Source organism: Macaca nemestrina, chromosome 2 (genome assembly GCF_043159975.1).
Source record: "Macaca nemestrina isolate mMacNem1 chromosome 2, mMacNem.hap1, whole genome shotgun sequence".
NCBI lineage: Eukaryota > Metazoa > Chordata > Mammalia > Primates > Cercopithecidae > Macaca > Macaca nemestrina.
In genome coordinates, this window is record NC_092126.1 from 149946915 (window position 1) to 150019003 (window position 72089).

The 72089-nt window shown below is 45.4% G+C and overlaps 1 protein-coding gene and 2 long non-coding RNA genes across 8 annotated transcripts in view; 1 reads left to right on the forward strand and 2 right to left on the reverse strand.

Moving 5' to 3' along the window:
• Positions 1 to 395: 395 nt before the first annotated feature.
• On the reverse strand, positions 396 to 37762 carry LOC112425910 (uncharacterized). Of its 2 annotated transcripts, XR_003017104.2 has the most exons (4): positions 37667 to 37758; positions 35392 to 35491; positions 1932 to 2177; positions 396 to 1584 (listed from the first exon to the last, which is right to left on the reverse strand). It is a non-coding gene; the product is annotated as an uncharacterized lncRNA (long non-coding RNA). The 2 variants fall into 2 exon arrangements; XR_011620240.1 differs by lacking the exon at positions 35392 to 35491 and having other exon boundaries at positions 37667 to 37762.
• Positions 37763 to 54484: 16722 nt separating this feature from the next.
• Positions 54485 to 72089, forward strand: part of LOC105477705 (histamine receptor H1) — a 130625-nt gene continuing 113020 nt past the window's right edge. For 3 of the 5 annotated variants that reach the window (XM_071092223.1, XM_071092222.1, XM_071092224.1), the window contains exon 1: positions 72069 to 72089. This exon is cut by the window's right edge and continues 58 nt beyond it. The gene's annotated coding sequence lies outside the window, so the exon portion shown is untranslated. Of the gene's footprint in view, positions 54682 to 72010 lie in introns of those variants that run through there. The other 2 variants (XM_011734361.2, XM_011734358.2) reach the window with 2 other exon arrangements.
• Positions 67671 to 71064, reverse strand: LOC105477707 (uncharacterized). The gene is made up of 3 exons (XR_984899.2): positions 70242 to 71064; positions 68951 to 69052; positions 67671 to 68420 (listed from the first exon to the last, which is right to left on the reverse strand). It is a non-coding gene; the product is annotated as an uncharacterized lncRNA (long non-coding RNA).

Consider the following 72089-nt stretch of genomic DNA (forward strand, 5'->3'; position numbering starts at 1 on the left):
TGTCAGGGATGGAAGAGGAATCACAACTCTGCCCTTAGGCGGTGAGTGACTCCTTTGGTCACAGATAGAATCCCACTCTTGAGAAACTGCAGAGTAGCTCAGAGACACACCCTACCACTGGCTCATCTTGGACAAACAACACAATTGCTTTTGCAGGCTGTGGTTCTCTGCCCTACCCAGACACCTCCCATCCATAAGGCCAGCCTTCCCTCTCCCTCTGTCCTGGCTTTTGGAAATCTTCAGCAGCCCTGTCTGCCTCCAGAATGATCTCTTCAGCCACTCCATACTCAGGGTATACACTGAGGATGAAAAACTCTTCTCAGGGGAATATTTGTGAAAGCAATGCTTATCCCTAAGGAATAAGCCACTGATGGCGGAGTTTTGTCATGGTGAAGTGGAAATGGAAATACTTGCGGGAACTGCAGCCTTCCCACCTCACATATTTATGGGGGCTCCTTCTCTCTCTCTCATTTTCTGTGTGCATTTTGGCTTCACTCTTCTTTCTGCTTCTGGCTGTTTGTATCTGCTTGGCCTCTACAACGGGGTCAGCACACTTTTTCTATAAAGGGCCAGATTGTAAGTATTTTAGGTTTCATAGGCGACACAGTCCCTGCTGCAACTACTCAACTCTGCCACAGAGTGAAATCAACCCTAGACAACACTCAAACAAATGAGCGCAGCCGTGTTCCAAGCAGGCCAGAATCAGTCCACAGGCTGGACTTTGCCAACCCTTATTCTAGACTTTAAGCTCCCTGAGGGCAGGACCTGAGTCTCTCTGTTACACCACTGAATTCCTACAGCCTAACAGCATGCCTGGCATGGATTGAGTGCTCAGTACATATCAGCTGGCTGTGGCTCTCTGTGTCTGTCAGTCTGTCTTGTTTCCTTCTCCTTTGTCCCCTCCATCCATGAAAACTCACTAAGCCTCAGCTTTTCAGAAATGAACCACCTGCTCCCAAGCGAGTCAGACAATGAAAACAGCCTCGTGCTCTAGCAATCCGCTGCTTGGCACAGCTCTCACAGGGCATTTAGGCAGTGAAGGAAGCCCAGCACTTAATTCAGCCTCTCTCAAAAGGCTTAACACCAACCTGGGAGGAGAATGAAGACGGAGAGGCTGAGGGAACCTTTGGAGGGCAGGGCTGGTATCTCTGTGAGATGGACAGCCGCCTTGCAGGCACACATGCTGCTGCTTCCCTTGCACACAGCCCCCAGTCCCTTTCTCCCCTCCTGTCATCCTTCATGCACTCATTTAATATTTACTGAGCTCCAACACTGTGCTAGAAAATCAGCCCTAGCACACACATGGAAATCCCTCCCCAAAATAACTTGTTAATAAATAAGTGAATGATCAGTTGGACAAAATAGTGTTTAGAGGTAAGGACTGGTTCTGCTGGCAGCAAGCAGGCACATTTTTCTTTTCTTTTATTTTTCCAAGATAGAGTCTTGCTCCGTCACCCAGACTGCAGTGCAGTGGTGCGATCTCAGCTCACTACAACCTCTGCCTCCCAGGTTCAAGCAATTCTTCTGCCTCAGCCTCCTGAGTAGCTGGGATTACAGGCATACACCACCATGCACGGCCAATTCCTATATTTTTAATAGAGACAGGGTTTCACATGTTGGCCAGGCTGGCCTCAAGCTCCTGACCTCATGATCCTCTTGCCTCAGCCTCCCAAAGTGCTGGGATTATAGGCATGAGCCACTGCACCCATACAGGCACATTTTTCTGAGGATAATCACCCTGAGATCTCTCAACGAAGGGAGGCATTAGAAAATGACCAGTGTCATCCCCAGTGTTGTCCATAGGGAGCCCAGAACAACCTCACCCCAGATTCTGCCCCAGAGCAGGAGGCTGTGCCAAGGGCATGGGGTACTAGGCACATTAGAGATGGAGACATGAGGGCCAGTGGCAGAGTTGACTGTCAGAATCTCACCACCACGATGTCCAAAGTGAAGCTGAGAATGCTTCAGAGAAGATGATGTGATATAAACTTGTGTTCTTGATTTTTAGCTACGACTCCAGCGTAGTCTGTTGCCTCTTCTAAAATTCACAGTCGAGTGGCGGCCAGCTGCCATTTTCACTGCAGTGTCATCTTCACTAGCTCCAGAAGCCACAAGGACAAGGGTTTCGTTTGTCTGTAGTGCTGATCAACACCAGCGGCTGCTGATTAGCATAATGACTGTTAAAAATAAATGAGTTTTCAGAGGTGAAATCAGTGGCTTGTTAGCCAGCTTAACGGATGCTGGAAACAGGCACTTGTTGATAAAATTAGTGGGATTCAGAATATACAGCTCGGTTAAAATACTTTACAGGCACTTCCTCCCCTGGCACAAACCAGGTATAAGAATCCAGCAAGCCCCAGGGATGGCACTTCAGGCTGCTCCCTGGTAGTCCTGGGTCCAGGCACCGGTTAAGAGTGATTCTGGGCCGGGCACAGTGGCTCACGCCTATAATCCCAACACTTTGGAAGGCCGAGACGGTCAGATCACTTGAGGTCAGGAGTTTGAGACCAGCCTAGCCAACATGGTGAAACTCTGTCTCTACTAAAAATACAAAACTTAGCAGGGCATGGTAGCATGCACCTGTAATCCCAGATACTCTGGAGGCTGAAGCAGGAGAATCTCTTGAACCGGAGAGGTGGAGGTTGCAGTGAACCAAGATCATGCCACTGCACTCCAATCTGGGCAACAGAGCAAGACTCCATCTCAAAAAAGTGATTCTGGTTGCCTGATGTGGCCTGTAACAGTCACAGACTGTGACTCTGGAATAATCTTACGTCTGCCTCAAATCTGCTGAGGCATGTTTAATAAATACATGTTGCATGAACTGTCTGGGACCTACTTCCTCATAACAGTTGCCTACTAAATGTCTTTGTGGGAGCAGAATTCTGTGCACAACTTGCTTTCATGTGAACCTGGTAGCAAGACTGGGGGAAGCGGCAGGTCCTCATTCACTCCTAACAGTTGACTAACACCGCTAGCCACCAAGAAGAGCCTAGAGTTGTGCATTTCAGATTGGCTTAGGTCTTTTTGCAATAATGGCTCAAGGAATCACTGGGCCTGGAACCAGATCTCCTCACTCCCAGCCACTGCTCTGTGTCATTTGGAATGGACCAAACTGCAGCTTACCACCTCCCTGCAGGCATTTTCCCTCCAGCCCCTGGACAGTTTAGGGAGAGTAGACAAGGGTGGGGAATGCCTCGGGCTTCCTAAATTTCATTAGAGTTATGCCATACATTCTTTTTCTTTGGGTTTCTGTGGGCACCAAAAGGCTTTCTAGAGCTGGCTCACATGACCCAAACCCCAGGCCCCGGCAGGCTTCTGTCTTCCATAGGTGGTCTGGAGATTTCCTGCCTTCCGAAGCTTGTCTGGGAGGCAGGAAGACCACGATGGAGGAGAAAGAAGAACATCTACAAACCTGCTTCTCATTGACACCCCTGCCTGCCTTTGAGAGACCTTCAGAGGAGGCACTTGGTGGAGAAAGTGCTCCAGCTGACACTCTTGAGTCGTGCAGCTTGGGGTGGGGTCTGGATGATGTATGCTTCCACTCCAAGACGGGGGGCCAGCAGAATCACCCAGGCCAGGCTGTGGCAGATGAGCTGTCCCTCTTACAGGCAGGTGAATCGGGAGCTGTCCCTCTGCCTGGAATACTCCCCTAAGGCCCTCCAAGCTGCATGGAGAATGTCACCTGCTGCAGCCAATTCATCTGGGCCTGAACTCTGGATGTGCTGGATGGCTGACCTGAGGTTCCTCTGACTGGAAGGACACTGGGAGAGCTGCCTGGGCCTCCCTTGGTGATGTCCCTTGTCCCTTTGCATGGACACTGCCAGGAGGCCCTCTGTCCCCTCCTCAGGTGGTCCCAGACATAGCCGGTCCTGCTGCCCACAGGAACGACCCTGATCGCAATCTTTATGCTGGCTTTCCTCCTGCCCGGTCTCACCTCCCCACTCCTTCCCTGCTGCTCCCCGGGTCCGCTCCCAAATAAACCCCCGCACCTAAGTCTCTGCTCCAGGCTCTGCTCTCAGGGGAGCTCAAGATGAGCCTCCACGGGGAGGTCTTCCCTGACCACTTAGAGGAGGCTGAGTCACCCTGTTGGACACTCTGGCCACTCCCTGCACTTCCCATTCTCAGCACTTAAAGGCCTTGTGATTAAGAAAGTTTTGGTGTAGTTATTTATTCCTATCTCTCTCCCGACTAGGCTATAAACTCCCAAGGCAGAGAAGAGTCTGTCCTGTTAACCATTTTTGCTCAGGGGGCATAGTAGGTGCTGAGAACTAAAAATCAAATCCTAAGCCCTCCAACAGACTGAACAGACCCACTCTTGGCCAAGGGGACCTAGGAGAAACCTTAAAAACCGAGTTCCTGGCCATGATGGGACAGGAGGCCAAACACATCTCACTATGCCCCTTCCTTATTAACTTTTAACCAGAATGGCTTCCCAAGGAGTAAACAGATTTGGAAAACAAGAAACAGACGACTCATTCCTTTATCACCTTTAGCCAGTCGTCTGAGGCCATGACCAGACTCCCTCTTCCTCTTTGCAGTTTTGACATGACAGCTCACCAGTTTCATAATGGTATCCCTTCTTAAAAACTGACCACCCTCCAGCTTAAAAAAAAAGAAGAAAGAAAGAAACGTCCAGTGACCATCTCTGGACCAGTTTTGGCCAACCTGTGGACGATGTGCAGTGAGGGTTTTCACATCCTTTGCTTCACCTTTTGATGTCTGAGGACAAAAAATTCCACCCTCATGGATCATACTAACACTGTCATTTTTTGAACATGCAACCCACGGAAAGGCGTGAAGCTGGACCATGCATGTACATGTTTCTCCTTTCATCAGTATTCATGGCTCCTCTGGTCGCTGGTTACGTGTGTATATTCAGCCTTCTCACTCAGCATAAGTTCCTGTTCCCTTTACCCCTCCCTCAAACTGCTTGCTCTCTGCAGAGCCAGAGGCCATGCTGCCCAGCCTATGGGATGGCTGGCCTGCAGGCTGCCTCCGTTTATGATAAATAAAGATCTCCTTTCCGATTGTGTGAACCTCGTCATTCTTCAGTTGACAGTGCTTAAGAATATTCCTTGAATGAATGAATGATGGATGGGAAATAGAGTGGACACAGTTGCTGTCGTATACCAGCTCTTCACTTTCAGTGAAGCCACTGAAAGTCTCCCTGGTAAGTCTCCTTCCCTGCATGTTTGGAACAAGGTGACCTAGGCCACAATGAAGGTTGAAGGAGACCACGAGCCCTTACATTTCCTACAGGACTGAGCAGAAGAAAATGATGACTGCCATGCCCAAAGAAGTTCTGAGGTCTACTCAGGCCTGCCTGTGCGAGGTTGTGGGAGCAGGAATTATCATTTATCGAGCATCTACTACTTGCCAAGCACTTGATTGACATCATGAGATGTCAATGTGTTAACTCACGTCCTACTCCACTCCCCAGAGCCTGGTGAAGAACTATGAGAGGGAAGTCTTGGCTCTGCTCACTCTGCTGAGGCATTCATTATTCGGCCAATAAACCATGTCAGGCCCATCTTTAGCAGTAATAATAGAAGACAACACTTACTGGGCACAAACACAGTGCCCTAGTAACCCTTAGAGGTAAACGCTGTTGTTATCTTGTTATTGAGGATCAAAGGGATTGCCCAATGGCATGCGTATTTAAAAGAACAAGACTGAGATCAAGCCCAGGTCTGTCTGACACCAAAGCCCAGACGCCTTGCCTTTCCCTGGAGCAGGCCTCATTTGCCAAGTTTCCTGATGGCTGGAGGAGCCAGGAATCCTGATGGTTTCCTGCAACCCAGCCCCGCTCCCAGTCCTCGTCCTTAGGTCCAGGTGCAGACAGCCAGAAGAATAAGCACACACCAACTTCGCATTAATGGCAATGAGTTGTCATAATGCCCTGGAGCCAGAATTTTCCTACCATGGCAACTGTAGAGCACAGTGGCAAGCCAGGAAATCACAGTTTGTGGGAAGCGGATCCTGGGCCGGAGGGTGGGCTGGGAGTTGGGCCCCCAGTGTCCTATCTCACCCTCAGAGGAAACCCACAAGGTTGGCATAATTATCCCAATTTTATAGAGGAGGGAAGTGAGGTCCACAGAGAGGAAGTGACTTGCTTAGGTTCACATGGCCATTCTACGACTGCATTGGGACGCAACAGTTTAAATCTTTTCAGTGGCCGGGCGCAGTGGCTCATGCCTGTAATCCCAGCACTTTGGGAGACCAAGGGGGGGCGAATCACGAGGTCAGGAGATCAAGACCATCTGGGCCATCATGGCGAAACCTTGTCTCTACAAAAATACAAAAATTAGCCGGGCGTGGTGGCGCGTGCCTGTAGTCCCAGCTACTTGGGAGGGTGAGGCAGGAGAATTGCTTGAACCCGGGAGGCAGAGGCTGCAGTGAGCCGAGATCACTCCACTGCACTCCAGCCTGGGCAAAAGAGCAAGACTCTGTCTCAAAAAAAAAAAAAAAAAAAAAAAAAAAAAAAAAAAAAATTTCGGCTACCATATTCCAGAAAGAATAATTTTAAAAAGAAAAAAGAGGCTGCTATGGTATTACTGAAATTCAATTCTATTGCTATAACTGGTTAAAACTCAATGATATTGCTCTGACTGATAGACAGCAAAATTGAAGAATACGGAATTCTTAACCATTGTCACCCACACAGATGATGTCTGCATCCTACCACTTAACGAACTTTTGGTTAGCCTCCAGTCATTTTATTTTTTCACATCTGTTATTTCAGTGCTATCCAACCACTCTATAAAATGGATTCCAGTCATATCCGTAGTTTGCAGATAAGGAAATGGAGGCCCAAAACTAAAGCAGTTTCCCAAGTTAACACAGCCAGGAAATGGTAGAGGCGGGATTTGAACCCAGCCTGAATCCTGGGCCCATTCTCTTAACTACTGCACTTAACCAGGCTCTGTTGAGTGCTTTGCAATCATTACTCCATTTAATCCTCACAAAAAATTTAATACTTGTGCTTTTATCATCCCATTTAAAGTTAAAGCAACAGAAACTCAGAGAGGGGAAGGCATGGTTCAGGGCTCTCAGCAAACAGTATCTGGCCACGAGGAAAGTCCCAGAGACAAAGGCCACCAGGAAATTCCCAAAGTAATTTTGCATGAGAGAACAACAGCCATGTTCTTCCATCACCTGTGCTGAGCTTGTCGCCTTGTGCTGGGGCTGGACAGGAGGTGAATTATGGGGTTACCTATGGAAACTGCCTGGCTTGCCCAGGATCTGGGATTGGGGGGTCTTCAGTAACTTAACAGGTCAATGAGTTGTGGCTGGTGACTTCTCAGCCATCAGCTAGACCAGGGGAAAGGACTCTTCACCATGCTCCTATTGTTGTCCTATTGGATCCTTGAAATCTCCCAATAGAAATGACTCTGCATTTTGCAGAGGAAGAAACTGAGGCTCAGGGGGTGAAAACGACTCACTCAAGGCCACACAGCTGGTTGATGAGGAAGCGGGGATCTCAACCCAGGCTTGCCCAGTGAGCCCACTCCATCCCCTGCTCCAGACACCCCGAATCTTGAGGCCCCATTCTATCGGGTCTCCTGAGGCCTTGAAAAGTCCATGAAAACATGGCAGTTACCTACTTAGGGCCTTTCTCTTTTTCTTGTGGCTCAGCCCTCCGCAGGCTCAGCACCAGGCTGGGGCTCCACTCCAAGGCCGTGTGACCACCAGGGCCCAGCTTCGTGACCTCCAGACCACATAAGCCTTGCCCTTTTCCTGGCCTTCGTTTCTGAGATAGGACCCCAGGGAAATCTAAGCAGACAGACAAGGCCAGGCACCAGAGACCCAAAAGGCATGAGGCTCTTGCCAAGGAAAATTTCAGACTTCATAGGAAGAAAATGGTCTCCCACACACCCCAACCCGGACTCTCACTTCCCTACCTTTGCTTCTGCCAGAGCCGCCCCGTCTTCAAGCCACTCTAGGCTGTAAATCCACATGTATAACCAAGAAGGATGTGTTAAGTATCCACCGCATGCCAGGAAATGTATTCCCCAACACCATTATAAGACAGATGCTATTATCATCTTCAATTTACAGAGGGGGAAACTGAGGCTCAGAGAAGCAGTCACTTGTCCAAGGCGACACAGCTACAAAAGGTCTGAGGCAAGATTTGAACCCAGATCCATCTGAATTTATGTGGCTTTTCTATTGCAGTAAAAAACAGAAATAAAGGAAATCACTCCTGGAATGATATCTGGGGGCTGGTAGACTTCTAGCATCTCTGCAAGGCTACCTGAAAAATACTTAACCCTATATTGTGTTTTCTGGCATGTCAGACCTTGCTGCAAACCGACTGTTTCTTGTGAATCATATTTTTCTCTTTTATGAACATTTATAAATCCATCTCACTTCATAACAGACAAGTCTTTGACACCTTGGAAGTAAATTGTATTATATACTCTTGGGGGATTGTATACATAGAAAAACTGTAAGTTTGGGCAACATGGCGAAACCCTGTCTCTACTAAAAATACAGAAAATTAGCCAGGCGTGGTGGTGCACACCTGTGGTCCCGGCTACTCGGTAGGCTAAGGATGGGAGGATCACCTAAGCCCAGGACTGCAGTAAGCTGTGATTGCACCACTGCACTCCTGCCTAGGCGACAGGAGTGAGACCCCATCTCAAACAAAGAAAAGAAAAACTGTAGAAATCCTTTTAGGAAGTAAAGGATTAACTTTTTCACATCTGATTAAGAGATACAGTGAGATATGGAGAGGGGGAGATAAACAGCCCCAACTGGGCAGAGAAGTAGAAGACTTGATTTGGCCTTAGTTCTGACCTGACAAACCTGTGTGACTTTGGACTAGTCACTTTCCTTCTCTGAGTCTCATGTGCAAAATAAGAAAGTTTAGACAGATGATCTCTAAGTTTCCCTCCATTCATCCCTGACATTATGTTTACTGAAATTCAATATTCCCTACGTCTATTATGCTTAAACTAAATTGGCTCTTGTCCATCAATGGGAAACTGTATAAACGAATTGTGGTATAGTCATATAATCCAATACTATTCCAGCAATAAAAAAAGAGTGACTACTGAAAAATGCAACATCATGGATGAATTTCAAGTAACGTTATTGATGAGTGAAAGAAACTAGACACAGGCTGTCCATGGTGGCTCACGCCTATAGTCCCAGCACTTTGGGGGGCTGAGACAGGCAAATCACTTGAGCCCAGGAGTTTGAAACCAGCCTGGACAATGTGGTGAAACTTTGCCTCTACAAAAAAACAAAAAGCAAAAATTAGACAGGTGTGGTGGCACATGCCTATGGTCCTAGTTACTCGGGAGGCTGAGGTAGGAGGATCGTCTGGGCCTAGGAGGTCAAGTCTGCAGTGAACCATGATCAGGACACTGCACTCCAGCCTGGGCAACAGAGTGAGAGCCTGTCTCTAAATAAATAAACAAACAAACAAACAAACTAGACACAAAAGACTTTAGACTATGATCCCATCACGCAAAGTTCAAAAACAGGCAAAACTGAATTGCAGTGATAAAAGCCAGATGGCAGTTGCTTTGTAGTAGGTGGTGGGTAATGGCTATTTACTACAAAGTTGCACAGAGAACTTTCTGGGGAGATGGAAATGTTCTACTCCTCGATCTTGGCAGGAGTTACAGCAGTATAAACAGAGGTAAAAATTCGTCAAGCCATACACCTAAGATTTACTCATTTCATTGTACTGTAATCATAATTCAATAAGATACTATGAATATACAATTATATATAAATCCTTATAGATATGTAAATGTTTATATGTTTGTACGTGTATGTGTGTGTTGCTTCCCCAACTACGCACAATAAAAACCATTAGGAAGTATCCAAACGCCAAGTTTTCACAAAACAATTAACGAAGTCTATCCCCTGGGTGTGATCGTGCTCTAAAAGGAAGAAAAATGATCTGATCCCTCCTGATAAGAACTGGTTTTGATGTGACCAAGCTTTGGAAAATGCCACCTTGTCCAAGAGACAGCAGAAAAGCAAGCTTCCGGTGGGAGGATGTCTGTTTACAGCTCGGGGAAGCTATGACAGCACAATGTGGTGTGGACACATGCCGGAATGTGGCTGGCTGCCCCCACGGGCTGCCAGAACTGTTTTCCAGATGTGGCAGCATCCCTACCAAGCCCTGCCCATCCCAGCACAGCCAAAAGCCTAGACGGGGAGCCTGCATGTCTGGCCTCAAGTCCTGACCAGCCTCAGGCCTCCAAGCGCCTCCTGAGGCATCTGCCCTTCACCCTCAGGCCACGCCCCACCCTGTGTCCACTACATTCTTGACCCACCAGCCCCTATGAAGTCTGCATCTCTGACAGCAGGTTCCAAGTAAGGCTCCTCACCAACCCTTCAGGATTCCAAAGAAAGGATAGAGCTTACTGGCAAAGGCCCTCCCATGGGCCAGGTCATCTTTCCAAGAAAGGGGCAGCCGAATGGAGCACAAAGAGGGCGCTCATCTAATAGTGACAGCAGTGGCGGGCCGTCTGGAGCAGCCGCTGCTATCATGCTGGCTGCAGCAGGAAGGCATGGGTGGTGGCAGCAGGAGCAGCTGCTAGAGCAGCAGTGGTGCGCCCTGTGTCCCCAAGGCAGCCAACTGTGCCACCCGCACCCTCACACAGCTGGACAGGACCTGCTCCCAGAGGGAGCTTCCACCACGGCCTCAACCTCACTCCCTGCTGTGTCTTGGGAGCCTGCGAGCACCAGTGGAAGGCACAGCCGGGACTCGTGGAGCCGGCCCCAAGAGCATTGGGTTCATTTGTGCAGGGTTGACCAGGGCCACCATGCCACCTGCACCAAGCCCACCACCCATGGGAAAATGCGGAGAGGAGGCAGGCAGTCGCCAGAGCCTGCCCCCAGGAGCCTCCCGGAGCCCGCCACCCTGGGAGCTGCCACAATGGAGCTAGTCTGAGTGACCTGCTGGCAGGGGAGCAGTGTGGTTGGGCACTGAGGGGTGGACAGAGAGGGGCCCCGAGGCAGAGCTGGGTCTGGGGCAGTGCTGCTAGTCCATGGAGCCATAGAGAGCCAGGATCAGGCAGGAGCACTGCCCTCCTGGGCACAGCTGCGGGCTCCTAGCAACGGCTGCAAACCCAGGCATCTCTGCACTCTCTGTCACCTCTGTCCCTGCAGGCTCAGAGATGTCTGCTCCTACTGCCTATTCCCAGCACCTACTCCGATCTCAGAATAAGTATGAGGCTTAGCTAGGGCACTGTCGGCCTTGTTCACCTTGGAACAAACAGCCTGGGCACTTTGAATGGCAGCAGGAGGCAGACAGGCTCCAGCGTCGAGGCGGTGGGTCCCTGGTGAAGCCCCACCCTCAAGCTGGGAAGGGTCTGATGCCTGGAGGCCAGGCTTCCATTCCTGTCGACTGAAGTGGGAACTTGCGGTGCCTTTTCTGGACCCACCTGTGGCCTCCCACGTACCAATCAGCACACACATCCTCCCCTCTGAGGCCCATAGAAACCTTGGTCTCAGCCGGACCCAAGAGACAACAGTACAGCCAGCTACAGAGAGAAGCTACTCACCCCAGGGTCCCCTCTCTGCTGAGAGCTGAACACTGGTTGGGATGACCTGCCTGCAAAGAACAGCTACCCTCTCTGCTAAGAGCTGAACATTCATCTGGATGACCTGCCTGCAGAGAGCAGCAACTCCCTCTGCTAGGAGCTGAACACTTGTCAGGACACTGGCTATAGAGAGGGAACTACCCACTGCAGGTCTCCTCTGAGTGAGTCTCTTCTAAGCTGTTCCATCACTCAATAAAACTCCTTTTCATCTTGCTCCTCCACTTGTCTGTGTACCTCATTCTTCTTGAACACAAGACAAGAACTGGGGACCCGCCAAATGGTAGGACTAAAAGAGCTGTAATACAAATAGGGCTGAAACATGCCTCTTGCTCACCACATTGTGCATGACAAGAAGGAGAGAAGAGCTGTGACCCTTTGGGGAGCTTAGACCTAGGAGCTCCCTGAGCCAGGGCTGTGACCCCCTCTTTAGGGCTCTGAGGTTCCTGGTGTCTCCAAACTTCTAGCCACCACCACCGCATTCCCCAGTGTCAGCCATGGAAGCTGCTTATGGTATACCTGGTCCAGTTGCAGCCTCAAAGGGACCCTGCACCCATGCCGGCACCTGGGGCTGCCTACCCCACCACAGTGGGTATGCACAGTGGCCAGACTCCACACTCGCTCACACACCCCTCACGGTTCCACACCTGGCTCACCCTTTCGATGTAGGCCGGTAGTGAGAGCCAAGCGCAGCCCCCCAGGCTCAGTGGGCAAAGCAAGCCCAGTGGGCCAGAGCAATATGCAGGCAAAGTCGCCACACTGGCCACAGAGGTTTCCAGCTGGTGAAGTGGCACCCCAACGATCCCGTAACAATAGTTATGTCTATTTCTTAGGAAGTAATTAAGCCTCTGTGGTGCACTTCCTGGAACTGGGGCCTGAAACTGACAGGATAAGGTATTCCTCCCCAGAGATTAAGAGAGTCCATTAGGATCTAGAAGCAGGATAAGCCTGCCCCTCTAGTGTGAGTAGTGAACCTATGAAAGTGGAATCACTTCAGAAAAGAAAAAGGCGGTTTTGAAAAGCTAACATTTATCAAGGCCCTACTATCTGCTGCTAAACACAATATATGACAGGCTCTCAGTCCTCCCAGTAACCAGTATCATAGTTTATCCATGTTCTACAGAGCAGGAAGCTGAGGCTCAGAAAGGTAGAGCAACTCGAGCAAGATCACACAGCCCACAAATGGCAGAGCTGGATTCAAACCCAGGTCTGTCTGACTCCAAAGTCAGTGTTCTTTCCTTCCATGAAGTACAGTGGGCTTTTAGAAGGAGATATTGACACCCCAGGGACATTTCTAACTCACTGTTTCTGGAAAGTCTCATCAAAACCAGAGTACTGTGTTGGATAGACCAGGTAATGCCCAGTGGCCAGTTCTCAAGTTGTACATAATAGACATCAGGGGAAAGAGTATAGGCAGGTGACCAGATGTCCCTTGAGATACATGGCCTGGCTCAGGATAGGTGTGAACAAACATTTCCAGGTGCATGGAAGTAAGGAAGAATGATGGACAAGCTGGTAACACTAGATGGTAGGCAGTCACTGTCCCAAGTCCCTGAGGGCCTCCCACCACTACCCCAACCGCCTTCCTTGGTCACCCCAAACTTCCTTATGATCCAGGAACTAAAGGGAGCATCCAGGCCTCAGCTGCTCTGCCAGACGCTGGCTCTTAAGTATGTTTGATATTGCTCCTGCTTAAACACATAGACTAGATTCTCAGCCTGCCCTGGGTCCAGCCATGTTCAGTCTATAGTAGGCAGGGCACACGCATTTATGTTCCTAGGTCTTCTTTCTCATGTAGCTGAAATAGAGTTACTATGTCTTCACTGCCTATTTTGTGAACTCACATAAATTTTGGGCAGTGGGTATTTTACCCCCTGTAGGAGTCGCCGCTGGGGCTGCTGAACCAAGCCAGCGTGCCTACCCTCCAGCTGTGTAACAGCTTGCAGCTGTCCCCATTCTCCTGTCTCTGTTAACAGGAGCAGACATGGTTGGGCGCCTCCAAAAGCATCCCACATTAATGACTGGCATCGGGGTGCAAAAGGTTGCCCCATCTCAGCTGGGGTAGGAACAATTTTGTAGGGTATGACCAATTCTGTAGCCCCCAGTGGGTCAGACCAAAGCCAGACCTACTTGAGGCTGCTTCAATGCTCAGCCAACTCCCCTTCCATATCCTGCTTTCCCACCCCTTCACACCTTTTCCTAAAGAGCAGCCTTCCAATAACTGACATGTACCCAAAGCCCTAAGGTGCCTCCACTCCATTTTACAGATGTGGAATCTGAGGCTTGCATAGGATGTCCTCCAGCTTGGTCTGTCCCTAAAATTCAAGCCCTTTCTGTTCCTTCATCCTGCCTGGATGGACTAGAAAGCAGACAATTTGGGAGCGGAAACCCCACATCCCTGCAGGGATGGGCAGCTTTTCCTCCCACAGCTGCAGCCGACCTCCCTGGGCAGAGCAGGCGCCTCTCGCCTCCTCCCACGCAGTGAGTCATCACCCACGCTGAGCGAGGAGAAAGCCTGAGCCGGCGCTGGGCTGGTGGCTAACACTCCAAATGAGATTTATCAGAAGCCTCTGTCCCGCTCTGCTTAGGAAAGCAGGGGCTGTGGCTGTGGGGGCGGCTCTTCACTCCTGGTTCCCCAGGGGCTGGGGACGGTTGGGGAAAGAGGGGTGCCAAGGGTGCCCTGCCTCCAGCTGAGCCTCTCCTCAGAGACAAGCTTTCCAAGGCGTTGCAGGAAGGAGGAGGCAGATGAGAAAGCCCAGACACTGGGGGCTAAGCTGACTCAGCCACCAAAGCAGCAGAGCTGAGCTGACGGAGCCACAGTGTGCCCAGAACACATGGCAATACTGAGCCAGGTCCTCCTGCAACCTGTTTTAACACCTCCCATGGCTCCCCAGGGCCCTAGAACACCAGAGTCAAACCCTTTAGCCCCCAAATCCTGGCTCTTCTGATTGGGCTCCAGACACTGTCCCTTCAGTCATCACATCTGCCCCTCACTTTACATTTTTTTAATTGAAGTGAAATTTACATATATTGAGATGCATGGATCTTAGGTCACAGATAAATGTATTTTGATAAGTGTGTACACCTGTGTACTCAACACAGTTCTCAGGATATAGGACATTGCTGCCACTCCTGAGGGCTTTCTCATGTTTCTTTCCAGTTAACCCTCTTAGGCAATTACTGTCCTGATTTCTATCACCATGAATTGGATGTACCTGTTGTGGAACGTCATATAAATGGAACTACACAGTAAGTACTTTCCGGGGCTGGCTTCTTTCACTCAACATCATGTGTATGAAATTCATCCACTTAGGGCTGGTCACAGTAGCTTCTTCCTTTTTATTTATTTATTTAGAGACAGAGTCTCGCTCTTTTGCCAGGCTGGAGTGCAGTGGTGCAATCTGGGCTTGCTGCAACCTCCACCTCCCGTGTTCAAGCAACTCTCATGCCTCAGCCTCCCAAGTAGCCGGGATTACAGGCACCTGTTACCACACCCAGCTAATTTTTGTATTCTTAGGAGAGATGGGGTTTCACCATGTTGGCCAGGAAGGTCTCGATCTCCTGACCTCGTGATCTGCCTGCCTTGGCCTCCCAAAGTGTTGGGATTACAGGTTTGAGCCCCTGTGCCCAGACAGCTTCTTCCTTTTTATTACTCAGCAATATTCCATTGTATGAATATGTAACAATTTGTTTATCCATTCTCCTGAGGTAGACGTTGGGTCATTTCTACTTTTGGCTGTTATGAATAAGGCTGCTCTGAACATTCTTGAGCAAGTCTTTCTGTGGGCATATTTTCATTTCTAACCGATTAATAGCTAGGAGGGGAATAGTGGATCATAGGGCAGGTGTTGTTTAATTTCATAAGAGACTAACAAACTGTCCTCCAAAATGGGTCTATCACTTTCTACTCCTACCAGCAATATTTGATTATTTGAGCTGCTTTATATCCTCAAAACAATTGGCTTTTCAATGCTTTTGATTTCAGAAATGCTATTTCCAGGATGACTTATGAAGTTGAGCACTTCACATGCTCAGGGGCCATTGATGTGTATTATTCAATGAAGCATCTGTTCAAGTCCTTTGCCCATTTAAAAATAGTCTTGTGGTTTATTTGTACTTTTTGTTAACTTTTTTTTTTTTTTTTTTACTAATGAACAGGAGTAAAATACTCCATAAGTCAAGCTTTCTTAACTCATTCATGCTGCTGAGCTACACATAATGCAATTCCAAGGTGAGATTCTCCTTGTTCTGAGCCAACATGTTTGCTAGATGTCCAGTGATTGGAGGAGGGAACCTCCCTGGAGAATCTCTGGCAGGGAAGATGGCGGTCATGGTGCATCTTTGGTTGGTACTCTTTCATCTCAAATCTCCCTGGAGAACACTGGATTTAACATTGTCCATGTACTTCCTTCTAGCTCATTGAATACATTGATATGAGGTCAAATACATAAAAATTGAATTAATCCTATGCTATTGAGATTACTTAATAAAGGTATTGCCTTCCTATCCAGCATCTATTTCTCCCCATGCTTCCTACTTCTTACTTTGTTCAGTTTTCATCCCCTTCTTCATCCAGCCAGTCGTTGCAGTGAAAGTGGACATCACCCTAAGATCTAGGCTAGGCCTCAATGGTCTGAAATTAATCGCATTCCTGTTTGCAATGGTTATCTTAGGATGGGCACATGAACCAGTTCTGGCCATGAGATATAAGTCCCAATCTGTTGGGGGCTTTGGGGAAAATTTTCCTCCTCCTTAAGAGAACAGCATAGGCAGATGAACTCTTTTCTTCCTAAGGACTTTGTTTTGTCCAGATGTGATGTCCGGAATCATTTGATGTATCTCACTATCAGTCCAAACATGAAACTGACCCTGATAACTACAGAGCAGAGAGAGGTTTTAAAATCAGGGTTTTGACAGCAACATTCAGCTACTGAATCAACTAATCCTGAAGGTTCCTTCTACTTCTGGACTCCAAATTTCATGAGTCAATACATTGTCTTATCGATTAAACTAGTGAAGTTTGTATTTCCAATGTCTGCAGTTAATAACCTCCTAATACAAATGCTGTGCATGCATGTTATTCTTTTAATCCTTTTATTGAACTATTTAACATTCTAAATGAAGTATATTGCATATTATAGCATTCACCCTTTTAAAGTGTACAATTCAATTTTTTAGTATTAATATATTCACAAGGTTGTGCAACCTCCACCACTACCTAATTCCAGAACATTTTCGTCACCCAAAAGGAAACCTCATAATCAGTAGTGGTCGATCCTAAATCTCCTCTCCCACAGCTCCTGGCAGTTCACTTTCTGACTCTACAGATTTGCCTACTCTGGACATTCCATACAAATGGAATCATACAATATGCATCATTTTGCCCTTGGCTTCCTTCACTTAGAATAATGTTTTCAAGGTTAATTCATGTTGAGCATGTATCAGTACTTCATTCCTTTTTATTGCTGCTGGGTTTTTTGTTTTGTTTTGAGATGGAGTCTCACTCTGTCGCCCAGGCTGGAGTGCAGTGCCACAATATCGGCTCACTGCAACCTCTGCCTCCTGAGTTCAAATAATTCTTCTGCCTCAGCCTCCCAAGCAGCTGGGATTACAGGCGCCTGCCACCACACCTGGCTAATTTTTGTATTTTTAGTAGAGACCGGGTTTCACCATGTTGGACAGGCTGGTCTTGAATTCCTGACCTTAGGTGATCCACCCGCCTCAGCCTCCCAAAGTGCTGGGATTACAGGTGTGAGCCACTGCACCCAGCCTATTGCTACATTTTGTGTATCCATTCATCAGTTGGTGGACATCTGAGTTATTTCTGCTCTTTAGCTCTTGTAAATAATGCCACTATGAACATTCGTGTACAAGTGTTTTTGTGAACATATGCCTTCAATTCTCTTGGGTATATACCTCGGAGCAGAATTGTTGGGTCATATGGTAATTCTACATGTAACTTTTGGAGAACTCTTCTACAGCAGCTGCACTATCTTACATTCCCAGTAGCGATCTATAAGAGTTCCACATTCTCCACATCCTTGCCAGCATGCATTATCGATGTTTTGTTTCTTTGATTGTAGCCATCATAGTATATCATAGTACTGTAGTACATCATAGTAGGTGTGACATGGTATCTCATGTTTTTTATTTGTATTTCCCCAATGATTAATAATGTTAAGCATATTTTCATGTGTTTATCGTCTGTTTGTATATCTTCTTTGGAGAAATGGCTGTTCAAAGCCTTGTCTGTTTTTAAAATGGGTTACATATCTTTTTATGATTGAGTTGTAAAAGTTCTTTATGTTGTAGATACTAGGATATATGATTTGCAAATATTTCTCTCATTCTGCATGTTTTATTTTCACTTCTTTAATAGTGTCCTTTGAAGCACAAGTTTTTAATTTTTAAGAGGTTTTAGTTTTTAATTTTTTTAAATTGAGACACAGTCTTGCTCTGTCACCTAGGCTGGAGTGCAGTGGTGTGATCTCAGCTCACTGCAACCTCCACCTCCCGGGTTCAAGCGATTCTCCTGCCTCAGCCTCCTGGGTAGATGGGACTACAGGCACATGCCACCACTCTGGGCTAATTTTTTGTATTTTTAGTAGAGACGGTGTTTCACCGTGTTAGCCAGGATGGGCTTCCTCCGACCTCGTGATCCGCCTGCCTCAGCCTCCCAAAGTGCTGGGATTACAGGAGTGAGCCTCTACGCCTGGCCTTAGTTTTTAATTTTTAAATAATTCCAACTTATTTATGTTTTCTTTTGTTGCTTGTACTTTTGGTGTCATATATAGGAAACCAATGTCTAGTCCAATGTCATGAAGATTAATACCTGTTTCCTTTAAGAGTTTTATGGTTCTAGCTCTTACACTTAGGTTTATGATCTATTTTGACATAATTCATATATGGTATGAGGTAGGATCATTCTTTTGCCTACAGCTGTTCAGTTCTCCCAGTAGCTTTTATTGAAAAGACTTCTTTTCCCATTGAATTGTCTTGCTTCCCTGTTGAAAATCAATTAATCTAAATGTGGGGCAGTATTCTGGATTCTCAATTCTATCTCATTTATTTACATGTCTGTACCTATGCCAGTAACATGTAATCTTGGTTATTGTCATTTTGAAGTAAGTTTTGAAATTAGGAAGTACAATTTATCCAACTTTGTTCTTTTTCAAGACTTTTTTTTTTTGGCTATTCTGCGTCTCTTGCATTTTCATATGAATTTTAGGATCAGCTTGTCAGTTTTTTGCAAAAACAAAAAACAAAAAAAAACCCAGCAGCTATACTCTTGATAGGGAATGCATTGAATCTGTGAATAAATTTGGGCAGTCTTACTGTCTTTACAATGCTAAGCCCTCCAAACCATAAACACATATGTCTTTCCACTTATTTAGGTATTCCTTAATTGCTTTCAAAAACGCTTTGTAATTTTCTGTGTACAAGGCTTTTGCCTCTTTTGTTAAATATAGTATTTTAATCTTTTCATTATAAATGAAATTATTTATTTTCATTTTTGGGTTTTTGTTATTAGTATATTGAAGCACAGTTGATTTTTGATATATTGTATATTGATCTCATATCCTGAAACCTCCCTGAATTCATTTATTAGCCCTAGTTTCTTCCTTCCTTCCTTCCTTATTTCCTTCCTTCCCTCCTTCCTCTTTTCTTCCTTGATGACAGAATTTTCTATATACAAGATCATGTCTTCTGCAAATAGAGATAGTGTCCTTCCATCCTTATTTCTTCATTTCTTCCCTCCTTTCCTCTTTTTCTTCCTTGATGACAGAATTTTCTATATGCAAGACCATGTCTTCTGCAAATAGTGTCCTTCCTTCCTTCCTTCTCTTCTTCCTTCCTTCCTTTTTTTCTTTCCTCTTTTTTCTTTTCTTCCCTCTTTCTTTCTCTCTCTTTTCCATCCATCTTTCTGGATACCTTTTATTTATTTTTCTTGCCTAATTTTCCTGGTTAGAACCTATAACACACTGTAGAATAGTAGTAGTCATGAGGGCAAACACCCTCATCTTGTTCACGAACTTGGGGGAAAGCTTTCAGTCTTTACCAATAAGTATACTGTTAGCTATGTTTTTTTTTTTTTTTTCATCAATGCCCTTTATCAAGGTATGTTCATTTCTATTCCTAGTGTATTATTTTTTAGCATGCAGGGGTATTTGATTTTGTCAAATATTTTTTCTGCATCTATTGAGATGATCCTGTGACTTTTTTATTCTATTTATATATATATATTTGTTTGTTTGAGACGGAGTCTCGCTCTGTCGCCCAGACTGGAGTGCAGTGGCCGGATCTCAGCTCACTGCAAGCTCCGCCTCCTGGGTTTACGCCATTCTCCTGCCTCAGCCTGCCCAGTAGCTGGGACTACAGGCGCCTGCCACCTCGACCGGCTAGTTTTTTGTATTTTTTTAGTAGAGACGGGGTTTCACCGTGTTAGCCAGGCTGTTCTCAATCTCCTGACCTCGTGATCCGCCCATCTCGGCCTCCCAAAGTGCTGGGATTACAGGCTTGAGCCACGGCGCCCTGCCTATTCTATTAATATTTATTCTATTCTACTTTTATTGTTTTTATTATGTTGGTATTCTATTAGTTGACTGTCAGATGTTGAACTAACCTTTCATTCCTGGAATAAATACCACTTTGCTATAATGTATAATCCTTTTCATAGGTTGCTGGATTCTGCTTACTTGTATTTTGTTGAAGATTTTGCATTGATATTCACAAGGGTTGTTGGTCTGTAGCTTTCTTTTCTTTTTTTACCCTTTGACTAGCATTTTCCCAACCCCCAACCCCTGGTAACCACCATTCATTCTCTACTTATATGAGTTCAACTTTTTTATTTTTATTTATTTATTTCATTTTATTTTGAGATAAGAGTCTCGCTCTGTCACCCAGGTTGGAGTGCACTGGCGCGATCTCAGCTCACTGCAACCTCCGCCTCCCGGGTTCAAGCAATTCTCCTGCCTCAGCCTCCCGAGTAGCTGGGACTACAGAAGGCACCACGCCCAGCTAATTTTTTGTATTTTTAATAGAGACGGGGTTTCACCATGTGGGCCAGGCTGGCCTCGAACTCCTGACCTCAGGGAATCCGCCTGCCTTGGTCTTCCAAAGTGCTGGGATTACAGGCGTGAGCCACCACCCTCAGCCTGAGTTCTTTTTTAGATTCCACATACAAGTGAGAACAAGTAGTATTTGTCTTCTGGTGCCCGGTCTATTTCATTTAACATAATGTCCTCCAAGTTCATCTATGTTACCACAAATAACAGGATTTCCTTCTTTTGTAAGACTGAATAATATTCCACTATGTATATAGACCATATTTTCTTTATCCATTCATCTGTTGATAGACACTTAGTTTGATTCCCTATTTTGGCTACAGTGAATAATGTTACAATTAACATGGGAGTGCAAATGTATTTTTGACATATTAATTTCATTTCCTTTGGGTATATATCCAGTAGTGGAATTGGTGGATCATATGACAGTTCAATTTTTATTTATTTATTTACTTATTTAGAGACGCAGTCTCACTCTGTCGCCCAGGCTGGAGTGCAGTGGTGCGATCTTGGCTCACTGCAAGCTCCACTTCCAGGGTTCATGCCATTCTCCTGCCTCAGCCTTGAAAGTAGCTGGGACTACAGGCACCCACCACCATGCCTGGCTAATTTTTTCATGTTTTTAGTAGAGACAGGGTTTCACCGTGTTAGCCAGGATGGTCTCGACCTCCTGACCTCGTGATCCTCCCGCCTCAGCCTCCCAAAGTGCTGGGATTACAGGTGTGAGTCACCACACCTGGCCCCTTAATTTTTAATTTCCTGAGGAACCTCCATTTTATTTTCCCTAATGGTTGTACTAATTTACATTCCCACCAACAGTGTGCAAGAGTTATCTTTTCTCTACAACCTTGCCAACACTTGTTGTCTTTGGTCTTTTTGATAACAACCATTCTTAGAGGTGTGAGGTGATATCTCATTGCAGTTTAAATTTGCATTTCTCTGATAATTCGTGATTTTGAGCATTTTTTTATATAATTGCTGGTCGTTTATATGACTTTTTTGGAGATACATCTATTCAGATATTTTGCTTTTTTTTTTTTTGGAGATGGAGTCTCGCTGTCTCGTCCAGGCTGGAGTGCAGTGGTGCGATCTTGGCTCACTGCAAGCTCCTCCTCCCGGGTTCACGCCATTCTCGTGCCTCAGCCTCCCGAGTAGCTGGGACTACAGGTGCCTGCCACCATGCCCGGCTAATTTTTTGTCTTTTTAGTACAGACGGGATTTCACCGTGCTAGCCAGGATGGTCTTGATCTCCTGACCTCATGATCCACCTGCCTCAGCCTCCCAAAGTGCTGGGATTACAGGCATGAACCACCGCGCTCAGCCCTTTTGCCCATTTTTTTAATCAAACTTTTTTTCTTAGTATTGAGTTGAGTTCCTTATTTGGATACCAACCCCTTATCAGATATGTGGTTTGCAAATATTTTCTCCCACTCTGTAGATTGTCTCTTTATTCTGTTGACCGTTTCCTTGGCTGTGCTGAAGATTTCTACTTTGATGTAACTTCATTTATCTATCTTTTTTGCCTAGTATCTGTGGGTTCATATCTGTGATAGTTAATATCGTCAACTAGACTGGATTGAAGGATGCGAAATATTGTTCCTGGGTGCGTCTGTGAGACTGTTGCCTTCATCTTTCTCCCGTGCTGGATGCCTCCTGCCCTCGAACGTCAGACTCCAAGTTCTTCGGTTTCTGGACTCTTGGACTGGGGCTCTCAGGCCTTTGACCACAGACTGAAGGCTGAACTATGGTCTTCCCTGCTTTTGAGGTTTTGGGACTCAAACTGATCTACTACTGACAACCTTGCTCCTCAACTTGCAGATGGCCTATCACGGGACTTTACCACTTTACCTTGTGATTGTGCGAGTCAATTCTCCTTAATAAATTCCCTTCGATATATACATATATCCTATTAGTTCTGTCCCTTTAAAGAACCCTGACTAATACAATATCCAGAAGATCATTACCCAGATCTAAATTTTCCTCTATGATTGATTGTTGTATATGGTATAAGGGTCTAATTTCATTCTTCTCCAAGTGGATATCCAGTTGTCCCAACATCATTTATTGAAGAGACTAGCCTTTCCCCATGGTGTGATCTTGGCACCTTTGTTGAAAATTGATTTACCATAAATGTGTGGATTTATTTCCATGTTCTCTATGTGTTCCACTGAGCTATATGTTTGTTATTATGCAAGTATCATGCTATTTTGATTATTATAGCTTTGTAGTATATTTTGAAGTTAGGTAGTGTGATGCCTTCAGCTTTGTTCTTTTTGCTCAAGATTACTTTGGCTATTTGGGGATTTTTATGTTTCCAAACAAATTTTAGGACTATTTTTACATATCTGTAAAAAACATCATTGGAATTTTAATAGAGATTGCACTGAATCTGTGTATCACTTTGGGTAGTAATTCATAAACCTGGGATATGTTTTCACTTTTTGCATCATCTTTAATTTCTTTCATCAATTTTGTTTTGTAAGAGACAGGGTCTCACTATGTTGCCCAGGCTGCAATGCAGTTGCTATTCACAGGTATGATCATAGCACACCACGTGGCCTTGCACTCCTGGGCCCAAGTGATTCTCCTGCATCTGGTCCTGAGTAGCTGGGACTACAGATGCATGCCACCACATCCAGCTATATCAATGTTTTATAGTTTCAAGTAAAGATCTTTCACCTCCTTGGTTAAATTTGTTTCTATTTTTTGTAGCTGTGCAAATGAATTTATTTCTTCTTTAGATCATTGTTGGTGTATAGAAAGACTACTGATTTTCATATGTTGATTTTGTATCTTACAACCTTAGTGAATTTATTGGTTCTAACAGTTTTTGGGTGGAGTCTTTACGTCTTTCTACATATAAAGGATATTTTAACTTCTTCCTTTCCAATTTGGATGCCTCATTGCTCCTTTCCAGTTTCTCTTGCCTAATTGTTCTGACTAGGACTCCTAGTATTATGTTCAATACAAGTCGCTAAAGTGGGCATCCTTGTTTTGTACCTGAACTTAGAGGAAAAGCTTTCAACTTTTCATCATTGAGCATGATGTTAGCTATGGGTTTGTCATATATGGCCTTTATTGTGTTGAAGTACATTCCTTCTATACCTAATTAGTGAGAACTTTTATCATAAAATGTGGTTTTCTTATTATGCATTTTTCTGGGTTTTGGTGTCAAAGTAATACCAGCCCTTTATAGTAATTTTTATTTCTGTAAAGTTGGTAGTAATGGTTCATCTTTCATTCCTGATTTTAGTCATTTGAACCTTCGCTCTTCTTTTCTGGTCATCTAACCAAAGGTTTGTCAATTTTGTTGATCTTTTCAAAGAAACAACTTTGATTTTTGTTGATTTTCTCTATCGTTTTTCTATACTTTCATTTATTTCTACTGTAATCTTATTTCTTCGCTTCTGCTTGCTTTCACTTCAACTTGCTTTTCTTTTTGTAGTTGCTTAAGGTATAGAGTTAGGGTTTGGATTTACAATCTTTCTTCTCTTTAATGGGCATTTATAGCTGTAAATTTCCCTCTGAGCACTACTTTGCTGTGTCCCATAAGTTTGGTGTGATATGCATACATTTCCATTTATTTCAAAATGTCTTCTAATTTCCCTTGTGATTCTGCTTGTACCATTTGACCATTTTGGGAGTGTATTGTTTAATTTCCATATTTGTTAATTCTCTAAATATTCTTCTGTTAACGGTTTCTGATTTTATTACATTCTTTTCAGAAAGCATGTTTTATGTGATTTTAATCCTTTAAAATTTATCAAGATTTGTTTTAAGCCTTAATATATTCTATTCAAGAGAATGTTCTATGCACACTTGAAAACATGTGCAGCCTGCTGTTGCTAAGTTCTATTGTTGTTCTACAAATAAGTTCTGTTGTTGTTCTATAAACGTGTGTTAGATCTAGTTGGTTCATAATATGGTCCAAGTCTTCTATTTCCTTTCTAGTTGCTCTATCCATTATTGGCAGTGCAGTATTGAAGTCTCTAACATTATTGTTGAATTGTCTTATTTCCTCTTTCAATTCTGTCAGATTTTGTTTCATCTGTTTTGGGTCTCTGTTGTTAGGTGTATATATGTTTACAATTGTTATGTCTTCTTGATGCATTGACCCTTTTACCATTATAAAATGTCCTTCTTTGTCTCTAGATTTTTGAAGTCTACTTTCTCTCTAGTAGTTTTGTGGTTTTAGTTTTACATATAGCTTGGTAAGTCATCTCAAATTAATTTTTCTGTATAGTGTGAGAGATTAAGATTCACTTTTTCCATAGGATTATCCAGTTGTTCCAACACTATTTTTTAAAGTATCTTCTCCATTGACATTCCTTGTCATCTGGTGTCAAAAATCAATTATCTTTATATGTGTGAGCCTATGTCTAGACTGTCTAGTCTATTTTATTAATTTATTAGTCTATCACTGTGCCAATACTACACTGTCTTGATGACAGACTTTATAGAAAGTCTTGAAATGAAGCAGTAAGAATCCTCTACACTCTTTCAAGATTGTCTTGTTTATTCAAGACCTTTTGTATGTTCACATGCATTTTGGAATCACTTCGTCAATTTATATACTTTTTAAAAGCCTGCTGAAATGTTTGGTTGGTATTGAGTAAAATGCATTAATCAATTTTGAGAGAATTGACATTTTAACACTACTGTTTCCTAGTTCATGAGCATGGTATTAGGCTCGTGCAAATGTAATTGCGGTTTTTCTGCAATTAACCATGAACCATTATTGTAATGGCAAACATCGCAATTACTTTTGCACCAATCTAATATATCTGTTTTTTATATTTTATGGTTTTCAAGGTACCGGTCTTACAAATCCTTCATTACATTTGTTCCTAAGGCCAGGTATGGTGGCTCATGCCTGCAGTCTCAGAGCTTTTGGAAGCCGAAGCAGGAGGGTCACTTGAAGCCAGGAGTTTGAGACAGCCTGGGCAACAAAGCAAAACCCCATCTCTACCAATAACATTTTTAAAAAATAAGCAGGAGTGGTGATGTATGCCTGCAGTCCCAGCTACTCGATAGGCTGAGGCAGGAGGATTGCTTGAGCCCAAGAGTTCAAGGCTACAGTGAGCTATGCACATCACTGCACTCCAACTTGGGTGACAGTGTGAGGCCCTATCTCTAAAAATAAAACACATTGTCCCTAAATATTTTAATCTTTCTGATGCTACTATAAATTATATTGCTTTTAATTTTTATTTTTCTATTTTTGCTGCTAATATATTGACGTATGATTGATTTGTACACATGAATGTTGTACTCTGCAAACTTGATACATTCACTTAATATTTCTGATAGATTTTCAGTACTGTTCTTAGGATTTCCTCACAAACTATTACTTTTTCTGCAAACAGAAGTGGTCTTTTTTCTAATATTTATGCTTTTGATTGCCTCTTCTTGCCTTATCACACTGAACAGAAAACCTCCAATACAATGTTAGAAGAGGTAAGAGTGGACATCCTTGCCTTGTGCTTAATCTCCAGGGATAGTGTTCAGTATTTCACCATTAACTGTGATGTGAACTGTAGGTTTCTCATAGCTGTATCTATCAAATTGAGGAAACACTCATCTATTTCTAGTTGCTGAGAGTTTTTAAAACATTAATGTGTATTGAATTTTGTCAGTGCTTTTTCTGCATCTGTTGAAATGATCATAGTCTTTTTTATTTTGTTAATGTATAAATACACATTGATTTTCGAAGGCTAAATAAATCTTGTATTCCCTGGGACAAATCTCAGCATTCCAAATAAATATATTATCCTTTTTCTGTATTGCTGAATTCAATTTGTTAATATTTTGTTGAAGATTTCAAATCTTCAAACAAATCATATTGTCCTTTTTCTGTACTGCTAAATTCGGCTTGTTAATATTTTGTCAAAGATTTTTGTGTCTTGTTTGTAATGGATATTGGCCTCATACAACAAGATAGAAAATATTCCTTTGTCTTCTAATCTCTGAGATCATTTGTATAAGGTTGATATTATTTCTTTTAAATGATTAATGAAATTTACTTCTGAAAATATTTGGACCTGAGTTTGTTGTGGGAAGGTTTTTGAGGATCAATGTAATTTCTTTTATAGATACAGATTTTTCTACTGCTTCTCGAGAAATTTTTTAAGTATTTTTCTCAGTTTCTCAACTTTAAGTTCTCAAATGAACTGGAATGAAGCTGTTCATAATGTTTCTACTTTATCTTTTTGGTATCAGTAGACTCTCTAGTACTATCCCTTTCTGTGTCCCTGACGTTAACAACTTTTGCTTTCTCTTTTTTCTTGATCAATCTTTCTAGAAGTTTATCAATTTTGTTAATATTTACAACAAACCAACTTTTGGCTGTTTTCTCTTTGGTTTATCTGTTTTTTTAAATCGTTAAATTTATGTTGCACTTACATTGTTTTCTCTTTCCTACTTGCTTCTGCTTTTTTCCTTTCTTCTACCTTCTTTGGGTTTAATTTTCTCTTTTTTAATAGCTTCTTAAAATGAAAACATTAATTTTTGTTTGCATAGTAAAATTTACTTTTTGAAGTTGTGAAGCCACAATCACAATTAAGATATACACCAAAAATTACCTTTTGCTACCCTTTTGTAGTTAACACTTCCCTTTCTCTAACTCCTAGCAACCATTCATCTATTCTCAGTCCCTTTAGTTTTACCTTTTCCAAAATGTCATGTAAATGGAATCATACACTATGTAAACTTTTAATTCTGACTTATTCAACTTACCATAATGCCTTTGAAATTCATTCATATTGTATTTATATTTTGTTTCTTTTTTCTTGCTAAGTAGTAATGCTCTGCATATGTGCCGCAGATTGTTTGTCTCTTTCCCATTTGAGGAACATTTAATTGCTTCTAGATTTTGGCAACGAATAATGCCAATATAAATATCCACAGGTAGATTTTTGTGTGAACATCGGTTTCCACTTCACTTAAATACCTAAGAGTAGGATGGCTGGGTCATATAGAAAGTGTATGTTTAATTGTATAAGACATTGCTGAACTATTTCCCAAAGGGCTGTACCATTTTTTTTATTCCCATCAGCAATGTATGACAATTTCAGTTGCTCTGCATCCTTGGCAGCACTTGTCAATTATTTTTATCTTAGTCAATCCTATAGGTATGTAGTGGTATCTCACTGTGGTTTTAACTTACATGTCCATAAAAACTGCTGATGTTGAGCATATTTTCATATGCTTATTTATCATCTACATGTCTTCTTTGGTGAAGAGCTTGTTCACCTTTTTTCTCCATTTTTAAATTCAGTTGTTTCCTTTTTTATTGTTGAGTTTTGAGAGTTCTTTGTATATTCTGCTCACAAGTCCTCTGTGAGATTTGTGATTTGCAAGTATTTTCTATCAGTCTATGGCTCATCTTTTCATTATCTTACTAATGGCTTTCATGGAGCAAAAGTCTTTAATTTTAATGCAGCCTAGACAGTCTTTTATTTTCATTGCTCATGTTTTTGGTGCCATAGCTGAGAACTCCTTACCTAAACCAAAGACAGCAATTTTTCTCCTGTGCTTTCTTCTCCAAATTCATGGGTTTTTTCCCTCCTGTTTTCTACAAATTTTAGAGTTTTATGTTTTCCATTTAGGTCTCTTTTCCATTTTGAGTTAATCTTTATAGAAGACTATCTTTTTTTTTTTAGTGTCTTCTTCTTATGCTTTAAGTTCTAGGCTACATGTGCACAACGTGCAGGTTTGTTACATATGTATATATGCGCCATGTTGGTGTGCTACACCCATTAACTCGTCATTTACATCAGGTATATCTCCTAATGCTATTCCTCCCCCCTCCCCCCACCCCCAGGTGTGTGATGTTCCCCTTCCTGTGTCCAGGTGTTCTCATTGTTCAATTCCCACCTATGAGTGAGAACATGCGGTGTTTGGTTTTCTGTTCTTGCTATAGTTTGCTGAGAATGATGGTTTCCAGCTGCATCCATGTCCCTACAAAGGACATGAACTCATCCTTTTTTATGGCTTCATAGTATTCCATGGTGTATATGTGCCACAATTCCTTAATCCAGTCTGTCATTGATGGACATTTGGGTTGGTTCCAAGTCTTTGCTATTGTGAATAGTGCCGCAATAAACATATGTGTGCATGTAGACTATCCTTTCTCCATTGAATTGTATTTGCACCTCTGCCAAAAATCAGTTGACCGTGCCTGTGGGTCTCTTTCTGGACTCTATTATCTTTCATTCATCTGTATATCTATCATTTTGCAAATGCCTCAAGGTGATTTCTGTAGCTGTGTAATAAATCATGAAATCAGGTAACATTAGTCTTCCAATTTAATTATTTTTCAGAATTGCCTATTCTAGTTCCTTCACCTTTCCATATAAATTCTAGAATAAACTTGTCAACATCTACCAAAAAGAAATCTTGCCGGCATTCTAATGGGAATTGCATGCCATCTATATATAAAGTTACAGAAAATTGAAATCTTAACAATCGAGTCTTTTAATCCATGAACACAGTGTGTCTCTCCAGTTTATTTATTCTAACACTTTTTGTTTCCTAACAAATATTTAAAGCTATAAATTTAAATATTTATAGTTGCAGCATATAAATTTTGATAAATTTTGCCTATAAAAATTGCCATTTAGTTCAAGAAATGTCCTTAGTTTCCTCGTGATTTCTTCTTTGACCATGGCTTATTTAGAATTCTTGTTTAATTCTGAGATTTATAAATTTTTCTATTTACTTATTGTTAATCTTTTGAAATTGATCACGACATCTTAAGGCCCAGTTTATGGTCTATCTTGGTAAATGTTCTATGCACCTGGAAAGAATAGGTATTTTGCAGTTATTTTGTGTAGGTTCTATAAATGTCAATTAGATCAAGGTGATTGATAGTGTTCAAAGTTTCTATATCCTTGCTGATTTTTGTCTACTTTTTCATTAGTTACCGAGAGTTATTAAATTGCCAAACATGATGGTAGATTTATCTATTTTTCCCTTAAGCATGGGGCTTTGCTTCATTTATCAAGAAATTATGTTATTAGGTGCATAGTACATTTGGGATTGAATTGACTCTTATTCTTATGAAAAGTCTCTATCTCTGGTAGTACTCTGTCTTAATGTCTGCTTTGTCTGATATTTACAGAGTAACACCAGCTTTCTTTTGTTTTCTGAGATGGGAGTCTCACTCCATCGCCCAGGCTGGAGTGCAGTGGCGCTATCTCAGCTCACTGCAACCTCTGCCTCCCAGGTTCAAGCAATTCTCCTGCCTCAGCCTCCCAAGTAGCTGGGATTACAGGCACACGCCACTACACTAGACTAATTTTTGTATTTTTAGTACAGATAGAGTTTTACCATGTTGGTCAGGCTGGTCTCAAACTCCTGACCTCATGATCCACCCGCCTCGGCCTCCCCAAGTGCTGAGATTACAGGTGTGAGCCACTGCACCTGGCCAAATAACACCAGCTTTCTTTGACTTACGGTTTATGTGGTATATATTCTTTCATCCTTTGAGTTCCAGCCTATCTGTGTATTTATATTTTAAGAATACTACTTGTAGCAGGATATAATTAGGTCTTACCTTTCTTTAATGTAGTTTGACCATCTCATCTTTTAACTAGGATGTTTAGTCCATTTACACATAATGTGATTGATAATCAAGTTTTAGTCTACCAATTTGCTATTATTTTACACTTTTCTCTTCTGCTTTTTGTTCTTCTGTTCCTCCTTTCATACCTTCTTTTGGGTTAATCAAGTATTTTTTCTATATTCCATTGTAGTTTATCCACTGTCTGCTGTACCTTTTTATATTAGATTTTAATGGAACTACAATGAGTATCACAGTCTACTTAGAATGTTGTATCATTTCATGTAAAATGTAAGATCCTTTAAACAGTGTGTCTTCTTACAACAGCATGTGTATGTGTATACAAATATATGTAAACACACACACCATTCCATCCCTTGGAGGATTAGTGTTTTATATTTTACTTCTGCATATATAATCCCATAATATAATCTTAGTATTTTTGCATTTATCAGTTGTCTTCTAAAGAAACTAAGAGAATCTTTAAAAACTGTCCTTTATGTTTACCCCCGCCCCTTTTGTTAAAGTCCTAGGGCAGAGTTCTGACTGATAGAGTGTGCTGGGCAGTAGTGGTTAGGAGGGGCTGGAAAGGGAGAAAGAGCTGACTGGTCAGGACACTGTGGGCCTGTGCCTGATGCAGGAGATGAAGACATGATATAGTGGATATTGAGAGAGAGGAAATAGGCTTTCCCAAGGAAGGACTGATGACACAGGTTAGCCACCACTTCTGAGTGTCACATCCAGTTTTAGGTAACACATTTTAAGATGTCTGTAAACGAGAGGTTGCATACTCCTGCCCAAAGGTTTTTGTTTGCCTGCATAGTGTTAACGCATAGTCTTGTTATTAATTAGCAATCAACTTAAATTATACGGACATTTTAAATACAAATCCGAATTCCTTGTTTCTACTGGAAAGTGAGATCTGACAATGCTGAGTCCTCAACTTCTGCATGGCAACAATTGGCTGAAACTCCTTTTGGCCGCAGTCCCCACCCTCCCTGTTGTTATGCTACACCCACCTCACTCACTGATGTCACTTGCTTGGCCCCCATAAGCATTAAGTTTGCAATACCTGATTTAGATAAACTGGAGCATGTTTGAAGGAAAGGCCAGACTGGCTAGTGACCTAAAACCAGTTTATATGAAGACCAGCTGGAGTAATGGGGGATATTTACCTTCCGGGGGCATGAATATAGCCTTCACATTTAAAGAACTAAGATGGAGAAGGGGGACAGCTCTATTCCATGAAACCCCAGGGTGGGCAGGAAGTGGGGAAACTAGAACCAGAGAAAATGCATGGGATGGGGATGACACAGGGTGGGGAGGCAACAGCATTTACCCACACACTTACCATTTTCATGGGTCTTCATTTCTTCCTGTGGATCTAAGTTTGCATCCAGTATCATTTACCATCAGCCTAAAGAATCTCGGTAGCAATTCGTATGGCCAAGTTCTGCTTGCAAGAAATTCTCCTAGGTTTTTTTAATCTGAAAATGTCTTTTTTAACCTCATTTTTGATGGATGTTTTCCATCAAAAAAAAAAAAAAAGTTTGATAGCTTTTCTTTCAGCACTTTAAATACATCATCTGCTGTGGTTTGGATATTGTTTGGCCCTGCCAAATCTCATGGTGACATTGGATCACTGGTGTTGGAAGTGGAGCCTGGTGCGTGTTTGGATCAGGGGGCAGATCCCTCCTGAATAACTTGGTGCCACTTTTAAGGTAATGAGTGTGTTCTTTCTCATTCCCATGAGAACTAAGTGTTAACAAGAGCCTGGCACCTCCCCCCTCCTCTTGCTTCCTTCCTCTTGCTACATGATGCCTGCTCCTGCCATGAGTGGAAGCTCCTTGAAGCCCTCGCTAAAAGCAGATGCCAGTATCATGCTTCTTGTACAGTTGCAGAACTGTGAGCCAATTAAACCTCTTTTCTTTATAAATTACCCAGCCTCAGATATTCCTTTATCTGCAAGGCAAACTAATACATCGTCCTACTGTCTTCTGACCATATTTGTTTTTAGTAAAAACACAGCCATCATTCATACCATGGTTCCCCTGTGGGCAATGTCTTTATTTCTCAGACCACCTTTAAGATTTTCCTCCTATCCTTGATTTCCAGCAGTGTGACTATGATGAACCAAAGTGAGGTGCTCTGTGTATTATCCTGTTTAGGGTCACTGAGCTGCTTGGATTTGTAAGTTGAATTGTTTTTTATTGTGTGTGTGTGTGTTTTTTTTTTTTTTACCAATTAGGTTAATTTCAGCCATTATCTCTTGAAATTTTTTTCTGCCTTTTTGTTTTTTGTTTTTTGTTTTTTTTGAGACAGTGTCTCACTCTGTCACCCAGGCTGGAGTGCACTGGCATGATTTTGGCTCACTGCAACCTCCGCCTCCCAGGTTCAACTGATTCTCCCACTCAACCTCCCGAGTAGCTGGAACTACAGGCATGCACCACCACACCTGGTTAATTTTTGCATTTTTAATAGAGACAGGGTTTCATGTTGGCCAGGTTGGTCTCAAACTCCTGGCCTACAAGCGATCCTCCCATCTCAGCCTCCCAAAATGCTGGGTTATAGACCTGAGCCACTATGCCCAGCCTTTTCCTGACACATTGTCTTTTCCTACTAAAGTTTCAATTACATGCATATTAGACCGGTCACTGTGTCTCTGTTCGTTTTATTTTGCTATCTTGTTATTCAGTATTTTTTTACTTATTTTTAATTGACAAATAATAATTGTGTATATTTATGGGGTACAATATGATGTTTTAATCTATGTATACCCTGTAAAAAGATTCAATCAAGCTAACTTTTTCTCTTGTTCTTCAGATTGGAAAATTTCTATTCATTAGTCGTCAAGCTCATTGACCCTTTCTCCTGCAGTCTCTAATATATTGTTAGATTCACCCAGTGAATTTCTTATTTATCATATTGTATTTTCCACTTCTAGAATTTCCATTTAATTTTCTTAGCTATTTTCCATTTCTTTACCGAGTTTCTAATATGTTCTCTCTAAAGTTCATCTTTTAAGTTTATGGACATATTGATAATAGCTATTTTAAGGTCTTTATCTGCTAATTCCAACATCCTGATCATTTGGGGATGTCTGTATCTCTTAACTGCTTTTTATTTTGATATGATCAGAATTTCCTGCTTCCTCACATGTCTAGTGATTTTATTTTATTCTTCACATTGTTGATAATATTGTAGGAATTTTAGATCAGGTTTTCTTCCTTTAGAGAGTATTGAGTTTTGTTCTGACAGGCAGTTAAATTGCCGGCACATCCTCTTGGCCCTGTCAGGTTTGGTTTTGTTCTTGATTATTGCCAGGGTTTTTTGGTTTTGTCCTCTGTGCTAGAAGGTGGACCTAATGCTTAATCCTTCTACCTAATGTGTGGCCTTTCTGAAGTGTCAACTCAATGTCCCAGCTATTCAGTGAGGCCTCTTCACTCTGGCTGGGATGAAGTTGCATCATGTGACAACCAGGCTCTCCACTCAGCTCTCGGTGACAGCGTTCCTGTCTGCTGGGCTTCATGAAGTTTCACCCCATACATGTGCATACCAGCCCTTGACCAAGATCCTACTAGAAACCTCCCTGCAGACTTCTTGTCCCCCTGCCTTCCTCCCCTGCATAACTCCCTCCTCCCTGGTATTCTGCCCTGCAGATGTCACCTGCTCCAGCAGTTTCAAACTCCAATCTCTGCCACCACTCCACACTGTGGTCTGGACAGTGTCTCCAGGCTAGACATCCGGGGACCTGGGGCTTCCCTCATGCCCTCAGGTGCCTCTCTTCTTTCAAAGGTCACTCCTCCATGAATGAAAGTATAATTCCCATCATTTTTTAACTTCATAAATTAAAACACAGAGTAAAAAAATAAAAGTATACAGAAAGTTACACAGTGAAGAGTGTCTCAACCATCTTGACCCTAAATATTATTCTTCTCCCCAGAGGCAACACCAGAATGCTATTTGTCCCTTCAGAATTTTTCTCTATATCCATATAAAGATCCATTCCTTGGTGAAGATGGAAATGGCAGTGCACAATAAGCACTGCATAACAGACACCAGCAAGGTCCCCCTACCAGTCACCATTTTCATCAACACCAACCCTGCTTCAAACCCGAGTGCCTGAGATCCATTGCACCGAGGCAGTCTGAAGTGCCAGAAAGTCAGTGCTCCCCTCTAAGAGCCAATCTCAACCAGCAATTCGTGGGAGTTGGTATAATTGCACCATTCTCCTGCCTCTTCTATTGGGACAACTTGGAGACACATCCTACACCATCTCCCAGCGCTCCCCAGGGACTGCTATGCAAAACTTGGGCTCAATAACCTGCTGAATAACACCCCTTTGCTGGCCTCCTTCTCTCCCTGTCTTCCATCCCTCTCCCTTCCCAGTGCTTCCTGGGATAAACTGTTCTCATTCCTTTCCCCTCAAGGTCTGCTTCTGGGAAAATGTGGCCTAACACATTGTCCTTTACATCTTTATTTGTCGGTTTAACAGTATGACTCAGATCCTTCCACATCAGTTCATATTGATCTGCCTCATTCCTGTATCCAGCAGCCACCCACTTCTCACCACTACCATCTGGCGCAAGCCACCGTCATTTCCATCTCCCACCGGGATGACTGCAGTGGCATCCTAACAGGCTTCCTGTCCCCCGCCTATCCCCACCAGAGCAGGAGGGATCCTGATATCTCATACAATGTCACTCCTCTGCTCAAGAGATCCCCCAGTGTCTCCCCTCTTTCAACCTCAGAATGAAGGTTGAAGTTCTTCCTGGCTCTCAGGGCCCTACCCTCTCGTCCTTACTCACTTCATTCCAGCCACACCAGCCCCCGCGCTGTTTCTGGAAGAAGCCAAACACGCTTCAGTCTCGGGCCTTTCAATTCACTGTTGCGTTTGCTTGGGGAACTCTTTCCCAGGTATCCTCATAGCTCCTCCATCACTTCCTTTAAGACTATTGATATGGACCTTCCCGGCGAGGCCTCCCCTAGAAACAAGCTAAATTCAACACCCCTCCCTCACCATTCCTGCCTTCCTTCCCTGCCTTATCTTTTTTTTTTTTCTTTATCACATTTGACTAGGACACATGCCCTGGGATACTACGATCTCCTCACTAGCCAAATAGGAAACAATCCCAGTATGGTCTGTTTGTATCACCGTCACCGGCATCACCATCCCTGTTCAGATATGGTTCATAACCTGGGCACACCACACTGCAGTTATTCTCACGTCTGTCTTCTTCACAACACCAGGCCTTCCTCCCGGGTTTGGCCAAGCGCTGTTCCAGCTCCGTGTCCCCCTGACCAGGACAGAGATGAACAAAACAAAGGCCCTCAGAGTGTTTGGTTAATGAAACCAGGAGGCCCTTTTCTGGCGCCAAAATCAGATAGGACTCAGATAACCATACCAAAGATGAAACTCGAAGGAGAAAGCTTTCTTGGGACATCCGGGATTGACCTGGCTGCCCTCAGGGCAGCAGGAGGGAGGCTCCCATTCCCCCAGCTTAGCTGGCGAAATCCTGAGCACACACGTCAGGACTGCTGGGTGCCAGGCAGACACAGGGCGGGGGACTCAAGAGGAGCTGGATTTAAACCCAGATCTGAGCCCAGCGGTGTGACTGTGGACAAGTTTCCATAGCATCACTGCCTCATCTGTAAAGTGGGCATCGTAACACTCACCTCACAGTGGCTGTGTGCATGCGGGAGCCACTGTGGCACCTGACACAAAGCAGATGCTGAGAAAATGTCGGTAAAAATGGGCAAAGTTGACTGAGGCCCTGCCATGCGCCAGGCACCACAAAACAGCGCTGTACAAACATGGTTTCCTTTAATCCGCACATCATCCCTCATCAGGGAGAAGCAGTGTAATCCCTGATAAGGTTCTATTGTCATCCCCATTTCACAAATGAGGAAACCAAGGCTCAAGAAGTAATCTGATTTTGCTGAAAGTGATGCAGCTGATTCATCACAGAGACTTGGAGCCCAAATCTGCCCAATGCCCTTAGCCAGCACCACGCTGGTAAGTCAGCAAGCGCACCCTGCGACTCTCCTTACCCTCAGCCGCTCCATCACCACTCTCAGGATCCTCCTCCCCTCCTGCTCCTCAAGGAACACAGGGCAGCACTGCCTCCTCTGCATCCCACCTCTGTCACTTACAGGTACGTGGCACTGGGCAAGCTGCATGCCCATTCCGACCTTCAGTCTCTGTACAAGTCTCCCAGGGCTGCTGTGATGAATCACCACAGACTGGCTGGCTTAAAATACAGGCTTGCTGTTGCCCAGTTCTGCAGGTCAGAGGCCCACGGCGCTCAGTCAGCTACTCGGCTGTAGGGCTGAGGTTCATTTCGCTGCCAGCCATCAGCTGGGACCAATCTTTGATTCTATGGCTGCCTACATTCCTCTTCTGCTTTCCATGTGCTCTGTCCAACCACAAGCGATCAAATCTCTCTGAAGCTTTCACAAACTCTTCAACTTCTCCTGCTGCTGCATCTTTCTGACTGTAGTTGGGAGAAACTTCTCTGCTCATGTAATTAGACTGGAGCCACCAGGATAATTTTGGTTAATCTTATTTTAAGACACGTAAGTTTAATTATATCTGCAAAGTCTCTTTCCGTGCAACACAACATACTCAGAAGTCATTGGGATTAGGGCATCAATATATTGGGGAGGCCATTCTGCCTATCACAGTATCTCTTCCTTTGCTCATTCTTTCAACAAGTATCCATTAGCTTTGTAGAAGATACCATGGGTGCCACGCTACACGTCTCCCTCTAAGTCCTTCAGTACCCACCCAGTTCCCCACTGCCACACCGACATCATCTTGTCCGAGACTTTCTGACTTTGCAAAACCTACACAGAGTCAGACAGAAGTGCTGAGGAATTCACCCCCACCTAAAAGCAACCCTCAACCTAAGACTGATGCGATTTGGTGGATAAATACCCCAGCTCCATCACCCTTTCAGGGGATAACTAGAGGTTGTGCCTACACTGGCTCCTAACAAACTTCCTCTCCAGGTGTTCATGGTAGCAACTCAATTTCTAAAGCACCCCTATTGGTGACCTTCCCTTCCTTACCTCAAATCACCCCAAACAAAACACACTAGCATCCTTGTCTCAGGGACTGCTTCTAGGGTAACCAAGACAAGCACTTGCTCTAGGACAGACACTGTTCTAGGCACTGTTATCTCCATTTTACAGATGAGGACACTGAGGCATGGATAAATTAAGAAACTTGCCTGTGTGGTTAGCATCTGGCAGAGCTAGGATTCAAACACAGGCAGTCTGGCTCCTGGGTTCCTGCTCTAAAATGAAATACCAGTTTTTTCCTTTGCTGCAATTTGAAGGTAATATTCCCCATTTCATAGTGTCGCTGTGAGGATTAAATAAGATAGTGCTTGCAAACGGTTATTTGGGATATGGTACACAGGGAGCATTCAATAAATAACAGCTTAAAACAACACTACAGCTACTATTACCCTACTGCCAGTGAGAGCTGAAACCAAACTCTGAGGTCAAAGGCTGGGCCAGTGCCCTGCCAGGGGGACCGGTCACTCGGAAAGCAGATCCATTATCTAAAAGGGAACAGACAGCTAAGGGCGGAAGAAGGTGGTGGGTGTTGTTATAGCAACTGGTAAGCCTTTTTGTGACCTCATAGCCAAGGTGGTGGTGGACCAGGGAAGGAAAAAGCTCCTGCCAGCAACCAAAGGAAGCCAGCAGGAAGTTAAGCAGGGCTAAAACCCATGGAAGACCCCCCTCTCCCAGCTAGACAAACCCCATCTCTCTACCCTATCCTGGGCTGGGACCAGCAAGGGGCCAGGCAGGTGCTTCCCCGCTAAGACTGGGGGAGACAGATGCTCAGAGATCAGGCAAGGACAAAGAACAAGGCAAGCCACAGCCCCCAGGTCTCAGCTGTGGGCAACCACAAGCAGCAAGCTTTGCCGGCCAAGGAAAGCACATTATTTGCCCCGTGTGGAACGAGGGCTCCAAAAGCACGGTCCAAGCCCAAGGTCTGGCAGCTCCATGAAGGCACACTCTGGCCCTCGTGGACTTGGAGAGAAGAGCCTGCCAATGGCAAACAGCATAACCATCCAAGCTGAGAAACGAAGTCACCTCCCTTCTCTCTCCCTCTCTATCATGTATGGTACTGATTTATATCTATGCATTGTCTTCCTCCATCACTGTGAGTTCCTCATCCATGCAGCCAGCCAGCCATTGATTCATCCACCTTCCTATCCAATCTTCCATGCATCCTTTAATCCATCCGTCTACCCATCCATCCACCTACCTATTAATTCGCCCATCTATCCATATATTGAGCTCTAACATATGCCAGGACCTAAGCTAGTCATGCAAGATTTGGCTGTAAGCAAAAAAATCATGATCTCAGCCCTCGCAAAGCTCACAGTGTTGTGAGAAAAGCAAACAGGCAGACAGGCATTGACCACACTAAGAAGGAAACACACAGTGTCAATGGCAGGCTGGGAGTTTCAAACTGACAGCCTATGGGATAGATTTACCACAAACGTATTTTATTTGGCCTTCAGACTGATTTTAAAGAAAACTTTAAATCATGTACAAAAATTTACATAAAATTAAATAACTCATTTACATAAATTTAAGTTTTCAGATTTTCATGAAAACCCAGGATATCTAGCCACACTGGGCTTTCATTTTTACACAGCAACAATTACTAGAACCTAACAGCAGAAAACCTTTCAAGTTCTTCCCATTCACCACCAGTTCCTATTGCCCTACACCCGGCCAGACCCCTCCAGACATTTTAGTGAGCCTGTCCAGGAATAAGTGCAAGACGACTTAATATGGCAAAAGGGGGAAAAAAAAAAAAAAAGCCTGAACCTCAAAGGTTTTTCTTCCGAATGGCAAACAAGGCTGAGCCACGGTGGAAGAACCACAAGCCCTCAACTCTGGGGATGTTATGGATAGCGATATGTAAACTGGGATGGGAGAGACTGGACGGACCAGTGTGTTCAGGGACCTTCAGCCTACACACTGGCTCTGGGGCCCTCAGGCTGAAAACTACCAGCTATGGAGCCTCAGGAAAAAAAATCACCCCAGCTATGCCTCCCACACAGGTGTCCTGGCTGCCTCTCCAAGGCCACTTCCACCTCTCCAGCTTGCCTGACTCAGTATTCTCAGAGCTCACTTCTCCCCCAGAATGGTTCTGGACTCTCCTAGAACTCTAAGCTTGCTTTATCAGACTCAGCATAATTATTCAGTTTGTGGCTAACGGTCTGTACTTCAGTTAAGGGTCTTAAGGTGCAACAGAAGTGGACTCAAGATAATATATGCCAAAGGGAACTTACTGTATTCATACAGGAGGTCAGAACCAAGTGAAGACTAAACAATCTGGTTGGAACCAAGGCAAGGAGCAAAGAAACGTCCAAGGGACTGGCTGATGGTTTGGCTGGAATTGGTGGGTTCTTGGTCTCGCTGATTTCAAGAATGAAGCTGTGGATCCTCCTGGCGTTACAGTTCTTAAACATAGTGTGTCCAGCATTTGTTCCTTCTGCTGTTGGTACGTGTCCGGAGTTTCTTCCTACTGGTGGGTTACGTGGTCTCCCTGACTTCAGGAGTAAGCCTGTCGCCTTTGCGTTATTACAACTCATAAAAAACAGCGCGTCTGGAGTTACTCGAAAAAACAGCGCGTCTGGAGTTATTCGTTCTTCCCGGTGGGTTTAGTGATCTCGCTGATTTCAGGAGCGAAGCTGCAGACCCTTCACAGTGAGTGTTACAGTTCATAAACGGGGTGTGTCTAGACTTGTTCATCCCTTCCAGTAGGTTCAAGGTCTCGCTGGCTTCACCCCTGATGCTGCAGACCTTCCCGGGCAGTACCACAGAGCTCACTGCCAAGAGCAAAACAACGTACCCCTCACAGCGTAAAAAGAGACCGCAACAAACTACCTTTGCAGGCTCCGGTGGCCTGCTTTTATTCCCTTATCTGGCCCCAGCCACACCCTGCTGATTGGTCCATTTTGTAGAGAGCTGATTGGTCCACTTTACAGAGAGTTGATTGGTCCATCTTGACAGAGCGCTGATTGGTGCATTTACAAACCTTTAGCTAGACACAGAGCGCTGATTGGTGCATTTACAGCCCTTTAGCTATACACAAAAGTTTTCCAAGTCCCTTACTCGATTAGCTAGACACAGAGCGCTGATTGGTGCGTTTACAAACCTTTAACTAGACACAGAGTGTTGATTGGTGCGTTTACAAACTAGCTAAACAGAAAAGTTCTCCAGGTCCCTACCGGACCCAGAAGCCTAGCCAGTTTCACCTCTCAATGGCACTTCCGGCGGGACTTTGCGCCACTTATCCCAGGCCTCCTGCAGCCCAGGGAGAGCTCGTCCCCAGTCAAGCCCAGCAGGCACTGGCGGGCCAGGCCGAGTGCAGGGCCCGCTGAGCCCGCGCCCGCTGCGCCGGCCCGCGAGCGCCATACGCAGCCCCTGGCTCCCGCAGGCGCCTCTCCCTCCACATCTCCCAGCGAGGGAGCAGGCTCCGGCCTCGGCCAGCCCCAGAGAGGGGCCCCCACAGCTCAAGGGCGGGCTGAAGGGACCCCCACAGAGCAGCTGCGTCCCACAGTGGACGCTGAGGCCGAGGAGGCGCCGAGAGCGAGCGAGGGCTGCTGGCACGTTGTCACCTTTCAGTGGGCCATGGGTCAGCCAGTCAGGGAAGAAAGAGGGTCCTAGGCTTTACACCCATTAGCTGTAGCCAAAGAGTAGAGGTAAGCCCTCAAAGGGAAATTGTCAGGGAATTAATCTGGATGTGCCCTGGTATAGATTTCAGTTGGGAAGTATCCACCCAAGTATGTTATACAAATGTAAGACAAACCAAAATTTAAAAAAAAAAAAAAAAAGAAATACTAAAAGTAAAAAGTAAAATGAAACAAACCTACAAAAACCAACCACACAAATAATTTTGTAAAAAAAGAGTAATTTGATTATACATCCTTGTTAAGATATACCCTGAAATCCTTAAGAAAAAAAATAACTGCAAAAAAGGAGAAAGGTACTTAGTACCCACCATGCATCATGTCTCTGTAGATGCTATGAAATAGTGATAAATAAGCCAGGGATCTCTACCCTCCTCTCTACCTTCCACCATCCGTACCCCTTTCCAATAGCATCCCAATTTTCTTAAAAATGTTATTATGGAAAACCTGAAATACGTACAAAAGTAGACAGAATTGAATAACAAACACTTACGTATCCACCTCTGAGCATCCCCCATTACCCATCTGACTTCATTTTACCCCACCCGCTTTTCCCCTCCCATATAATTCTGAAGCAAATTCCAGAAAATATAATTTCAGTATGCCTTCATAAATATTTCAGTATGTCTCTCTAAATGATGACTTTTATAAAAACACAATACCATTATCACACCTAAAGCAAATCCTTAATATCATCAAATATTCAGTCAGCATTCAGATTTCCAATTATTTCATAAACATTATAAAATGTCTTACAGATGGTTTGTTTCAACCAGAAAACAAACAAGGTTCACACTCTGTGACTGCTTGATATGTGTCTGAAGACTCTATTAATTCATAGGTTCTCTCTCCAGTGCTTTCTCCACCTTATAAGGTATACCTCAAAAAAAAAAAAAAAAAAAAAAGGACAAGTGCAGTGGTTCTTGCCTATAATTTCAATACGTTGGGAGGCTGAAGTAGGAGGATTGCTGGAAGCCGGGAGTTCAAGACCAGCCTGAGCAATACAGTGAGATCCCACTCTACAAAAAATTAGTTGGGCATGGTGGCACACACCTGTAGTCCTACCTACTTTGGAGGCTGAGGTGAGAAGATCGCTTGAGCCCAGGAGTTTGAGGCTGTGGTGAGATATCATGGCACTCCAGCATGGGTAATAGAGCAATACCCTGTCTGGGAGAAAAAAAAAAAAAAAAGGCTGGCTGTAGAGTTTCCCACAATCTAGATTTTGCTGATTGCATCCCTGTGGTGTTGTTTAACATGTTCCTCTGTCCTCTGAATTTCCTGGAAGCTGGTAGCTGATCTAGAGCTGTGCTGTGCAGTGCCATGGCCACCAGCCATATGTGGCTACTGAGCACTTGAAATGCAGTTGGTCCAAGTTTCAATGTGCTGGAATTATAAAATACAGCCCAGATTTAAAGACTTCATATGAGAAAAGAACAGAAACTATTTCATTGATCACTTTTTCTACTGATTATATCCTGGAATGCTAATATTTTTGATATATTGAGTTAAATAAAACATATTATTAAAATCAATTTCACATCTTCCTTTGTACTTTTAGAAATGTGGTTTCTAGAGAATTCCAAATTATAGGCATGACATGTGTGACTCCCACTGATGTGTTGGATATCATTGGATAGTGCTGGGCTAGAGGCTTCATCAGATTTAAGTTCCATTTTCTGGCAAGACTCCCTTCAAGGTGATGTTGTGTTCTTCCACCAGGAGCCACAGAGTGTCTCCTGGCCTCTCATTCTGTGAGGTTTGCAGTCACTGGTGCCCAAAGCCTGGATCCATTAATCCAATGAAGACTACAACATTATGATATTCTCCTACTATTTTATCTTTATTAGCACTTTTCTATAAAGAACAAGTTCTTGTGACCTTAGGGAAATTAAGTCGCCTCCTCAGAAATGTCTTTCCTGATGTCTCTGTTGAAGGGAATCCACAGTAGTTCCTTTCAGTGTACTATTTGTCTCCTTCATGGTCCTGTCTCCTATTGGCGATTACCAATGTATTTGCTTGCCCGCCTGTTGATCGATGGCATCCTCCACTGTAGTGGAAACTCCGTAAGAGGAGGGTCTTCCTCTGGCTTGGTCATCCTTGAAGGCTTAACCTCCCAGCCTGAGATGCCAGGGGTCTATGTGTGGAAGGGATAGAGGGATTCTGAAACGGACAGAACCCCAGACCCTAACACGAGAAACCTGTGTTCTAATCTTGACTCTGCCATTTACTGAGGGACCCTGGGTCAAGCCTAACTTCTGTGGGCCTCGGTTTCCTCAAATGGAGCAGGCAGGTGGGCAGTCTGGTTGCTGAAGCATGGTTGCAGCTCTGAGGGGCTCTCCTGCAAGACTGGCCTTCTATTAGCTCATGCTTCTAGAGGCCTCTTTCCCACCAGGGCTGCACATGGGCCAGGTGGCAGATGATTAAAGAGACACCCTGCAGTTAAGAAATCCAAAAGCTAATTAACCCCAGTTCGGCCAATTCAAGAGAAGTCAGTCTGGCACCACACTGATGGCGGGTGGCATTAATACCTAATGGTTCATAAATCGCCCTCCTTCCCGAAATTCCTCCTGTTTCCAAAAGCACTTTCAATCAAGCAAAAAGCATCCACAAAGTGCCTCTGAGCCCTGTCCCCTGGGAGAAAGAAGGCCATGAAACAGAAAGCCACCCCACCAGGAGCTAATGAGGGAGCTGAACAGACAGGATTTAACATTCACACATGCGCCAAGCAGAGTAGGGTGAGGAGTTTACTTGCCCCCATCTCGCAAAGTTGTTGGAAAAATTCAGGGAAATAAGGGATGTGAAAGCTGTAACACTCTGTCTGGAGTACTCTAACTGCTCACAACCAGTCTTGGTCTCTCACAGTTCTGCAGGGTCATCTCAGTAGACAGCAATATCCCCACCTGTCCTTTTGGGAAACTGAGGCTCAAGATAAAAACTGACTTTGGCCGGGTGCGGTGGCTCACGCCTGTAATCCCAGCACTTTGGGAGACCGAGGGGGGCGGATCACAAGGTCAGGAGATTGAGACCATCCTGGCTAACACGGTGAAACCCCGTCTCTACTAAAAATACAAAAAAAAATTAGCCAAGCGTGGTGGCGGGCACCTGTAGTCCCAGCTACCTGGGAGGCCGAGGCAGGAGAATGGCATGAACCCAGGAGGCAGAGCTTGCAGTGAGCCAAGATCGTACCACTGCACTCCAGCCTGGGTGACAGAGTGAGACTCCATCTCAAAAAAAAAAAAAAAAAAAAAAAAACTGACTTGGCCAAGGTCATGCAGCTACTGGGTGGCAGAGCCCAGTTCATGCTGACTTATTCATTTGCTAAGAAATACTTCCTGGGCATCTGCTGGACCCTATGCCAGGCATTGAGGACACATGGGTGTGAGTCAGGGACTGAGTTGGTCCCACTGAGAGGCAAAGAGGCAGGATTGGTATCCCATGTCAGTGGCTGGCCACAGTTTGTCCTGGGTATGAAAGGTAGGACTTCCCAAACAAGGGGTGTATTCATCCGTTTTCGCACTGCTGATAAAATCATTACCTGAGACTGGGTAATTTATAAGGAAAAAGAGGTTTAATGGACTCAGTTCCATGTGACTGGGGAAGCCTCACAATCATGGCAGGAGGTGCAAGGCACGTCTTACATGGTGGCAGATAAGAGAAGAGAGCTTGTGCAGGGAAACTCCCCTTTATAAAATCATCAGATCTCTTGAGACGTATTCACTCTCATGAGAACGGCACAGGAAAGACGCACCCCCATGATTCAATTACCTCCCACCACGTCCCTCCCACAGCAGGTGGGAATTGTGAGAACTACAATTCAAGATGACATTTGGATGGGGACACAGCCAAACCATATCTAGGGGGCTCCCATTTGGCTGAGGACAATACTCAACACTGGCAGGGAGGCACCAATAGCACCCACCACAGATGATAAACAAGACAAGATGTAACTTCTACTCCCAGGGGCCTCACAGTATCAAAAGAAACCCTCAGAAAAGTCACTGAGGCCTCTTATACCAACTTATCAAGGTTGTCCCTTTTTATGGGAAGCAAGAGGGATTAACAATCCTTAAACACAACTTTGTGAGAACTATTACATGCCAAACACTGTTGTAAGCCCTTGAGAGACAGAAGTGACAAAAGGGAAAAAGCAGAGCTTATATTCCAGTGGAGGGCAGGGCCACCCTGTTGTCCAACTCCGGGAGTTGCCATTGCTTTATTACACTGTAGTCAATGTGCATGGTGACCTCTGTGGCTGTACAGCGCATAGCCTGTGCAGCAGGACATGACTGTCCCAGTTGGGAGAGGCAAGTAACAAACAACATAGATAAGCATAAGATAGCATGTTAGGTGGTGATAAATGTTGAAGAACACAAAGCAGGGACTCCAGAGAGGATATGGGCATGGGTAAGGGCACTATTTTAGATAGGGTGACCAGGGACAGTTCACTGAGATCACCGCATTAGTCAGGGCCCAACAGAAAGTGGGTTGTTGGAGGAGAGTTAGCAAAGGGACTATTTACAGCCATGTGGGCAGGATGGAGGGAAACTACAGGGAGAGTGGGGCTATTCTCCCCTTGTGGCAGAAAGGCAGAAAGGGGAGGACACGTGACAAACCACAAAGAGAGAGGGCAATATAGAGAAGCCACTTGACAGTCATCTGGGGAGCAAGCCTGGGAATAAATGTCCTGGCTTAGCTCCTCTCTTCCCTCAGTCAGTCTTTACACAGTGCCCCCATGGGCCAAACCCAGTGGAAGCCAGAGGGCCAAGAAGGATGTTGATTTCATCCTAGTCAACTCTTGGAGACACAGCAGAGTAGACACTGGTATTGAGTGGATCCGGATGGATGGACCACAGGACACTGAGCAAAGCCCTGAAGGAGGCAGGGAGCAGGCCAGTGATGCCTGCAGGAGAGAACTCCAGGCAGAGGGGCAGCATGGGTGGGTCAGTGGATGCCTGCAGGAGAGCACCCCTGGCAGAGGGGACACCCTGCACGGGTCAGTGATGCCAGCAGGAGAGCACCCCTGGCAGAAGGGATGGGCTGGGCGAAGACCCTGAGGTGGCAGAGTGCCTGCTGCATCTACGCAATAGCAATAGCATACAAGTCTCTGTGGCCATGGCAGAATAAGAGAGGGGTGGAGGATATCAGAAGGGAGCGGGGTGCTGGGTGGGGCTGATCATCTTGGCTTTTGAATGAGATGAGAAGCCCTGGAAGGATGCTGAGATGGGGAGAGGCATGGTCTGACAGGTTTAAGGGCTCCCTCTGGCTGCCGTGCAGAGAACAGAGGGTACCAGGGCAGAGGTGGAGCAAGGGAAGTCAGGGAAGAGGCTGTTGCAGAGGTCCAGGAGAGAGATGGTGGGGGAGGTGCTAGAACGAGAGTGAGAGGAGTAAGGTGGTCACACATGGTTGGATAGTGATTCTACTTGAAAGTAGAGCAGCAAGATTGGGCTGTAGGGCGTTGCTATGCTTTGAATGTTTGTCCCCCACAAAACTCATGGTGAAATTTCATCCCCAGTGTGGCAGTATTGACAGGTGGGGCCTTTAAGAGGTGACTGGATCATGAGGGCTCTGACCTCATGAATGGATTAATTCATTCATGCAATAGTGAATGAATAGGTTAATGAATTAATGAGTTGTCACAGGAGTGGGACTAGTGGCTTTATAAGAAGAGGAAGACAGACCTGAGCTGGCATGCTCAGCCCCCTCACCATGTGTACACCCTGAGCCGCCTCAGGACTCTGCAGAGAATCCCCACCAGCAAGAAGGCCCTCACCAGATGCAACCCCTCAACCCTGGACTTCTCAGCCTCCATAACTGTAAGAAATAAATTCCTATTCTTTATAAATTACCCCATTTCAGCTATTCTTCTGTAAGCAACAGAAAATGGACTAAGACAAGTGTGAAAGAAAAAGAAATCGTGACTTTCGGCTGGCATCCTTAAGCAACTTATCTGCAGCCTGTGTATGCCCCTTTTCAGACATGGCTTGCTTGTCATTGGTGGAGAAGGAGAACCTCTAATGTCTGCAAATTCCCTGTAAAGTCTCTGGAGATGACTGTTGGCTGCGGGTAGGGGAAGGAGCATAATATTAGTGTTATGGTTCTGCTTAAAAGAGGATGCCCTTGTCTCTTAGAGTTACATTCTGAAATACTTGCAGCTGAAATGAAAAGACATACCGCAAAACTATCTTTGCAAGATATACTGCAAAATAGTATGAGGGTAGGTGAGGCTATAGAGGAAACAAAATTAGACATGGAGAGTTTTGAAGCTGGGTGATGGTACATGGTTGCTTATTATACTATGCTCTTTACTTTTGTGTAGTTTAAATTTTGCCCAAATAAAAGTTTGGGCCAGGTGAGGTGGCTGGTCAGGCGCAGTGGCTCATGCCTGTAATCCCAGCACTTTGAGAGGCCAAGGCAGGTGGATCACCTGAGGTCAGGAGTTCGAGACCAGCCTGGCCAACATGGTAAAACCTCGTCTCTACTAAAAATACAAAAATTAGCCAGGCGTGGTGGTGATGGGCGCCTGTAATCTCAGCTACTCAGGATGCTGAGGCATGAGAATCTATTGAACCTGGGAGGCGGAGATTGCAGTGGGCCAAGATTGCACCACTGCACTCTGCCCTGGGCAACAGAGCGAGACACGCTCTCAAAGAAAAAAAAAAGAATGGGTAAGATGGTAAATTTTATGTCACATATATTTACCATTAAAAAAAAGATTAGGGGAAAACAGGTCCACCAGTTTTTCAAAAAAAGTAAAAGTGGGTTATAGTTGGATGCCACCAGGGCCCCTTGTTTTCTGGCCTGAATGACACAATAAAAGGCAGAGGGAAAGCCTTTGACAGACTCTCTGGGTGCCCTGCATTTCTATTCCAGTGCCACATAAAGAATCCCAGACAGCGCTCTCAGACAAGGGTGACATCCCTGATGTGGGAGTCCCTGTAACAGTGAGGAATCAATTGTCAAACAGTCAGCCCACGCCGTGGTGACAGCCCTCCAAGACAGGTCCTTCCGCTTTGAGAACATGTAAAGGGAGCCTGAGCAACCAGCTAACTGCTACACAGCCTCCAGATCCTAGCTCCAATGCCTCTTTCTCAAGAAAACCTGTGATTTTCAGAACTAGGTCATATTTCTATGTCTCAGGATCCCTGTATATCCCAATTCTCCAGGAGAGTCCCAGTTTATGCCAGTTGTCCAGGCATAATTATTAATGGCACCCACTTCCACTCTCAAAGGGTCCAGGCTTAGTAAGTAAATCATATGGTCACCCCAGCTATTATAGACTTACAGAGCTGCTCATAATTGACTAAGTAAGAAGGTGTAATGTCTGTCTCCCTGGGTCCTAGAGGACAGGGACATGCTTGTCTTCTTCACTGTCACATGTGCAAGGCCTAGCACAGAGCTTTGTGTATAGCACTACATGTACTATAGCATACAATAGCTCTCCCAGTAAATCCCCTGCATGACTGCTGTCTCAGCGTCTGTGCCTGAAAGGATCTGAACTGGTGTCCCAGCCACTGCAATAGCACTGCGAGGTGGGAACCGGAGTCTGTCTCTCCCGTGCTGGCCAAGGCGCCCTGCTTCCCTTGGTAAGGAGGTGAGACCCGCCCAGCCCCCTCCTCCAGTGCTCACAGCCAGCAGTGGAGAAATGCAGTCTCTGGCTAGTGCCCTTGTACCTTCACAGATTTTTCTTTTCCATTTCTCCACCTTGACCAGTTAACTCAGGAAAATATCATTCTCTCTCTCTCTCTCCCCCTCTCTCTCCCCCACCTTCTCTCTGGGTCTCAACCTTTGAGAGTTTCTCGCCAACTCCTATGTCCTCCCCCGCACCCACATTTAACTCTCCCATCCAAAATCAGCCTTATAAACATGAGTTTCATCCATGGCATAAGCTAAATCGAGAACAGATATAACAAGAATTACACGACATGTGAAGCTCTTGAATGTATCCAGACATTGTCATCTGCATCTTCACAAATGTCTGGCCTCCACTAATTAAATTTGCCTTTCTCCAGCTGCAATATTCAAGATCAATTAAACAGAAAAGAGCATTGATTAAACTGCTCTAGCTCTAGTGGCGCATAAGCCTGGCTGCACATTAGAATCCCCAGGAAACTTCTAAAAAACAGCAATGCCTGGGCCCCACCCCAAGAGATTTAGATTTAATTGCTCATTGGTGGGGCCTAGACATCAACTTCCCTGGAGTATGAGAGTGTGTGACCAAGCCAAGAACCACGGTTGCAAGAAGCTTTCTACATGCTTTAGCTAATTCTGTCAGGTGAGTGCTAGGATCTCATTTTAAAACATGAGGAAACTGGTGCCTAGCGACCTAGAACTCAGATGTCCCAAGTCTGCGCCCAGTGCTAGCCAGAGGCATCCTGGGAGCAAGGAAGAAAGCACCGAGGAAAGCACTTCCCCTCTCCCTCCCCAGTCCCCTCCACCCAGCGAATTCTCCAGCTGTAGATGACGACATTATTCTTCATCTTCAGATGCCAGTCCCTGGGTTGGGTTGGGTTTTCTTATGCAAACATCCTGGAACAGTTTGTAAGATATTGCTTAGTTGTCATGTCTGTCTTCCCCATCCCAGAGATCTGGGTCTTACTGTCATGGATTTGACTGTAGAACCCAGCACAATGCTTGGCTCACAGTAGATGCTCCAAGAATGTTTGTTGAAGATTGTTTTGGCACATGTTGAATGGGACAGAGGGATAGATGGGCAGTCACACAGGCAGGAATGGATGGTGGGGTGGGTGATAAACAGATGAATACAGGGGAATTCATGGCAATCAATTGGACAAGTGGATGGGTGGATGAAAGAATGAATTTGTCTATGCCCTGGTTTGTGTCACAAAGGATTGGAGATGCTTATAGTACAATTTAAAAATAAAATTTTAGTGCTCTCTCTGTACCTGGCTCTGTTCTAGGCACTTGGAATACATCAGTAAGCAAAAGATAAAGATTATTCCCCTTGCAAAGCTTATATTTTAGCTGAATGAGATTGACAATGAACAATAACCATAATAAATATGTAGATCATGAACTATGTTAGAAGGTTAAGGGCTAAGAAACAAGAGAAAAGTGCAAGGAAGAGAGAGTGGGAAAGGTGAGGAGGTGGGGGTGGGATACAAGTCTAAATGGGGAGGTCAGGGAAGGTCTCGTTGAGAAGCTGAGCAAAGAATTGAAGGAGGTGAGGGAGGTGCCTGCAGAGAGCGGAGCTTCAACTGCCCAGGTGGACGAAAGGCTTGGAGTAGACATGTGCTGCTGTGTGTGTGGAACCATAGCAAAGGAACCAGAGTGACTGGAGGAGCAGAGAGTGAAGTGGGGAGTATGAGGGGGTCAGAGGTCAGGGGGTGACCAGGTCCCATAGGGCCTTGTAGGTGATGGTGAGGACTCTATGCCAAGTGACGTGGGAGTCATAGGAGGGTGTTGAGCAGAGGAAGGCTATGATCTAGGGTAGATTTTTAAAAGATCCCTCTGGCCACTCTGTTGCAAATCAGTAAATCACAGGAGGCCAGGGCAGAATTACAAAGAGGCACACAAAAAGTTGTCCAGCCGAGAAGGGATGATGACTCTGACCAGGAGAGGAAGTGGTCAGAGTCTGGATATATTCTGAAGGTAGATCCAATCTTCATGGTCGCTTGGGCATGGGGTGTGAGAGAAAGAAGGGAGTCAAGTTTAATGCCAGGGTTTTTGGACTGAGCAACTGCAAGAAAGGAATTATCATCAACTGAAATGAGAAAATCTGGGGTCAGGTCAAGGGGCAGGGAGGAATTGAGAGTTTAGTTTTGGACACGAGGAGTTTAGGTGGGCATTGGCTACCTACTGGAGATGTCAAAAAACAGAAACCAGGTGCAGTGGCTCATGCCTATAATCCCAGCACTTTGGGAGGCCGAGGTGGGCAGATCACTTGAGGTCAGGAGTTTGAGACCAGCCTGGCCAACATGGTGAAACCCCATCTATACTAAAACTACAGAAATTAGCCAGGCATGGTGGTGGGCACCTGTAATCCCACTTACTCGAGAGGCTGAGGCAGAAGAATCATAGTGAGCTGCAATTGTGCAACTGCACTCCAGCCTAGGCAACAGAATGAGACTCCGTCTCAAAAAAAAATAAAAATAAAAACAGTTGTATTATTAGTCAGAATTCAAGTGAGAGGACGAGGCTAGAGATGTAAATGTGAGAGTCCCATGTAAATGATTGCAAACGATGAGACTGGGTGAAATTACCAAGAGAGTGAGTACAGATGGATAAGAGAAGAGGATGGAGAACTGAGCCCCAGGTCATCCCAACATTAAGAGGTTGGAGAGAGAGAAAAGACAGAGGGTGAGACCAGTGAGGTAGCAGGAAAACTAGGAGACCATGAGGCCTGAAATCAAACAAAGCAGGGCAGTTAACTGTGCCATGCCCAGTAGGATAAGGCCTGAGACTTGACCATGGATCTTGCCACGTGGAGGCAATTGGTGAGCTGGATGAAGGGTACCAGTGGAGCAGTGGCAGTGAATTCCTGATTGGAATATGTTTAAGAAAAATGGGAGGGAGGAACTGGAGAGACTGAGGACAGACAGCCCTTTGGAGGAGTTTTGCTGCAAAAGGGAGAGTGGTGGTTTGTGGCTCGGTGGCCCACAAAGAATTTTATCTCTTGATATTCAAGTCCTCGTGCAGTTTCCTCCCCTTGAATCTGGGCTGTCCCTGTGATTTGCTTTAACCAATAGAATCTGGCAGAAGCAACACTGTGTCAGTTCTGACCTAAAACTTAACAGGGGTTTTTGTTGGTGGTATTGTTGTTGTTATTTCAAAGATGGGAGAAATAATAGCATTGTGTACGCTTGATGAGAATGATCCAGAGGAGGTAAAAAATGATTCTGTGGCAAGAGGGACAATTGCTGGAGAGATGTCCTTGAGCAAATGAAAGGGACAGGGTCTAGGGCACAAGTACAGATACATAAGTGCACCATCAATTCATCTCTGGTGGAGCGTGTGGGTGGAGATGCTTGTGGGCGGGGAGGTGTATGGTGGGGTCTCAGGACATTCTGATTGCTTCCATTTTCTCAGTGAACAGGAAGCAGACAGGACAGGAGAGGAAGCATTAAGGGTTTAGGGGAGGAGAGGAGTCAAACAGTCCCTAGCAGAGCTGGAGAGAGAATGACTAGGGAAGCAGAGTATAATTGCTAGGCAGCATTGAGAGCACTCTCAACATTCAAGGTCATGACTCAAGTGAATACAGTCAAAATGGTTGTGAAACACCATGTGAAAAACATGGCTTTTCTCTAAGCATGGTCTGCTGCATGGGGGTGAGGCAGGGTTGGCGGAAAGTGGGAAACATTATGACCAGAAAGCAGAGGGAGGGAGAAAGGAGAAGGGGAGAGACTAGAAGAAAAGAAAGAAGGAAATGTGATCATGTTTTACATTGGTTTTTGTTTTGTTTTGTTTTGTTTTTGAGAGAGAGACAGAGTTTCGCTCTTGTTGCCCAGGCTGGAGTGCAATGGTGCGATCTTGGCTCACTGCAACCTCTGCCTCCTTGGGTCAAACAATTATCCTGCCTCAGCCTCCTGAGTGAGTGGGATTACAGGCACCCGCCACCATGCCTAGCTAATTTTTTGTATTTTTAGTAGAGGCGGAGTTTCTCCATGTTGGCCAGGCTAGTCTGGAACTCCTGACCTCAGGTAATTGAGACTTCCCAAAGTGCTGGGATTAGAGGTCTCATGAGCCATCACGTACAGCCCTACATTGGGATTATTAGGCACTGTGCCTCAGTGTGCATGAGTTCCAGATCTTGTACAAAGAACATGTTTTCATAGGAAGGGTATGGAGGGGCCTGAAGCAGACATGGAGGTGACAACTGAAGCACTTCCCCCATCCCCTTTTTTGAGACAGCGTCTGCTCTGTCACCCAGACTGTAGTGCAGTGGCGTGATCTCAGCTCACTGCAACCTCCACCTCCTGAGTTCAAGCAATTCTCCTGCCTCAGCCTCCTGAGTAGCTGGGATTGCAGGCATGCACGACCACGCCTCGCTAATTTTTTGTATTTTTAGTAGAGATGGGGTTTCACCATGTTGGCCAGGTTGGTCGCAATCTCCTGGCCTCAAGTGATCTGCCTGCTTCAGCCTCCCAAAGTGCTGGGATTATCGACGTGAGCCACCGCGCCCGGCCCTAAACCCAGCTCATTTTAAACATTGGTTTCAGTGATAGTCACCCTATGATGGAGCATCCTGCCCCTCCCCGACAACTCCCTTACACCACTGAGCCTCCCCTACCCCAGGTGCCTGCAAGCCCCTCAGAGACCGAGGCTGTGTGCCAAGGCTTTTCTCTCGCAGAACATCCTTGATAGTCAAATCTAGACAACAGTCGCCAGAATGGCCTCTGTATTCCCAGCAGTTTGGCAGTGGGAAAGCCAGCTTTTGGCTTCCAGACAGGAAAAGCAAGGTGGGCTGACCACACACAGCCTGCACCTCAGTGACCCTCTGGCCAGAGGCTGCCTTGGGATTCTTGGGGAAGAGTTAGACCTGGTGTCCAGCAGCAACACCTTGGGAGGTTAAAAAATACAGATGACTGGGTCTCTACCCCTACCCAGTATTAGGATCCAGGGATCCTTATTTCTAACAAACTCCCCTGATGATTCTAACACATGTCAAGGCTGGAAACAACCGATTCATTTCTTTGGGCCTCAGTTTCCTCATCCAACTTAAAACTCATACAGGAGTCGGCTGGGCGCGGTGGCTCAAGCCTGTAATCCCAGCACTTTGGGAGGCCGAGACGGGCGGATCACGAGGTCAGGAGATCGAGACCATCCTGGCTAACCCGGTGAAACCCCGTCTCTACTAAAAAATACAAAAAACTAGCCGGGCGAGGTGGCGGGCGCCTGTAGTCCCAGCTACTCGGGAGGCTGAGGCCGGAGAATGGCGTGAACCCGGGAGGCGGAGCTTGCAGTGAGCTGAGATCTGGCCACTGCACTCCAGCCTGGGCGACAGAGCCAGACTCCGTCTCAAAAACAAAACAAAACAAAAAAAAAAAACTCATACAGGAGTCTAGAAAATCTCCTTTGAGCCTCACGATCATCTAAAAAATGTCATTATTCCCATTTTTGAGATGGGAAGAATGGAGGTTTATAGAGGCAAAGGGATGAAGGGGTGGGCCACACGGTCATTAGTCTTTTTTGGCACTGGGGTTTGAAGAACCTAAGATGATCTAAGGAAGGCAGCTGAATCCGCCTTCCAAACCCCTGGGGTGGACTCAGGCTCTCACACATCCAGGAGAGTCATTTCTAGGCACACTTTCTTGGGTGACTCATCAGCGCCAAGGCAGGCCTGTGTGTCCAAGCGACTGCACAGGCAGAAGCGAGGCTCTCTGCCCTAACCGGAACGCTTACCGTGCCCCTAGCAAACTCCCAGCTCCTGCCTGACAAGTTACTGCCTAACCCATTACTTATTTTGGGAATCCCTGACGCATTTCTTTACTGTCCCTCATTTCAGAGCACATCATGCCAGCAGGGCTTGGAGGTGGGATGAGCTGGGAAACTGACCAACAGTTCAGTCAGACTGAGTCACTTCAAGGAGGGGAGTGGAGACAGCAGTGGGTGCCAGATAACACGGAGCTGTCGGCTTCCGTGTGCGTTTTCTTTTGACAGCAGCCATAGGGAAGTTGTCAGCCAGGCAGCCTCCTAATGAGATTTTTCATTTAAGAAAAATCACTCTGCTCGTGCACTGATGGAGAAATGAACTGCAAGAAGCAAGCCCTGAGGTCTGGAGACAGGAAGCTACTGAAATCACCCAGGTGAGAGGCAATTACCGCCTAGACTCGGCTGGGGCGTGGGGAAGAGATTGGAGGGGTGACGGGCTCTGGGGGCTGATTAGATGCTGGGATGATGGGGGACGAGTCACCATGGGCTGAGGTGGCTGATTGGATGCTGGAGTGATAGGGAGGAGTTACCATGGGCTGTGGTGGCTGATTAGATGGTGGCACAAGGTGGGCGGAGTCATCATTGGCTGTGGTGGCTGATTGGATGATGGAGTGGTGAGGGAGGAGTCCAGTCAGTCCCCAGTGTTGTGGTTTGAGCGTCTGAGTGAGTGAGTGTGTCCTTCATGAGGATGGGGAACAGGGGCGGAAATGGACCCTGTTATCTTCAGATTCACACCCTCCACGCCTGGCACATAGCAGGCCATCTGTAAAGGTACGGAGGTACTAAGTTGTCCTCTTGAGTGATACACTTTCTTTTGTTATGGCAGAAGAGTATCTGGTGCTCTGGTACCAGATACAGGTGTACTATCCAGAATACACATACACAAGGAACTTATTAATTAATTTATTTATTTAGAGACGGAGTCTCGCTCTGTCGTCCAGGCTGGAGTGCAGTGGCGCGATCTGTGCTCACTGCAAGCTCCACCTCCTGTGTTCACACCATTCTCCTGCCTCAGCCTCCCAACTAGCTGGGACTACAGGCGGCCGCCACCATGCTCTGCTAATTTTTTTTTGTATTTTTAGTAGAGACGGGGTTTCACTGTGTTAGCCAGGATGGTCTCCACCTCCTGACCGTGATCCACCCGCCTCAGCCTCCCAAAGTGCTGGGATTACAGGCTTGAGCCACCACGCCCGGCCTACACAAGGAACTCTTACAACTCAACACTAAAAAGACAAACAACCCAACCAAAAAATGGGTAAAGGACTTGAACAGACATTTCTCCAAAGATATACAGATGGCCAGCCACAATGAGGTACCACTTCACACTCACTAGGAGGGCTATAAGAAAATGGACAATAACAAATGTTGGCAAGGATGTGGAGACATTGGAGCCCTCAAACATTTCTAGATGGAATGTACCACAGTGCAGTCACTTTGGAAAACAGCTTGGCAGTTCCTCAAAAAGTTAATCATGGGATTACCACCTGATCCAACAAGTCCATCCCCTGGTATATACCCGGAAAAATGGAAAACACCTGTTCACACAAAAACTTGTACAAGGATGTTCATAGCTGAATTTTTTTTTCTTTCTTTTTTTTAGTGCAGTGGCACCATCACAGCTCACTGCAGCCTCCCCCAGGCTCAAGCAATCCTCCCACCTCAGCCTCCTAAGTAGCTGAGACTACAAGTGTGCACCACCATGTCTGTCTAAATTTTTCATTTTTTATAGAGACAGGGTTTTGCCATGTTGCCCAAACTAGTGTCAAACTCCTGGGCTCAAACAATCCTCCCACCTCAGCCTCCCAAAGTTCTGGGATTACAGGTTTGAGCTACTGTGCCTGGCCACAGCTGCACTGTTCTTTTTTTTTTTTTTTCTTAAGACAGAGTTTTGCTCTTGTTGTCCAGGCTAGAGTGCAATGGTGCGATATTGGCTCACTGCAGCCTCTGCCTCCCAGGTTCCAGTGATTCTCCTGCCTCAGCCTCCCAAGTAGCTGGGATTACAGGCATGTGCCACCACGCCCAGCTAATTTTGTATTTTTAGTAGAGACGAGGTTTCACCATGTTGGCCAGGCTGGTTTCAAACTCCTGACTTCAGGTGATCCACCCACCTCGGCTTCCCAGAGTGCTGGGATTTCAGGCATGAGCCACCATGCCGGGCCAGCTACATTATTCTAATTTTTATTTTTTATTTTTATTTTTCGAGGCAGAATCTCACTCTGCTATCCAGGCTGGAGTGCAGTGGTGCAATCTCGGTTCACTGCGACCTCCGCCTCCCGGGTTCAAGCGATTCTCCTGCCTCAGCCTCCTGAGTAACTGGGATTACAGGTGTCTGGCACCACGCCTGGCTAATTTTATATTTTTAGTAGAGATGAGGTTTCACAATGTTGGCCAGGCTGGTTTCGAACTCCTGACCTCAGGTGATCTGTCTGACTCGGCCTCCCAAAGTGCTGGGATTTCAGGTGTGAGCCACTGCACCCGGCCTGTTCTTAACAGCCGGTAGATATAACCCAAATGTCCATCAACTCATGAAGGGATACACAAATTGTGGAATATTCACACAATGGAATATTATTCAGCCATTAAAAGGAAGGAAGTAGAGACACATACTACAACATGGGTAAAACTAGAAAAGTTTTAATGCCAAGTGAAAGAAGACAGTCACAAAAGACAGCAAATTATAGAACTCCATTCATATGAAAGTTCAGATTCATGGTTGCCAAGAGATGGGAAAAGGGGGGAATTAGGAGTTATGGAGTTGTTTTTTGGGATGATGGGAATGTTCCGAAAACTGATAGTGGTGACGGTTGCACAACATTGTGAATATACTAAAACCACTGAATTTCATACTTTAAAGTGGTTTAAATGGTAGATTCTATATTTTGTGAATTTTAGCTCATAAAAAAAACAATTCTTTTAAAAGAAAAGAAAAAGGAACCACTCCCTCTGGGCAGGTGTGGCTTTGCAGGCACATGGCTTAGTAAACAAAGGGCAAACAAAGGATTTCAGTCCCTTTTGGCCTAGTGCCCATGTGCAGTGAACGACCTGCACAGCTGTTCTTAGTTGCCCTGTGATGGGACATAAAAGCTTCTGCCCACATCTGGACCTCTATCCGCCCCATCTGACAGAGAGAAGTAGTGAAGATTGAATGCATTTGCTGAGGCTGGATGAAACCCCGCCTCTCCCCCAGGGAGAACTAAATCACAGGAATGATTTGCACCCAAGAAGCAAAACAAGCGCCTCCACCTTAGGCATGGCAGTTGACTTTGGCCCTAATACCGAGACCTCTCATTCTGCACACACCCTCCAGCTGCAATTCCACCTAACACACCAAGCCTCTTCCACATGCCCAGGCTTGTTCATTCTTTCCACTCCAGCTATGTTCTCCTCTTTGCCCTCGTACACCCCTGGAGCCTCCTAGGGACTCACTCTGTTTCCTCTCAGCCCCTCCCAGGCACGATCCTCCCCACCAAGCCACTTCCCCATTCTCAGAACCCTGCTCCCGGGTAACCTCTTCCTGGAACCTCCCTCAGAGGAGCTCTGCCTACCACCTGTTGTACCCTTAGCACTTGTGAAAACACCCAGTTGCTGGGTTTTACCTGAGCTCTGCCACTTCTATGCTGCTTGGCTCTGCAAGAATCACACAACTTCCCTGGCCTCAGTGTCCCCATCTGTCAAGCGTACAGGGCCATGCTTACCTGCCAGGTGGGATTTCATGGAATTAGGGATGTGTAAGGCTTTGTAAGTACAAAGTGCCAAGCCCTTAAGATGGGTTGCTGCTTTTCATCATTACTGTACAGGCCTATGTGTGTTTCTGTGCAGAGAAATACCACCCATTATGCATAAGCATCTGAACTTTCTCCCCTTGATTAAGCAGGTACTCAAGGGCAGGGAAGGTGTTTGCTGCCTTTGGAGTGTACCCTGTGTCACCCCAAGCTATGAGGCCCAAGCAGAAGCCAGAATCCAAAATTCCTCTCCCTTTCCTGAGATCCCAGAGCCATATTTTGCCTAGAGTCATAGGTTTTTGAGCTTCTGTCTCTCAGATCTGACCATAAAATCCTTAAGGTCAGGAACTCTCCACTTCACTCATTCTGAACCTCAGTTTCTTTGTCTGTAAAATGGGGATAATAAAAGTATCGATCTCACAGCATTATTGGAAGGGTTAAATGAAAAATCACACACTATGCTCCCAATAAACATCAGTAATGAATACAAGGGTGATGTATTCATTATCTATTGCTGCATAATGAATCTCCCCGACATGTAGTGGCTTAAAACAACATTAATAATTTACTATCTTTCATAATTTCAGGGGTCAGGATTTCAGGAGCAGCTTAGCTGGGCGGTTTTGACCTGCTGTCTCTCATGAGGCCGAGGCTTCAGTCATCTGAAGGCTTGACTTGGCTGGAGGATCCACTTCCAAGTAGTTCACTCACATGTCCCAAGTTGATGCTGGCTGTAGGTGGGAGGCACTGGTTCTCCTTCAAATGAGCCTCTCCACAGAGCTTCTTGAGTGTCCTCACAACATGGCAGCTGGCTTTCCCCAGTAGGTGATATAAGAGACCAAAGTGGAAGCCACACTATCTTTCATGATCTAGATTCAGAAATCACATACTGTCACTTCTGCAGTATTCTATTGGTCATGCAAATCAGCCCTAATTCAGTGTAGGTTACCCAAGAACATGAATACCAGAAGGTCTCAGGGCCATCCTGGACACAAGCTATCACAGATGATGCCGTTTACATTCTTCATGTGTGATCACGTGTAGGGCAACTAGAAAGTGACATAGCCAAGATCTGAATTCATGCCTGCCTAGCTCCTGTTTCCAGCTCTTAACCACTGCCCTGTGTTGGCACCCATTATCTTCATGCAAGCAAATCTTACTCTTTCGACAAGCCTTGTCTGAGCACCAATTGTACTAGATATGCCCTCTGCTCTCAGGGAGCCCTTGGTCTACAAGCTATGTGGGTGGCAGAGCTAGATCAGGTCTCAAGTTCCCTGGCTTCTAGTTCACTGCTCTTTCTACCCTGGCATATGCAACAGAGGGGAAAATCACCAAAGACTGGCAGCCCCTTTGGCAGAAAAGAATGGAAGAGAATTACAGAAAATGAACTGACCTTAGAGGCAGGAGTCCTGGAGTCTAGGTCTGTCTCTGGCATTGATTTGTAGGACACCTTTGACAAGTCCCTTCTCTTCTCTGGGCCCAGCCGCCTTATTTGCAGAATTGCCTAAGGACCTTGCCTATGCAGACAGTTCATTCAATTACCATTTATTGAGGACTGGCTATGGGACAGTCACTGCTCTAAGTGCTGGGAGTACAGTGAGGAACAAGATAGAAACCTTGTGTTTGAGTCACTCGCATTCAAATGGAGGCTTAAACACAGTAAACAAGTAAACAAAGAAAAAGACCATCAGAGATAGCAATGAGGACTAAGAAGGCCAAGTGATAGGCAGGGGCACTACCTTACCCAGGAAAGTCTTTTCCAACGAGCCACAAGTGAGCAAAGATTGAATGATGAAGCCAGGCATGGTGGCTCATGCCTGTAATTCCAGCACTTTGGGAGGCCAAGGTGGGCGGATCACGAGGTCAGGAGTTCAAGACAAGCTTGGCCAACACAGTGAAACCCTGTCTCTACTAAAAATATGAAAAATTACCTGGGCATGGTGGCAGGCGCCTGTAATCCCAGCTACCTGGGAGGCTGAGGCAGGAGAATGGCTTGAACCAGGTAGATGGAGGTTGCAGTGAGCCAAGATCATGCCATTGCACTCCAGCCTGGGCAACAGAGCAAGACTCTGTCTTGGAAAAAAAAAAGATTGAATGATGATGAGGTGTCCATAGCAAGATCTGGGGGGATGAGTGTCCCAGGCATAGAGAACAGCAAGTGCAAAGGCCCCAAGACAGGACAAAAGCTTGCTGTGTTTGCAGGGCTGCAAAGAGCTGGAGAACAGTGGGCCCAGGGCAGAGTGAAAGAAGGTGAGGACAGAGGGTGTGCAGGGGTCAGATGACGTGAAGCCTTGTAGGCCACAGGGAGGTGTCTGGAGTTGCCTCTAAGTGGGGTGAGAAGGCTCTGGAGGGTTTACAGTAAGAGTGATCTGATGTGTGTCCACAGGGCCCTCAACCTGCTGTGTGGAGAGTGGGTTGCAGAAGGCAAGGGTCTTCGTTCTTTTTGGCCAAGACCTCCAGATGTCCCAGCCTGAGAAGGCTTGTATGACTTGGGGCAGGAAAGGGAGGGACATTACCACCCTGTATTACTGGGACAGTCCACCAGTCCCTGAGCTCACCATCTATTCAACTCCTGAGCCAGCTGATGGGAAAAACAACATGGAGCTCTGGCCTCAGAAGCCATTCCTTAAATTCCCCACCAAGTTTTCCCAAACATCCCTGGAACTTCCAGATGCCTATTGTAGTCCACAGATTCATTGGTTGGGTTAATCCAAACTCACCCTGGCATTCCAGGTCCTCCTGGTCTGACCCCTCCAGTCTCCCTTGTAGAGGAGTAAATGAATGGTGACCCCTGGTCTGACCGCTGCAGACGGGTCTGACCGCTGCAGACGAGTCTGCCCCCAGACTCATCTCCTCCACATTCTCCAGTGTGGTCAGGCCAACCTGACTACTCACCATCCCCTGAGTGTTCCCTTTTCTTTCATGCCTCCAAGGGTTTGCTTGTGCTTTTCTCTCCTCGTGAAACACATCCTCCCCCTTCAAGCCAGATCTTTTTTAGGTATCTTCAAGCTCCATCCCAAAATGCACGTCCTCCATGAAAAGACATTTTTCAAAACATATACAAGTGGGCAAAAAACATATGAAAAATGCTTAACATCACTAATCATCAGAGAAATGCAAATTGAAACTATAACGAGATGTCATCTTACACCAGTCAGAATGGCTAGTGCTAAAAAGTCAAAAACCAACAGATGATGGTAGGGATGCAGAAAAAGGGGACCACTTACACAGTGTTGGTGGGAATGTAAATCAGTACAACCTCTATGGAAACCAGTATGGAGATTTCTCAAAAAACTGAAAATAGAACTACCCTGTGATCTAGCAATCTCACTACTGAGTATCTACCCAGAGGAAAATAAATTGTGGTATCAAAAAGACACCCGCACACGTATGTTTACTGCAACACTATTCACAACAGCAAAATCATAGAATCAAACTAAGTGTCCATCAATGGAAAATTGGTCTAAAAATGTGACATGTATATATACACACACACATACAAACACACACACACATATACATACACATCATGGAATACTGCTCAGCCATGGCAAAGAATAAAATCGTGTCTTTTGCAGCAACTTCAAGCTGGAACTAGAGGTCATTATCACATGTCCTACAGCCCAGAGATGGGGTCACCACCACTTTAGCTACATAGCCTGAGAACAGGGAGGAGCAAGTCTTCCTGGGACAGAGTTCTGACTAAAGCAAAAGCGGAAGCAGCAGCCAAACAGAGAAAAACAACAGCTGGTCAACCACGACAACACTTATAAATGTAGCTCTTCCTGAATTGCTTAAACCCGGGAGGCGGGGGTTGCAGTGAGCTGAGATCATGCTACTGCACTCCAGCCTGGGTGACCGAGTGAGACTCCATCTCAAAAAATATATAATAAATAAATGTAGCTCCTCCTATCTTTTTCTCAGTAAATAGCTCCACCTTGCCATGAAAGGCAAGAACCCATGAGTTTCCTTAGTGATTTCCTCTCCTGTCCCGCTATATTGCCGGTTACCAAAGTCTTCCTCCTAAGTATCTTTGGAAGTTCTTCTCCCAGCCCCAATCCACATGGCCCCTGCCCTAGTTCAGGCCACATACCCCATCTGTGGATTAGTGCAACCACCTCTAAACCACCTTCCTCCTTCCTCCAGAGTGGCCTCTTTAAAGTCCAACTGCAATCACAACTCTTCAGAACCTCCCTTGGGCCTCCCTTTGGCTTGTGAGGCTGTCAGATCTGACTCCTGTTGACATCTGTGGCTTCGTCATTTGTCCTTTCCCCAGACCCTCCTTCTCTTGTCAACTTCTCTTGGGATGTGATGAGTTCCCTTGCATGCGGTTCCTTGAGCCTGGAATGCCCTTAGCCTTCTCTTTGCTTGACTTTCAGCACAGGTCCTTCAATGTTTAGCTATCACCTCCCATAGGAAGCCCTCGTTGACTGTCTCTCTGTCCCTACTGCAGCCCACACAGTGTGTCTAATGCCTTTTCCAGGCTGTCACAGTAGGGCTGCCTGCTTGCCTCTATATCTCATCTAAGGTGAGATATTGTTTTTGAAATGTTTGCCTCTGTGCTTTTTTTAAGGAAAATGAGATTTTTAAAATTGAGAGTCAATTTGCATATGGTAAAATACACAAATATTAAATGTAAAGCTCAATGAATTTTTGCCTATCTATACATCGGTGTAACCATCCCAAAGATCAAAGTATAGAATTTTTCCAGAACTCCCTTCTCAGTCAACAGTACTCCTCCTTCTTCTCCAGAGGCAACCACTTCTAAAATCATAGATCAATTTTACTAATTATTTAGATAATTCTTCATATGAATATAATTATATAATGTTTACTTTTCTGTGTTTATAATTATCAAAGTAATGATTTTTACTTTCTTTTATGTTGTGGGCAGTAACAGTTCGTCTACCTCACTGCTGTAGAGTATCCCACAGTATGAATTTATTCAGGCTTCTATTAGGTGGTTTCCAGTTTGGGCTAATATCAACAATGCTGTTCTGATTTATGTACAGTCTTTTGTGGGTATATATTTTCATTCCTCTTGGAGACATGACTTAGAGTGGAATTTCTGGATCATAGGGTAGATTTATGTTTATTAAAGTTGCCAAGGAGTTTTCCAAGGGGTCAGTATCATTTTGCATTCCCACCAGTCACATATGAAGCTCCAGTGGCTCCACATCCTGGCCAACACTTGATGTTGTGTTTTACATTTCATCCATTCTGGCAGAGACATGGAAGGAGCTCATTGGGGTTAATTTTCATTCTTGATGATTTCTGTTACCCAGGAGACTTACCTCCCCCTATTTTAGGCTATCATCTTGAGACTACTATCCTTTTCTGGCTTTGTAGAAAAAGAAAAACCAGAGTCCTTTCCAGGCTTTTGAGTTTCAAAAGTCTAGCATCTCAGGGGCAACAAGAGGCTCTTGTGCATCGATGAGATAGTCCCTATGGGGAAATGCAAGGATTTAGGAGCAAGGCTCTGCCCCCCTGAAACTAAATAAGTGTTTTCAGACAAGAATGAGGGAGACAGCTGGAGCAGCCACAACGGAAGGGGGTAGGGTGCAGGTCCCTGAGGTAGGAGGCACTTGAACCTGTTCCTTCTCTAGACATGGTCCCGAGCTTGGAGACAGACACCAGAGTTCCCAAAGGAGTTTGAGAAAATTAAATGTAGAAAGCACCTGAGCACTTCCTAGGCAGACACTCTAGAGGAGAAATGAATGGACGCTTAGGGGTGGGCAGAAGAACTTCATATGTCTGCCAGAATTCTCTGTGTCCTGGCAGCCATGGCAGCTGAGCAAAGGTTCCTGTGTACTTGAAAAGGGCCCTGGAAGCAGCTGAGAGAGGGAATGAGACCTAGGAACAAGGGAAAACTCAGCAGTGACGTGTATGGTTGGGTGGCCCCTCCTCAGATAGGAATGAAGATGTCTCAGCACATGCCAACGTGAATAAGTGATGATAAACTCCAAAAGAAAAGGAAAATCTCGACTTGACAAAGATTAAGGTTTCCTCGCGTGTGATGGGAGATCTTAGCAGAGACTGAGTTCACTTACCAGGAAACAGTTACCGTTCTCATTCATCTGAGTTTACAGACTGAAATTGGACCACAGTCCCACTTTTCACACTGTACTATGCTTATTTGTTTTCCTTTTCTCTTCTTGAGACTCAAGGGCAGGGATAAGGTCTGATTCTTCCTGGAATCAGCAACCTCCTGACCCAGGGCCTGCCACAGAGTAGGGGCTTGATGAAGATTTGTTAAATACTGTTTGTAAGCCCCTTAAAGAAAGGGAGAGAAAAAGCCACATGGTTGAGCACCAACTACGTGTGGAGTCCTGTGCCTTGTAATACACATTGGCTGCTCTATGAGATAGGACTATGAACATCCCACTTTATGGATAAGCACATAACAGCCAATATTTACTCATTTACTAAGCACTCACAATGTGCTATGAAGAGGACAAGGATCTGCCCTCAAGATATTCCAGTTGAGGACAAAGATATCCAAATAAGCTATCTCAGCTGTGATATGAGATCACTATGAAAACAACGATGTGACAAGACTGTGATCCCATTCCAGTTGTTGTAGGAAAAAAAAAAAAAAAGACTGTGGTTTGTCTCTCAATAACTATTCTCTCAATATCATTGTTCTAGGCACTTTACATGTATTAACTCATAAGATCCTCACTACACCCAGATGAAGCTGATATTATTATTATCCCCATTTTACACATGGAGAAACTGATGTGTAGAGTGGTGAAGTGACTTTTTAAATACCATGATGGAATTTAAACCCAGGCTGTTTGATTCTAATGCCCATGTTCCTTATTCCAGCCCTGTTCCCACGCTCCCTGCCTGGTCCACTCTGTTTGAAATTCTCTACTGGCCAGGTGCGGTGGCTCATGCCTGTAATTCCAGCACCTTGGGAGGCCGAGGTGGATGGATCACAAGGTCAAGTGATCAAGACCATCCTGGCCAACATGGTGAAACTCTGTCTCTACTAAAAATACAAAAATTAGCTGGGCATGGTGGTGCACACCTGTAGTCCCAGCTACTCGAGAGGCTGAAGCAGGAGAAATGCTTGAACCCAGGAGGTAGAGGTTGCAGTGAGCTGAGATTATGCCACTGCACTCCGGCCTGGCAACAGAGTGAGACTCTGTCTAAAAAAAATTAAAAAGAGGCCGGGCGCGGTGGCTCAAGCCTGTAATCCCAGCACTTTGGGAGGCCGAGACGGGCGGATCACGAGGTCAGGAGATCGAGACTATCCTGGCTAACACGGTGAAACCCTGTCTCTACTAAAAAATACAAAAAAACTATCCGGGCGCGGTGGTGGGCACCTGTAGTCCCAGCTACTCGGGAGGCTGAGGCAGGAGAATGGCCTGAATCCGGGAGGCAGAACTTGCAGTGAGCTGAGATCCGGCCACTGCACTCCAGCCTGGGCGACAGAGCAAGACTCCGTCTCAAAAAAAAAAAAAAAAAAGAAACTCTCTTCCTTCTCAATGCTGCCCATCTCAGTGATTAACTCTCCACAACCTTCACATCTCCTCTGACTTCCTCAATGCCCAAGAGTGGGAGATGTTCACTCCTCCCTACCTTCACTGCTGTTCCCATAGCACTTTATTTTTAGGATTAATATAAGTTAGGATTGGGTTTATTGGCATGTAAGAGAACATCCAAAACACCAGTAACATATGCAAGATATGCAAGTGTCTTTATCATGTAAAAAAAAAGTATGGAAATAGACAGCCCAGGACTAATATAGCAGCTCCATGGTGTTAGCGACTGAGGTTATTTCATCTTGCTGCTCCATCATCCCAGTACATGGTTCCTTTCCAAGGTGACACAAGTGTGACTCAAAATGGCTACTGAAGCTCCAGGCATTACATCTACATTCCAAGCAGCAGAAAAAAAGAAAAAAGAGTTTCCTTGTTCCCTTTAAAGAGACTTACTAGAAATCCTCACAACACTTTCCCTTAGATCTCCTTGGCCAGAATTTGGTCACGTAGCTACAGCTTGCTACATGGAAGGCTGGGAAATATAATATTTCAGTTGGATATTGAGAGAATAGTTAATAAGAGACAAACCACAGTCTTTTTTTTTTTAGCTACACCAGCTAGAATGCGATCACAGTCTTGTCATATCATTATTCTAGCATTGATCTCTATCACAGCTGAGATAGCTTATTTGAATATCTTTATCCTCAACTGGAGTATCTTGAGGGCAGATCCTTGTCCTCTTCATCCTCATATCCCAAAGGCTAGCACAAGTTGTAGACACTTGAGATAGAGTGACTAGGTGTTATGTTGCTTTGGATGCTCTGTGGCCAATAGCACAGTTCTCCGCCCACAGCAGGCCTCCGAAAATTGTTCAACCGAAATAAATTTAAATGTTCTTGACCTCAGTTTTCCCATTTGTAACACAGGTATAAATGGCCACAAAAGTCAACCCAGTTTGGATATTCTCAGTATCTATTACATAAAATTTGCAAACTATAGATAAATATTTTTAAAAACTAGCCAGAGAGAGACACTGTGTATAGCTTTTGCTTTTTCTCTATTTCTTCTGCATAAACACATATACATGCTTTGCATATAAATAGAAGCTGTACATGCCATTTTATAATCAGCCTTTTTCACTTAATAACACAGGAAGAGACTTTTGCTTTTGCCTATGAAAAAACTAGCTTGTAAAGAACAATCTTCTCCATAAACAATTAGAAAACCGGGTAGAATTGTTCAAAGAAAATAAAAATCTGTTAGAAGGCATAAAAGAGGTATTCAGGGCCAGGCGCGGTGGCTCAAGCCTGTAATCCCAGCACTTTGGGAGGCCGAGACGGGCGGATCACAAGGTCAGGAGATCGAGACCATCCTGGCTAACACGGTGAAACCCCGTCTCTACTAAAAAATACAAAAAACTAGCCGGGCGAGGCGGCGGGCGCCTGTGGTCCCAGCTACTCGGGAGGCTGAGGCAGGAGAATGGCGTAAACCCGGGAGGCGGAGCTTGCAGTGAGCTGAGATCCGGCCACTGCACTCCAGCCTGGGCGACAGAGCGAGACTTCGTCTCAAAAAAAAAAAAAAAAGAGGTATTCAGGAAGCCAGAACTTGAGGGATCAAGATCTCAGGGTGAAGAGAAATGCATTGAGCAAGGGCCTGACATTCTATGTGCTCTTTTCCATGAATTTGCCAATTCATAAACAGCTAAATGGAGAGAATGAGAAGCTGAGAAGAAACCAAATGCTAGGAAGCAGAGAAGCTGAGCAGAACTTTCATCAGTCCCACAGGGGTGGAAAGACAAACAGAATTTATGCTGAACACATTTCTGAGTCATTACATGTTCTCCTACAGTGTATATGAACATTCACTAAAGCTCAAAGACCGAATCCATACAGAGAATTCCTAAAAAGAACTCCAGAAATAATGAAACCAAACATCTGGCAATAGAAACCCAGAGACACTGAGTGACTTGCTCAGGACCACAGAGCCAATTGGTCCAGCCTCCTGGTCCAGCCTCCTGGTCCAGTCTCCTGGTCCAGCCTTCATTCACTGCAGCCCTCTGCAGCTGTGGCTTCTGCTCCCAGCATTCACCTCCCCATTCCTCCCCACACATCCTTGCCAGAGAGAAAGATCAATTTAATCTCACTTCTCATTGTGATCTTTTAATAAATGAAAGTGCCTTTCTGAAAGGAAATCAAACACAAATCCTTTTATAAAAATTACTGGTCATTTTTTCTAATTGCCAAAGTAATACAAATTTGCTAAAGAAATGCTAGAAAATACAGATAAGTAAAAGCAAGTGGAAACCAAAACTCTGAAGATGAATTAGGGCCAAGTTGAAAATGGTCCATTTTGATCACTCTAAATAACATGCTGGCCCCTTGGCCACTTTGGTCCTGAAGGATGCACTTTGACTCTCATAAAGTAAGCAGGAAATAAATCAAGAGAAAGGCCATCTTGCACACTTGGGGCGGCTGCATGAAAAAGAGCCATTTGGATTTCTCAGCACCCAGAGGGTGCAGTCCCCAGAGGAGATGGCTGACTCCATGATGCGATGGATAGGGAGCTGGACCGGGCTCCCTGCCCAGACATCTCAGTCCACAGCTTGTTGCACAGCCTGGGAGCCCAATGTGGTGACACTCATTTCCTCTGGACCTTAAGGGCTTTGTGATTTTCCCGTCTCCTCTGTGCAAATGCAAAGATGACTCCCTTGGTTAGTGGAGGATTTAAAGTTATCAGCGAAGACTTTAACTGGAACTTGTTTCAGAGCTGGGGGCATGGGTTCTGTGGCTAATGAACTGGGCACCTTGGGCAAGTCCCTTACCCTCCCTAGGCCTTCCTCAATTTCCCCATGTGAACAAGGAAGCAGTTGGGCTGGATTTGGTGAGCCACGATTCCTGTTTCCTAGAGGAGGGAAGAAGGGAGGGGATTCGGTTACTGAGCATCTACCAGAGCCAAGCACCATGCTGAGCACTTTGCCTACATGAGCTTATCTAATCCTGACAACAGCACTGTGAGGGAGAGGACATCAGTGTTCCTACCTGTCAGGGACCCCTGTTATTCTGCTAATAGCATCTCGATTTTCTTTTAAGGAACCATCTCTCACCCACTCCTAGTTCCAGGGGCCTACAGGGGGCTGACCCGACCCCTTGACTTCAGACACAGGCATGCGACTCAGGCTTAGCCAACCAAAACAACTATAATGGTTTCAGGACTGGGCATGTGATCCAGGCCAAGCCAACTGGAGTCAACCCTGGATTTTTGCTGGAAGTATTTGGAAAGACGTGATCTCTTTGCCTTGAGGTTGTTTCGCCGTTTCCACCTCCCTATGGAAAGAGCCAGCCTGCTAATAAAACTGGCACATATGTGTAAAATAAAACTGACAGAAAAGAAAACAGAGTCAAGACAGAGGGAGACAGATTCATGACAATTACCTTTGAGCCTTTGAAGGATCTGAATGCAGGCCTACTTCCTAAACGTTTTCATTCCAGAACACTTGTAACCAAAGCTGGCTATAGTTGGGTTACCCAAGTTACCTGCAATCAAAACAATCATCATGAAAATTCTTTGTTTTTTGGTGGAGGGAGGGGGGAACAGGGTCTTGCCCTGTGGTCCAGGCTGAAATGAGGTGTTCAATCATAGCTCACTGCAGCCTTGATCCCCTAGGCTCGAGCGATCTGCCTACCTGAGCCTCCTGAGTAGCTGTGACTACAGGCTCACACCGCCATGCTTGGCTAATTTATTTATTTTTTGTAGAGACAAGGTCTCCCCATGTTTCCCAGGCTAGTCTCAAACTCCTGAGCTCAAGTGATCCTCCCACTTTGGCCTCCCCAATCCTACCTGGGGATTACAGGGGCAAGCCACCATGCCCGGCCCATCACTAAAATTCTGGGTGTGACATAGACATTACTATTCTCATTTTACATACAGATGAGGAAACTGAGGCTCAGAGAAGCAAAGTAAACACAGAGCTAGTAAGTGGCAGAGCAGGTATTTTTAATCTACTTATTTCTTCTCATTGCCTTCAGACTTTACTCAGGCACTGAGGTTGTCCCTTTTTTCTGCTTCTTCCACAAAGCACAGAAGTAAGAGTGGGGCTGTGGGTCCAGACTGCTCCAGGCTCCAGATCTGGCTCATATGCTTCCCACCTGTCTGACCTTGGGAAGACTTACTAGCTGTATACTCTGAACAAGCTCCTTAATCTCTTTGTACCTCCGTTTCCTCATCTGCAAAACAGGATGATAACAGTACCTACCTCATAGAATTGTGAGGAATCGATGCATTATTTAATTATGTAAAGCTCTTAAATCAAGCCTGACACACAGTACGCAGTAAGCATGAGGCTAGCTGTTGCTTTTCTACTGTGGCCCATACGTTGTTAGAAAGTTGATTGTGCCCTCTTGCTCCCCCATCCCTCATACGGCCTGGGGTACCTCCTGATCTGTCAGTTCCAAGTGCCATAGCAAAGCAACCCACACCCCGCTTACCAGGGGCTTGAAATCATGTCTAACATGCTGTTTCTAAGATGCTGATTTTTCTAAAAATGCTGATCACAATGGGTTTAGCAGGCCTAAAACTAGCCCAGGAAGTGAAACTTTGGGGAGGAATTCCAAATAACCAAGCCTTTGCTGAAATGCAGAATGGAGAGAGGAGGGATAAAAGTGGACCAGGCTTCCCCCACCCGGCCTGCCCCCATCCCTCCTCCCACCTCCATCCCCTCCTTACCTCCGGTAAGCTCCACAGCTGTAGAGAGAGGAAATGTATTTTCTTTAGAGTTTATAACAGTTGCTATCCTGAGTGTTAACTCAGTTCCAAAGGGTGCATTAGTCTGGTAAAGTGTAAAATATGGAGGCCCTGGAGAATCACCAGGGGGTGGGAGAGGGCGTTGGTGGATCCAGGGTGAGTCTTGGCTGTGGGGTTGTGCTAATGTGCAAAGGGCTGGCCAAAAAAGCAAATGGGACATCCCTGACCTTGCGAATCCATAATGCCCAGGACAGTGACATGGCCTGCCATTATCCCAAAGCCAAAGTCTCATATATCACTGGGCATCACAAGGTCCTTTAATCCCCACCTTGAAGATGGGATCAGTGATCTCTGAGCTACCATTTATGGAGCACTAAGCCCTTTATAGAAACGGCATCGTGAAACTTTCCAACAGCCCCACAGAGATGAAGTTATAATATAACAGGACCTTGGACCTTGGGGCTAGGCTGCGTAGGGTGGATGCTCGGTTCTCCTACATGTGACCTTGTGCAAGTTACTCAATCTCTCTGTGCCTTCATTTCCTCATCTGTAAAATAGGGGTAATAATAGTTCCTACCTACTAGGACCTATTGTTGTTGTGAGGATTAAATGAGTAAGCACCTGTAGCTCTTAGAAGAGCATCTGGCACAATGGCACCTGTCTTTATGAACCTCCCTGTTACCAACATGGGCCCTGAGGCCACGCAAAAGGACCATGGACCTACCATATATGGCTTGTGAAGCAGGGCCTCAGACCCAGCTCTGTGTGGTCCACAACCAGGGCTGGTGGGACCGCTCCTACTGGAAGGAGGCTAATATACCCCTCTGACCCCCACCCCCACACCCCAACCCACCATGTCCTATCTTCTCAAACACCCTTCTCTCCCTGTAAGCTTGGGTGGTCCCATCGAAAGTGCTAGGGTAAAATCTGAAGCCATAACTGTTCAGAGGTTCAAATAGAGTTTTCCCGGCGCCGAGGAGGTAGAAAAAAACTCGATCTCTCTCTCCCAGCTCTGGAAATGAAGGCAGCCAGGAAGAATCCTCAAGCTCCCAGGTTCCCGCGGACCTGCGGAGGGGCCTCACCCCCACCCTACTCCTCCCCTCACGTCGCTGCTGGGGTGACACAGGATGCTAATTAAAACACATCCCATTTTGAAATGTGGGCTCGTTCATCAGGATGGGCTAGGGAGAAACAGAAGAGAGGTGTGAGGTTGTAGACCCTGGGGGTCTCTTTAGTTCCCCATGAAACCTCTAGGGGTAGGGTCCCTATCTGTCAATCTTGTTCCACCTCTGTCTGACTTCGCCTTTTCGATTTTGGCGCCCCTAGCAGTAATGAGGGGCACAGGTATCACTATTTGTCTTTTTCAATCTATCTGTGATTGACTCTGCCAAACATCGTTTCATCTCTATTTCCATCTCTGCGTCTTTGTCTTGATTTATCTCTGTCTGTCGTTTTGTGTGCCCGCAGGTGCGTGGGTGGGGGTGGAGTTGTCTCACCAAGGTTCTGACCCTTCTGCCACCTCTCTTTCCAAACCCCAGGAGCCGTCCACCGCGCAGAGCCCGAGCCAGGGTACCCAGCGGTAGCAGCTCTAAACCTCGGGCGCGAGCTGGGAAAGGGAGTCCGAGCGAGAGGCGCGCCCCTAGTGCCCCCTCCCTCCGCGGGGGCGGCCCTGGGCGCGTGGAGCCGGGTGCTGGGGCGCTGCAGGCCCGCAGGGCCCCGGTCCCCGCCTTCCCCGCTGCTCGCAGGTGGCCCCCTCGGCGCGGCTCCTCCTCCCGCGCCCAGCCTCCCAGAGCGCTCCCCGGCGCCCCCGCCGCCGCCCCCGCGGCACAC